A 72,089-nucleotide genomic window follows, 5' to 3' on the forward strand; every position below is an offset into this window, starting at 1 on the left:
AAATTTGCATCTTATGCATGGATTGACTCACATTATGATTGTTTTGTTGCATGTTGTATTCCCATGTCATCCATGATATATGAGCTTGTGCATTTCCTTAGCAAATTTTTTGTGATCTTCCTTGATGGCATATTCTTACATCATGATCATATTGCCCACCATCAATTGCATGATCACATAGCCACATTGAGCACCAATTATCATGTTCATGCTTTTGATAAACCGTCCCATTATGACATCATTTTGCACAATGGTAGAATTTTTCGCTTTGTGCACCATGCTAATTACCCCATGAATGTTTGCATATCATTCTAGATCATCTCGATAAGCTTCATGCATTTTGTCATGAACAATCTTGCCGCACGGACTAATTCTTCTATGATGGACACTTTGTGTGCGCTAACCATTGCATTTCCAAGTGTACTTTGTGTTTGCTCATTTTGCATGTACCACATACCAGAGACACCTTGGAATACTTGGATTGCGCAATGCCTTCAACTTCGTCCAACTACAAGTCCGTCCACGACAACCATTTCCATGGTGATGAGGATCATGATCCGAGGTTAGATCTTTTCCAAGGGGGGGGGAGATGATGCGGAGCATCCCACGTTCATCCCCATGTACAATCTGACTACTCTCCAAACCCCAAGAGAACATATGACGAGACCTCGAACATACGGCATTGGACACAAGGTGAACTCGCTCCTCTCCGAACCTTCACTTTCGACACATGAGACATGGCTACTACCTAAACGGAAACACTATGTGTGCTCAGGTACTTGGAGGAAAGCCACGGAACATCTACATCCAATGGACAAGACGGCAAGGACACCAAGTGCGGAGGACAAGAAGAAAGGCTGCCTCGGAAGCTACAGCCACCAGACATCCTGCACCTGAAGGTCACGCCAGCCCAAGGAACGCAGGCCACCGAAAGCTACAGGCTCCGGACGACCGGCCCAGCCCGGACGACCGACAACTACCAGGCTCCGGACGAACGAGCCCCTCCGGACGACCGACACTTCCCCGACAGAACCGAATTTACGGAAGTCCGAGGAACCCCGGACGACCGGATGCCCACGAACCTCCGGATGTCCGGAACCTTACGGACGTCCGACCCCTGGCTGTGTCCAGTTGCGGGCTGAGGCCCATGTACCCCTTCACTCCGCCCCTCTTTGGCACCTAGACTATAAATAGACCTCTCCCTCCTCCTAGCTAGGGTCAGCAAAGGATTAGCTCATGTTTGTGTGAGAGCTTTGCTCATCCACTTGGTTACCTTCTCCTCGGAGATCGCGCCTCCTCGGAGAAGATCCTTCCAAGCGGATTCAAGACCCCCTCTTGGGTGGCCCCATCAAGACCTCCTCACGGAGAAGAACCGGTTACCTATGTATCGTCCCTTGTTGGCTTTGGATCGTCTATCTCCCTTTGTGTGCATGGATCTAGCACATGTGTGATCTATTCTTGTTGGTTGAATGATTTCTCTCGTGATTCCCTCGTGATTCCCTTGTGTTTTTCCCCTCGTGTTCTTCGTGTTCATGCGGGATCTGCTCCTTTCATGAAAGATCGGCCGTATAGGGTTCCACCCTACATCATCAAGCTTCCATGCGATGGATGGCTTTTGCAAACCCGACATGCGGCGATGTGGTTCATACCAACAACAAATATGCACAACTTGATTCATACTAATATGTAGACTGAGCCATGCATTCTGCTGCTGTAGCACGACCCTCTTTTGTTGGATATTATGTACTGTTGTTAGTTTGAAGCACTCCTCTGGTTTGATGGATAGATACCTTTCTGGGATCAAGTGCATCCTAACTCACCTGCGCAGGATGTACTGATAATGATGATGGAAATGCTGTGCAGTATATATATATATATATCACTTAGGTTTCAAGTGCGTACTTGTTAGTTAAACCTATGGTTAAAATGTGACACTAAATACGACTAGTAAGTGGTACAGTAGCAGTACTAGTATACATCGGTCAAATTATTCATCATGTCCACACATTGAATTGACGTGACAACACGCTGCGCGTGAGGTGACACAAGAATCCCGGCGATGTGTTCGGGTATTCTGGACTTCAGATTCGGAGTACCACTTATCTGTCGAAATCTTTCATCATTCACTTAAAACAGTCGATTGATCATACATTGAGTACCATATAACTAGAATTAACCCATGCAAGTCGAAGAAGGATTGGTCGGTGCTGCCGGCTGGCGTCAAGTTCCATCCCACGGATCAGGAGCTGATCGAGCACCTTGAGGCCAAAGTGAGTGCTGACAGCACGAGATCTCACCCTCTCATCGATTTGTTCATACCAACCATCGACAACGAGCACGGCATATGCTACACCCATCCTGAGAAACTTCCAGGTAAGACACCGATCGGCCGTCTACTTGCACAAACATATTCCTTTGTTTATAGCTCTATTTTTCTTTTTAGACGCAGACCTGGTGAAGCAATTACAATTTGACAGTTAATAAAAATTGAAACAAGTGACTGCAACATGCCAAAGATGTTATGAAAATGTCAACTACGTACACTAAAACATGTATTCGACAATACTGCAGGTATCACACTGAGTGGCCTAAGCAAGCATTTCTTTCAGCGCAATTCCAGGGCGTTCAAAAGAGGCACGTGGACACGTCGCAAGATACAGTCGGAGTGCGGCATGCACGCGATGTGGCACAACACCGGCAATACCTTGCTGGTGATGGTCAACGGCCGGCAGACGGGCAGCAAAAAGGTTCTGGTGCTGCACACCAACAAGAACTTCGACCAGCAGAGGACCAACTGGGTGATGCACCAGTACCACCTCGGGGACCTGGGAGCTGGTCCTCTGCAAGATTTTCTACCAGATGAACACTAGGGCCAGGAGTAAAAAGATTATAAGTTAGTTTGGTATTGGTACTTGTACTACCTTGTCATCCACAAGTTGGTATTGTTGTTAACGATCTTTTGGTATGAACTTGGCATTTGCTTCCAACCATCATGCCGAGGGTCGACGTGGATATAAAGTTGAATCATTTGTTTCAAAACGAATTTTCAGGCACCTGATTTTTATTTGATGGGTAGCATAAGCACCTGCCGTTCGAATTCCCAGTTCTCCAAATTTTTCGAAACAAGTGCATGCTCTTATTATCACGATGAAAAAACAATATCCCTGCTGCATCCCAGTTATCAGTCTGTACTTGCAGAATTCTCTCGTTTATTGAGCACGTATATTGTTTTTTCAGGTCGAGCAAGTTTCAACTGGGCTATAAACTGCCCAGGCTTGGTTTTGTTTTTAACAGGCCCAGCCCATGACGACAACGGGGCACAAAGATCCAGCAGGTATCTACTGGCCTTCGGCCCTCCAGCGTTAGTTATATTTTGTCTTACAACATCCGCAGGCAGTTTTTTTACTAAATCAAACACACAACCCAGTTCTATTTTCCTCTTGAAACGCATGTCCTACATCAGTTTTCTAATCTCTACCTATAGTTTTACTAGTTCATATACACGTATCATTATATTGAAAATACATAAAATTCCCTTTTCATATTTACATCCTTATTTTTGTTGTTGTTTTCCCTCCCAGCGCTGATTTTTTTTACCACTGGTTTTCCCTTAAACCAACTCAATTGTCCCACGTCTTATTTGCTTACAAAAACAAAACGATTTTTTTGGCAAATCAATAAGTTCTTAAAAAAATGTTTATCATTTCGGGATTACAAAAGTTCAGACTCCACCAAAATATGCAAAATAAGGTTGAACTTTTTGACCGTGGTCCTGGGCAGAAAATGGCTTGTAATAAATTACTTAAGAATTAGCAAATGGGCTGCAAATTATTAAAAATAGCAAATGGGCTCTATGTTGTCTGCCACAGATTTGGAGGCTGACTTGTGGGCCTACTAAGTTCATGCGTACACAAGGTTTATCAAAAAAGAAACTTAGTCAACAATCGACTCTACCAGCATCAGCTGTTACATGTCAATCTAACGGCAATCGTGCTTCTTCAGTCTCTGATCTTCCTGCCCCAGCCGCCCAAACCAGCGCCGTCGGAACCGCCTGCTCCCGCCTCCTGTGGCCGGCTGTGCTGCCGGGCAAGCCTCACGGCCCCATCATATACTCGCATCCCTGGCCTGTCTATCCCTCTACTCACCCACACCTTCTGTTATTTTCCGGCGACGGCAGCCGAACCAGTCAACCCTCGTACTCTCCACCGCGTGGGCAGCCACTGCCGTGTCTTCCCCGGCTCCGTGTCGTTCCCTTCGTAGGCCTCGCCGTCGTCCACCGCCCTGGTGCTCTCGGCATGGCATGGTCAACGTGGTCAATGAACGACATCCATCGGAAGTGGACTGTACGTGGAGAGGCTGACAGTTGGGTCCACGGCCGCACACAAGGAAATGCCTCCTTATTACGCACAACATAATGATTCCTCCACTTGACATCTGGACCCGTCGGAAGGGCCTCTGTATTTCACGAAAAAAATGTTCCCTCCACTGACTGGTCGGACCCACCAACTATATTTTCGCACGCAAGGAAGTGCCTCTTTATTGCGCACAAAAAAATGAATACCCCCCTGCCAGCTGGGACCCACCACAGTGGGAGGCTGACTTGTGGGCCTACTAAGTTGACAGGGACGGAGGGCTTTGTCAACTTAGTCAATATGAACGATTCTAGCTCCAGTGACCGTACGATGTCCATCCAACGGCCTTAGTGCTTCTTCAACCTCTGGTCTTCTTGCTCCAGCCGCCCAAAGCAGCGCCGGTCGTGCCGCCTGCTCCTGCCTCCTGTGGCCGGCTGTGCTGCCGCGGAGGCCTCACCGCCCCCATACTACTCCCATCGCTGGCAGGCCATCCCTCCACTCACCCACACCCCCTGTTATTCTGCGGTGATGGCAGCCTCACACCGCAGCCGAACCAGTGAACCCTCGTACTCCTATCCGCGTGGGCATCCACTGCCGCGTCTTCCCCGGCTCTGCGTCGTCCCCTTGCTAGGCCTCGCTGTCGTCCACCGCCTTGGTGCTCTCGGCGCGGCGTGGTCAATGTGGTCAACGACCGACTTCCATCGAAAGAGTACTGTACGTGGAGAGGCTGACAGCTGGGTCCATGGCCGCAGCTGGGTCCACGGCCACAACCCAGTTCTTTTTGTGATTTGCCAAGTAAGTCGCTTTGTCAGGCCTGTTGGGCTGCAAATCTTTCAAGACGAGAAGAGCTTCATTCGGCTGGCCGGGAAAATGGCCTATTAGTAATGAGAAATGGGCTATACATTTTTTAAACACATCAAACCAGCAATTAGTTTCAAAATTCCTTTTTTCATTTCGAGATTTTAAATTGCATTGATTTTTATGCGTGGACAATTTGTTGGATTTTATATTGATATACGTTTATTTTTAAAATCAGTTTGAATGTGACTCGAAATTTCGGGATTAAAAACAGTTCGGACCGCACCGAAATATGCAAAATTTCGTATAATTTTTTAACCGTGGCCACAATATGGGCTGTAATGCTAACAAAAAGAATATGGGCTCCAAAAACAAACCTTAAAAATTAGCAAACGGGCTGTAAATTATTAGAAATAATGGCAGATGGGTTGTATGATGTTTTCCACAGATTTGAGGCTTTCCTAAAAAAAGGTTGACGCACAAGCAGTGACTGTTAGATGTCCATCCAACGGCCATCGTGCTTCTTCAATCTCTGCTCTTCCTGCTCCAGCCACTCAAACAAGCGCCGGCGGGATTGCCTGCTCTCTCCTCCCCGCGGCCGGCTGTGCTGCCGCGCAGGCCTCACCGCCCCACCGTACTCCCATCGCTGGCCTAGCCATCCCTCTACTCACCCACACCTGCTGTTATTCTCCGGCGACGGCAGACGAACCAGTAAACCCTCGTACAGTCGTACTCCCCTCCGCGTGGGAAACAACTGCCGAGTCTTCCCTGCCTCCATGTCGTTCCCTTCCTAGGCCTCGCCGTCGTCCACCGCCCTGGTGCTCTCGGCGCGGCCTGGTCAACGTGGTCAACGACCGACATGCATCTGAAGTGGACTGTACGTGGAGAGGCTGACAGCTGGGTCCACGGCCGCACGCAAGGAAATGCCTCCTTATTATGCCAAAAATAATAATTCCTCCACCTGATATCTGGGACCCACCGAAAGGGCCTCTGTATTTTGCGAAAAAAAGTTACCGCCGCTGACAGTTTGGACCCACCAGCTATATCTTCACACGCAAGGAAGTGCCTCCTTATTACGCACAAAAAAATGAATACTCCCCCTGCTAGCTGGGACCCAGTATAGTGGCAGGCTGACTTGTGGGCCTACTAAGTTGACGGGGATGGAGGGCTTTGTCAACTTAGTCAATATGCACGATTCTAGCTCCAGTCACCGTACGATGTCCATCCAACGGCCGTAGTGCTTCTTCAACCTCTGGTCTTCTTGCTCCAGCCGCCCAAACCAGCGCCGGTCGTGCCTCGTGCTCCTGCCTCCCGTGGCCGACTGCGATGCGGCGGAGGCCTCACCGCCCCCTACTACTCCCACCGCTGGCCAGGCCATCCCTCTACTCACCCACACCCCCTGTTATTCTGCGGCGACGGCAGCCTCGCACCGCAGCGAACCAGTGAACCCTCATACTCCTCTATGCGTGGGCATCCACTGCCGCGTCTTCCCCGGCTCCGCGTCGTCCCCTTCCTAGGCCTCGCCGTCGTCCACCGCCCTGGTGCTCTCGACGCGGCGTGGTCAACGTGGTCGACGCGGCTATTAAGTGGGCGGGGGTGGGAAACAAAATTCTCCGTCATCAGCCTCCAGTTCGAACCGGATATTATGCGGCTATGAGTTCCCCGCTAAGGAGAGTGTTTTTAATGAGTTTAGCACGTTGCCTAAAGGCGAGTACCGGAAGATGTCCGCGGAGCTGAATTCGACGATCGTCGCCCGATCAGGCTCGTCATGCGCGGACGCACATGCTTCAGAACCTGCAGCCGGAAACGTGTCCGAGGTTCCGGTAACGCAGATCTCACTTGAGGTTGGGTCTATGTGCGGCTCCAACGCCGCTGAGTCTGTGGCCTCCGTGGCAGGGTTAAGCCTCCTGTCCTCGGATGGCATGATCTGCTCCGGATCTAGAGCCGGAGCAGTTGCAGGCGCTATCTCCTGGGTATGGTTCGATGACAGATTTAAGTCATGTCCATCATGGTGAAAGGGAGCGACTACTGCCGCGGTCTCGAATCCGTCGAATATCAAGTCTCCGTGGATGTCCGCGACATAGTTCAAGCTTCCGAATCTGACCTGATGGCCAGGGGCGTAGCTATCGATCTGCTCTAGATGACCAAGCGAGTTGGCCCGCAGTGCGAAGCCGCCGAATACGAAGATCTGTCCGGGGAGGAAGGATTTTCCCTGAACAGCGTTGTTGTAGATGATTGACAGGGCCATCAAACCTCTTGACGACGACACAATGGAACTCTCAATGAAAGCACCAATGTCGGTGTCAAAACCGGCAGATCTCGGGTAGGGGGTCCCGAACTGTGCGTCTAAGGTCGATGGTAACAGGAGACAGGGGACACGATGTTTACCCAGGTTCGGGCCCTCTCTATGGAGGTAATACCCTACTTCCTGCTTGATTGATCTTGATAAATATGAGTATTACAAGAGTTGATCTACCTCGAGATCGTAATGGCTAAAACCCTAAGAGTCTAGCCTGTATGACTATGAGTCTTATTCTCTGTCCCTACGGACTAAGCCCTCCGGTTTATATAGACACCGGAGGGAACTAGGGTTGTACAAAGTCGGTTACAGAGAAAGGAATCTTCATATCAGGACGCCAGGCTTCCCTTCCACGCCAAGTAGAGTCCTATCCGGACACGGGAGATAGTCTTCGGTCTTGTATCTTCACAGCCCATCAGTCCGGCCCACGTACCATAGTCCGGACGCCCGAGGACCCCCTAATCCAGGACTCCCTCACCCCGTGCCACGCGTGCCCATGCACTATTTGGGCCTGGCCCAACGACGCTTCTCACTCGTGTATGCCCAGTCCCGGGGGCTCCCGTCGGTGTACTAAAGTTTGGGCCCTTTGGTACCCCTTCCTTGTGCACGGGCAGTTGCAGCCGCACCCGCGGCAAGGCTTGACGGGGGCAGCTGGGGGCAAAATACAAGACGACCAAGACGGCGTCCAAGCCAGTAATCAGAGAGCAGAAGAGAAGCTGGACCCTCGGCAAGATCCTTGTTGGGACGGCTCGCGAAGCCCCGACAAGATCCTTGCCGGGACGGCTTGCGAAGCACTGACAAGACCACCACCCTTGAGGTTGAGAGCTCTGACACCATCGAGAATGTCAAGACCAAGATCCAGGGGCGCTTGCGTGGTGGCATGCAAATCTTTGTGAAGACCAGAAGGCAAAGTTCCCAGCAAGGTTCTTGCCGGGGACGTTTGCAAGGCCACGGCGAGGCTCGTGCATGACAAGACTCCGCCGCCCTGCCAACCAGGCAAGCACCTGCGTGGCGGCATGCAGTTCTTCGTGAAGATCCTACCACCGCTCCAGCGCAGCGGCTAGCCAGTCAGCTTGGCGTTGCATGCCTCGTCATCCTGGATGCGTGTCAAGACGGGGTGAGGTAGCGACAGATGGGGCGGGCTCTGTTTCCGTCCCCATTAAAGTTAGAGGGCACGTAAGCAGCGCATTTAATGCGTTTGTCCTAAGACGTCAGTGATAAGCACGTGCACTGTAGCACTTTACACCTCCTGTGTGCCTGCACGCCACTGTGGTAGCCCCTTGGTATAAAAGGAGGCCCAGGGCAATGCAGGAAGGGACTTTTTGGACTTTCCGGCCCAATTTGCATGCGTAGCAACGAGCCAAAGCTCAAGAACATGGAAATACACTACAAACAAGACTAGAGTTTTACGCTTCTCAGCGGCCCGAACCTGCATAAAAATCCCTCGCGTTGATTGTTAGATCTGCTCTTTGTGCACTCCTTTTCCCGGCCAACCGTAGAAGGGATCCAGGAGATCCCATAGGTGTCGTTTCCTCGACAGGCGCAACGGGTAATTTTGTTCACCGTACTTGCTTCTGATGTTTAAGTTGTCATACATGCTTGCCCATTGACAAGTCTATTGATGCATGCATTTTTTTTCAAAGCACACATGGTGTTAGTGGGTCTCCGTGCCATCTGCGAACATCATGTTAAATGGATCTCTGCAAACATAGTACCATGTATTTCATACTATTAAATTAAAATATGTGTGTGTGTATATATATATATATTTGTAGACAACAGTCCACCATGTTTCCTATTCAAGGGGATCAAACCATGGATATTTCTTTCATCGCACACATGGATTTAGCGTGCCTTTGCGTCATTGGATGCAACATGTCTCTGCAAACATGGTAGCATGTATTTTCTACTATCAACTTTATATATATATATATATATATATATATATATATATATATATATATATATATATATATATATATGGAAAATGCGTCCTACTACCGGGTGTAGCTACACCCATTTCTCATATACTACCATGTGGTAGTATATACTCTACTTTATTATTTTTAGTATATTCATATACTATATTTAAGATATTTTAAAGTGAGTTATATGAAAAAATTGCAAGTGAACTCATGGTTTTATTGTATTTGTGAAATACGTACATATTTGTCGCGCACATGGATTTAGCGTGCCTCTGCGTCATTTGACGCAACGGGTCCACTAGTATATACAAAAGCATGCAAAGGAAAAAAACATACATACTACGTAGTTCACCTAGCTACTCCCCGTCGAAGATGTCGACTATCTCTGTGTCCGGCTCCAGGTACGTGGGCGGCAGTTGCAGCTCTAGCTCCTCCGGCGCATCCGGCTGCTTCGCTCTAGCCCCCTCCTCTATCCCGACATCGAGTTCGGAGAAGATCGCGTCAGTCGCCGCCTGCTGCTGCTCCGTCATCTCCATGGATTGGGTGACGGTGAACTCCGCCTCCGCCTCCTCCATGGTGAACCCGGAGCAGGCTGCTCCGCCTCGTCCTCCTCCAAATTCGCCACCTCCATCGGCTCCGGCAGTTGCTCTTCCTCCTCCTCCTCCTTCGGCTCCAGCAACTCCGGAGGCAGCCCGGCAGCGATGCAGGCGGTGCGCCTAGCCTGGATCTCCTCCGAGATCTGCCCGCGGCGCTCCGGTGTCGGCATAGTGTATGTGCTGATCTTCTGCTGGACCATGGCAATGCTGGAGAGCGTGGGAGAGCGGGGAAGAGGAGGCGCACGGGCTCGGGTGGCGACACAGAGAGAGAAGAGGTGGATGGGCTAGGGATGGGGAACACCGGCCGACTTAAATAGCTGGATTTGGCCTTGGACGGCGAGCCAGAGCGGCGCCACACGACGTTCACCTCGCGGCAACGAGGGAGGCATCCGTCGTACTGCCGGGTTTCCGGACGATTTCACATGGGACCCGTTGTCATTCTACATGACAGACACGTCCAGGGACCTCATATCCATTCTATATTTGGGCTGCATATTAGAGGTGCTGGTCAGCCCGGACGTTTGAGGTGTTCGACTGGCTCGAATATTTTGTGACTGGTTAGCCCGCCCGGGTGTTTGAGGGCAATTTGTAGGTCCGGTCGTAAATGCTCTAAGCATTAAGCATATGGGACTATGGGTTCCAATAACTGCATGGCCGCTGCTGCGTACCAGTACCGATTAGTACTACACTGTACATGCAAAAGCGCATACACTAATCTACAGCTACAATACTAGAGTAGATATTATCTTTTTTTTCTTGCATGGAGAGCAGATATTATCTACTATACAGGCTGGAATAACTCCATTATGCATGCACATACACTATACGTGGAAAGCATTGTACTATATCAGTTACCATGTATATATGCTTTGCTTTGACATGTATGTTTGCTTTCACGCATACATAGTAATTATAGAAAGATTAGTATATGGATCTAGTCTATATTTAGCAATGTTCATGCTAAATATTTTAATCAGAATCATAAAAAATTAGGATTTGGTAAAAAAATCTAAAATAAATTAAAATTTAACAAAATATAAAATTAAAGTTTTCTAAGGAAGAATGAATGAAAGGCATTGGTACTTCCTAATAAAAAAGGAAAATGAAAAATAAAAGAGAAAACCTGCACCCGATTTTGCACATGAATGGCACTTTTTCATTGCAAGAAACATAATAGTGCAATTTTTTTGACTCCAGTATAATTTGCACACCTATTACATAGCACTTGCATGTGTACGTCAGAGATTAATTATCTTACTCATGCCATTGGTATTACCTAAATGAATAAAAACCACAAGATGGTAACTAAAAATAAAAGTTAAAGAAAACCAAAAACAAAATTAAAAACAAAAGTTCTGTATGGAAGAATGAATTAAAGTTATTGGTATTACCCTAATGAAAAATAAAAAGGGACAAAACTTACACAGAAAATTGCACCTTTTAACAATATACAAGGATAGTCATATAATAGTGCATTTTTTGGACTCCGGTATAATTTGCACACATATTATAGTACTTGTGCGTGTACGTTGAAGATAAATTTTCTTACTCATGCCGATGGTATTACCCTAAATGAACTACAAAATAAAAACGTAGAATCTGATAATAAAAAATAAATATAAAGTAAAAATGAAACCAAAATTAATTTTTGAAAGTTTCTTAGGAAGAATGAACAAATGCATTTCTATTACCCCAAATGAAGAAAGAAACAAAAAATAAAAAATGATGACAACAACTTAAAGAGAAAATTGCATCTTTTTCACACTATGCAAGGATAATCATATAATAGTGTAATTTTTTGGACTCCGGTATATTTTTGATGAGGCACAAACTAGCGAGACGCTAATTCGTGCGTGTAGACGTCCCAACCTTTCATGGCGATGCAAGATCAGCAGTTCTTTCCCGTGTTTCACCTCGCAACCTCCAATAACAATCTCTACCCGTACACAATCAGTACACAAACAAAGATAATGATCCCATTGGATCAGCACGTAGGCGTCGATGTAATAATCAACCCTTCGTTGCTAATAGATTTCCTCGAAGGATAATCACAGAAAATACTCAAGATTGGATCGCCCCAAACATGGGCGTTTTCTGACTTTTTCTATAACTCACAAAAACTCAAAACTCATCTGTACAATGGCTCGTAGCCTGGCCGTTAAATAGCCAACCCACGTTCCTTCAAGGAAGGAATCAATGCGATGCCACTAACCAAATATCTTGCCTATTAAACAAACCGTGCCAGACTTGGACTATGAAAGGGAACCAAATGAAAAGTAACTAACCAATCAAGCCGTAACTAGTAGTAGTATCTAGGAAATCTCTTAATAAAATATTCTAATTAAAAATCCTGTACGCATGCATGCATCTTCAGATTACGGCAACTGAAATTGCACCGATTCTGATACATCCTGGTGGAGTTCTGAACGTGGGTTGCACCTCTTCAGGTTCTGGTTCCTTACTCTTCATTGGTTGAATAATCTTGTAGTGAATTCCAAGCACTTGCACATCTTTATTTTTATCTTTTATTCTTGGACCGCATAATACTCGTAACTTTCCATCTGTTCCTCGATGCATTTTTTGTGGTATCACACCGAGTCTGCTCTGACAAGCTGCACTATGATTCTTAGCACCATAGTCTGAATCAAATTGTGGGGCGATAGTACTTGAGGGTATTTTGGGTACCACTTTGGTCATATCATCCTCTCGCCCTTGAAACAAAACCGTCCCTTATTTCATGTCAATTTTCTGCATTGCCTTCTTTGGAATTTGTATCTCTATATTGATTGACTTGTCCACCATTGGTTTTAGCATGCGCAACCTTCCATCATGCATGAATGTTTATGTATTGGATTTTCCCGCATGCACGGCATCATGATCATATTGCCATGGTCTTCCTAATAGTAACTGACATCCATTCATCGGGATGACATCACAATCCATCTTGTCAACATAATCTTCAACAACAAATGTCACACGTACCTTATGTGAATTTTTAATTTCCCAAAGTTATATAGCCACTCCACGTGGTGCGGTTGCGGGTGCCGCCACATGAATAAACCCAATTCTTGCACGAGATCTTCGCTAATGGCGTTAGTAAAACTGCCGCCATCAATTATCATCTTAGATGCACGGTCCTTGATCATGCACTGTGTTTAAAAACACTCCACCAATGTCCCTTTGCAACACAATCATCTTTCACCTTCTCCACCAAAAGATTCAACCCCTCTATCGGTCCATCATTTTTTCCCTTTATTTCTTCTTGCTCATCTCTTCCTTTCAACAAACGACTTTTCCAATCTGAAACAAATACATCTGTTGGCATTGGAGTAAAACAAACTCATTGGCCCTTCCATGATAGCGAGTAAGTATTTTTCTTGGCATTCCGAACAGCTCCGACGCGCTTGCACCATGGATTTCCATGTAGCATATGGCATGACACCATGGGCACAGGACAAACATAATCCGCACAACAATATTTTCCAAATCAAAAATTAGCAAAATCCGATGCGTAATTTTTATTTCACCTTTGAACCACTTCAGCGTGTACGGTCTTTCCAGAGGTGCCATATTTAGTCCCAATTTGTCCACCACCTTGATGCTCACCATGTTGACCGCAGAACCTTCATCGATCGTCAAATTGACACACCGTTTCTTCACGACGCAACGTGTGCGAAAAAGAACAACCTCACCGATGCCCTCCTCCTCCATCAATATGTTCCTGCTCAACACCTCCATACTCGCCTCCGTAGACAATATTGCAAACTGAATCGCCGTGACTCACCTTAGCTCTGAATTCCACTTGATGAGGCACAAGCTAGCGACACGCTAATTCGTACGTGTACACAGCCCGACCTTTCACGACGATGCAAGATCAACAGTTCTTTCCCCGTGTTCCACCTCGCAACCTCCAATAGCAATCTCTACGCGTGCACGATCAGTACACGAACAAAGATAATGATCCCCTTGGATCAGCACGTTGGCGTCGATGCGATGATCAACCCTTCGATGCTAATAGATTCTCTCGAAGGATAATCACAGAAAATACTCAAGATTGGATCGCCCCAAACATGGGCATTTTCTGACTTTTTTTATAACTCACGAAAACTCAAAACTCATCTGTACAATGGTCGTAGCCTGGCCGTTAAATAGCCAGCCCATGTTCCTTCAAGGAAAGAATCAATGCGACGGCACTAACCAAAATATCTTGCCTAATTAAACAAACCGTGCCAGACTTGGACTATGAAAGTAAACCAAATAAAAAGTAAGAGATAAATACACTAGGGGTGCCTCAACTTGTTCTCCACGGTCAGTTTGGTGCCTAAAGTTGCAAAATACACGAAATTGATGCTTGAACTTGTCCGTCTGTGCAAATATGGTGCCTCCCTCCGTATCTAGGCGTATGCTCTGCCCACGTGGCGTGACAACCCCACATGTCAGTGGCAGAGAGCGGGGAAGGTGCTAGGTGGCCTACGCTTGAGATTGTTTTTGCAGGAAGCCCCTCATATTTAATTTAATCACGTAAGAAAAACCTATGTCGGTATAAGCGTATGACAGACAAAAACTAAAGAAAATGTGTGAGTCCACCACGCCAAACTCTGCTGAATAGACAATCATGAAGTCGAACTGTACATATTGCGTTGTTACGTAAAAGGTAATTCTTCTATAAAAATATACAGGGGGCGCTTGCCTCTGTGGTCTCGCCTTTTTTGTAACTTTGCAGCACGGGCATATTGTGCCCTTTTTTGAACTTCAAAGAAACGGATTTTTACAGTGCAAAAAATCCCGAATTTTTTATATGTGCACATATACAAGTGTAATATATCGTGTGAAATTTCATCAAAATCTGTACTTGTATGTGAGAGATACGAAAAAGACAAATACATGCAAAAAAACAGCTCTTTTTTTCGCCGGATTTTTTTCTTTATTGCAGGGTATAATATAACATCATTTTAGACGAAATTTGACAGTCACTTATAGCACATGCATATGTTTTTTGTCGAAAAATAAATAAATGGTAACTTTTAAGTGACGGTTTTTACCCTTTCAAAAAATGTGCTCAGCGGCCACCGTGCTCCAAAAATCCGTTGTGATCGCTATGTACCTCTTCAAGCGATTTTGTTTCTATATGCTGCTCGTATGGGTCCACAAAAGTTTTATTTTTACTTTTCAAGTTCGTGTTTATAATTTTTTTACTATTTGAAAAAAATAAATGTTTGAAAAATATTACAAACTGCCATAAACTTAGAAGAAAGTTTTAGTCCATTTGAAAAATGTTCAACATATTTTGGGAAAATGTTTCACAGGTATTAACAAACTATAAGTGTTTTTGAAAAATCTTTGTCATGTATTAAAAATGACAATGTGTATTTTACAAAAGGCACAACATGTTTTTAGAAAATGTTCAACGCTTATTAAAATTGTTTTGAATATCCTTATATTTCTACAAACATGGTTGACATGTTTGGATACATTTGTAGAATTTAATATTATTAGAAAATAATTTTTAATACATGTTGAATAGTTTCAAAATACAAAGTTGTCAAATTTTTAATAATTGGGTATTCTAGAAATAGAGTGAAGATACACAATAATTGTGTGTGCTTCTGGTGCAGAATGAAGATATATGAATTTACACAATAGTATTTAATATGGGTTGAACTATTTAAATCAGCATAAAATTTTGAAAAAGTTCAGTTTACCTCTTCAAAGTACACGATAACAAAAGAAGAAGAAAGATTTGAAAATACAAAGTAATTTAATATTGGTAATTATTGTATTTTTATATGGGAAAAATTGTGTGTCATAAAACTAAACATGAACTTGGAAAAAATAAAAAATAAACATTGGTAATAAATAATAAATAAATGATGGATAAACGCGTCAATCAGTCTACAATAGCTTTCTTGCTAATATTCTGATGGAAAGCAAAGTTGAGCTGCATGGCTAGATCTTGCCGGTAGTTAACCAGGAGGTGCCTCGTTCGAAACTCCTCTGTGTTTTTTTCCACTTTATTTTTATCTTGCATATCGTATACTTCAAAACTTTCCTACATGATTAAATAAAATTCGAGGTTGCTTTCTGTAAAATAATTCCTCACGAGCGGGCACATACGCCACGCGGACAACACGTACGTTGGAATACGGATGAAGGCACCGTATTTGCACGACCGGACAAGTTTGAGCACCAGTTTCATGTATTTTATAACTTTAGGCACCAAACTGACCGCATAGGACAAGTTTAGGCACCTCCGATGTATTTAACTCAAAAAGTAACTAAACAATCAAGCCGTAACTAGTAGTAGTATCTAGGAAACCTGTTAATAAAATATTCTAGTTAAAAATCTTGTACGCATGCATGCATCTTCAGATTACATGCAACATGGACTCCTTGTTTGGCAACTGAAACTGTACCGATCCTGATACATCCTGGTGGAGTTCTGAACCTGGGTTGCACCCCTTCTGGTTCTGGTTCCTTGCTCTTCATTGGTTAAATAATGTTGTAGTGAACTCTAAGCGTTTGCACATCTTTATTTTTTTCTTTTATCCTTGGACCGCATAATACTCGCAACTTTCCATCTGTTCCCAGATGCATTTTTTGTGGTATCATACTGAGTCTGCTCTCACAAGCTGCACTATCATTCTTAGCACCATAGTCTGAATCAAATTGTGTGGTGATAGTACTTAAGGGTATCTTGGGTGCCACTTTGGTCATATCAATTTTGCACACATATTACATAGTACTTGGGTGTGTACCTTGGAGATAAATTGTCTTACTCATGCCGATGGTATCACCCTAAATGATCACCGATGAGGACATCAATACCATTGTTACACCCACATCCCCTACTGCTACATATACTGGACTAATTATTAGAGCTCGCGCACGCCAATTAAATTATCAGGTACTTTCGTTTCTTGGTAATGATTCTAATGTTCATGAGAATATGATGCTGCCTAAATTGGATACATTTGTTTTGCTTACAAATGAAGGGCCTGGCATGGATAAGAGGGATGAACACTCGAGCAAGACCAAGCCTGGAGATGATGGCATGCGCAAGTGGAACAAGAACGGAGTTACAAGTGATGATTTCCGGACTTTGAAGCCACCATAAGGAGTGCATGAAGCCTTGGACGATATATACAAGATGCCACTTCATAAATTTCGTCCAGAGGCTATTCTAGGTGTTGCGTCACCTTATTATTGGGTCAGGCCCATGTAATTTCGAAATACTTAAGTATAGGCTGTTTTTAGAGTCCGTATGTGTGGGGAAACAAGAGTTAGGGTTGGTTTCGGACCCCTCCCTCAAGGGCCACGAAATTCCCCCCTCTTCCACCATATATACAGCCCTTAGAGCGTCGTTTAGACTTTGGGTTTTGTTTAGATTAAAGTTCGTCATAGCTGCAACTCTGCGTACTTCGTTTGTGTTCAACGACCAAACAAAGGCGTCACAGAACCCCACCTTGATCAATAAAGCTTTCCTCTTATATTCACAATATCCAGATTGCAATCTTAGTTTCTTGCCTGTTCTTCGTTTGCCTACAGGAAACAGACCTTCGTGGTTAGGTTGATCGTGCTCTGGCGTGGTCAATAACCTCTCGGAGTTGATTTAGCTATTGCTAACGCGCGACGTCCTCGCACGTTCGTAGTCGGATCGTCAAAGTCGACTTCCTCCAAACGATAGCCACCATCTCATCGAAAGACGGGACACCTTTGCTTCTATCAAGTGGTATCAGATTTTCAGGTTGCTCAATGAGATTTTACAGTTTTTCATAGTTTAGATCGAGTCTGTTCTTCTTACCTACAGTCCACGAAAAAGCCACACACAAAAAATAGGGCTAGTTCATCCTATCCAAACCAATCTGAGCCTTTGCATAATATTTTCTGTATTTGCTTTGTTGAATTTGCGGTTGCATCGCCGTGTCAAGTTGCTGGTCTTAGCGTCTGGTTCTTTAGAGTTTCAAGTTCTGTTCACAAGTTGTCACGCCGCCACCGCATCAACATATTCCTTACCGCTGCCATATACATCCGCCTGTCCACCACCAATCCGAGTCCACATATACATCTACTTGTCCACCACCAATCCGAGTCTTTTCATATTAGGTTTGTTTTCGAGATCCATCCGTTTCGTGTTTCCTTGCCTGAGTAGGTTTCGAAAAAAAAAAGAAAAAAAAGTCTGGAGATCCCCGGGCAGTTTTTAGGCCAAAATTTTGGCGACCAAAAATATTTTCCCTATCCTATTTTTAGGTCCCACAGAGCGTTTTGAGACACTCGCCATCATAGTGATTTTTTGTCGCACTTTTTCGTCGTCGCTGCCCTGATTTCCAAACAAAAAATTTGTCAAAAAAATTCCGTGCCTATCCTATTAGTTTGACTTGGGTTGCCTATCCTGCCCTGACTACAACGGTTGCCGATCACCACCTGCTGCTTGGTAAGAACTGGTAAGAATTTGAGATTTGCTTGACGGATTTGTGACGCCCCACCACCACCATTTTCTAGTAGTCTGTAGGATCATATTCTTGTGTGTTTCTATTGCTGCTAACCATGGCAGGATCACAAGTCAATGAGACTGACTGGGAGAACATGACGAATAAGGAATTGCATGATAAATTTCAGCAAATGATGACTGAACGGGTGCAAGATGTGCTGAACAATTTTGAAGAGGCCATGGATAAGATAACTGGCTTTGAGAAGACGTATGAAACAAAGCTCGATAACAAATTTAATGAAGTTCTTGCGCGTCTTCCACAACCCCCACCGGCCGCACCTGCCGCACCTCTGCCACAAGAACAACAACAACGACTACCTCCACGTCGCGAAACAGCCCTCCGCCGAGCGAGCCGTGTCCCTCTTGAGCCTGGCCAAACTGTTGGTGCTGTTGTTGATACTTCTGTGGATCCAGCTGCCGATGAGGAGGAGGATGATTATGCGAGAGATTACGAGGATGAGGTTGATCAAATTTAGAACTACATGCAACCACCAGCACCCGGTCGTCCACATGCAAATAATCGCAATGGTAGGGCTGCATTACCAGCTCAGGTACGAGATCATGATCATCTTCTTAAACTAAAATTGAATATCCCACCATTTGAGGGTAGATATGTTCCTGATATATATCTTACTTGGGAGTTAAAAACCGAACAACGTTTTACATGTTTAGAATATCCCGAGGAGAGACGTGTTGCTGCTGCACTTTGTGCTTTCACTAGTTTTGCTTGTGTGTGGTGGTCTGAACATCATAGATTATATCCGAATAATATGTCAACTACTTGGGCTGCTTTGAAAACTGCTATGCGTACTCGTTGGGTTCCACCATATTATCAACGTGAATTACTTAAAAAATTGCAGCATTTAAGACAAGAAAAAAAATCTGTAGAGGAATATTATCAGGAATTACAGACTGGCATGATTAGATGTGGTATTATTGAGGATAATGAAGCTATGCTTGCACGTTTTATGGGTGGATTAAATAGAGAGATTCAGACCATTCTAGAGTATAATAATATCACTCATTTATTCCATCTTGCTTGTAAAGCTGAACGTGAAGTGCAGGCTCGACAGGCATTGGCGCGAACTAACTTTTCTGCAGGTCGACCTTCATCATGGACACCACGTGCATCCTCTACTTCCACTGCACCATCACCTCCATCAGGTGCCACCTCCAACCGTGATACAAGAAAGCAGGCAGAACCACCACTATCTGCCAAGAGCACACCTGCCGGGCCTGCACAGAGTTCTTCTTCTTCCATGGCATCAACAGGGCACACAAGTGATATTATTTGTCATCGTTGTAAGGGAAGAGGTCATTATGCGAGGGAATGCAAATCTCAGCGTGTGATGATTGCTACTGAGGATGATGGGTATGAGTCCGCTACTGACTATGATGAGGAGACTTTGGCTCTTATTACACGTGAAGAACATGATGGAGATGATTCTGATCATGAGACGCAATACATGGCTCCAGAAGATGCTGACAGGTATGAATGTTTAGTTGCTCAACGTGTTTTGAGTGTGCAGGTTACACAAGCTGAGCAAAATCAGAGGCATAATTTGTTCCATACAAAGGGAGTTATGAAGGAACGTTCTATTTGCGTCATCATAGATGGAGGGAGCTGCAACAACTTGGCTAGCATGGAGATGGTGGAGAAGCTATCTCTCACCACAAGACCACATCCACATCCTTACTACATCCAATGGTTCAACAACAGCGGCAAGGTTAAGGTAACACGTATTGTTCGTGTGCATTTTAGTATCTCTACATATGCTGATTATGTTTATTGTGATGTGGTACCATGCAAGCATGTTCCTTATTACTTGGTAGACCATGGCAATTTGAAAAAAATTATGTACACCATGGTAGAAACAATCAGTATACTCTTGTTCATAAGGATAGAAATATTACTTTGCTTCTTATGACTCCTGATTCCATTTTGAAAGATGATATTAATAGAGCTAATAAAGCAAAACAGGAGAAAAATAAGAGTGAAAATCAGATTGTGGCAAAAGAATTTGAGCAACAAATGAAGCCTAATAATAAACCATCTAGTGTTGCTTCTGAAATTAAATTGAAAAGTGCATGTTTACTTGCCACCAAATCTGATATTGATGAGCTAAATTTTAGCAAATCTGTTTGCTATGCTTTTGTGTGCAAAGAGGCATTATTTTCATTCGAGGACGTGCCTTCCTCTTTGCCCCCCTGCTGTCACTAACATTTTGCAGGAGTTCGCTGACTTCTTCCCACAAGACGTGCCACCGGGATTACCACCTATTCGAGGGATTGAGCATCAAATTGACTTAATTCCCGGTGCATCGCTACCCAACCGTGCACCATACCGTACCAATCCAGAGGAGACGAAGAAGATTATGCGTCAAGTACAGGAGCTGCTCGACAAAGGTTATATACGTGAATCTCTTAGTACTTGTGATGTTCCTATTATACTAGTGCCTAAAAAGGATGGTACGTCGCGTATGTGTATTGATTGTAGAGGCATTAATAATATTATTATTCCTTATCGTCATCCTATTCCTAAGCTAGATGATATGCTTGATGAATTGAGTGGCTCTATAATATTCTCCAAAGTTGATTTCCGTAGTGGATACCATCAAATTCGTATGAAATTGGGAGATGAATGGAAAACAACATTTAAAACTAAGTTTGGTTTATATGAGTGGTTAGTCATGCCTTTTGGGTTAACTAATGCGCCTAGTACTTTCATGAGACTAATGAACGAAGTTTTACGTGCTTTCATTGGACGATTTGTGGTAGTTTATTTGATGATATACTGATTTATAGCAAATCTTTGGAAGAACATTTGGAACATTTACGTGTTGTTTTTATTGCTCTACGTGATGCACGTTTGTTTGGTAACCTTGGGAAGTGCACCTTTTGCACCGACCGAGTATCTTTTCTTGGCTATGTTGTTACTCCACAGGGAATTGAAGTTGATAAAGCCAAGATTGAAGCTATTGAGAGTTGGCCGCAGCCCAAAACGGTCACACAAGTGAAGAGTTTTCTTGGACTCGCTGGTTTCTATAGGCGTTTTATGAGAGATTTTAGCATCATTGCTGCACCTCTCAATGAGCTTATAAAGAAGGATGTGCCTTTTGTTTGGGGTACCGCACAGGAAGAAGCCTTCACGGTATTGAAAGATAAGTTGACACATGCTCCTTTACTCCAACTTCCTGATTTTAATAAGACTTTTGAGCTTGAATGTGATGCTAGTGGAATTGGATTAGGAGGTGTGTTATTACAAGATGGTAAACCTGTTGCATACTTTTCTGAAAAATTGAGTGGGCCTAGTCTTAATTATTCTACTTATGATAAATAATTATATGCTCTTGTTCGGACTTTAGAGACATGGCAACATTATTTATGGCCCAAAGAATTTGTTATACATTTTGATCATGAATCTTTGAAACATATTAAAAGTCAAGCTAAACTGAATCATAGACATGCTAAATGGGTTGAATTCATTGAGACTTTCCCTTATGTCATTAAACACAAGAAGGGTAAAGGAAATGTTATTGCTGATGCATTGTCTCGTCGCTATACTATGCTTTCACAACTTGACTTTAAAATATTTGGTTTGGAGACCATCAAAGATCAATATGTGCATGATGCTGATTTTAAAGATGTAATGCAGAATTGTAAAGAAGGAAGAACGTGGAACAAGTTTGTTATTACTGATGGCTTTGTGTTCCGTGCTAACAAGCTATGCATTCCAGCTAGCTCTGTTCGTCTTTTTTTGTTGCAGGAGGCGCATGGAGGAGGATTAATGGGACACTTTGGGGTGAAGAAGATGGAGGACGTACTTGCTACACTTTTCTTTTGACCAAAGATGAGACGGGATGTTGAGCGTTTTGTTGCTTGCTGCACTACATGTCCAAAAGCTAAGTCATGACTCAATCCTCATGGTTTATATATGCCTTTGCCTGTACCTAGTGTTCCTTGGGAGGATATATCTATGGACTTTGTTTTAGGTTTACCTCGAACAAAGAAGGGGAGGGCTAGCATACTTGTTGTCGTGGATAGATTCTCGAAAATGGCACACTTTATACCATGTCATAAAAGCGATGATGCTGTTAATGTTGCTCATTTGTTCCTTCGTGAAATTATTCGCTTGCATGGTGTGCCAAATACTATTGTTTCATATCGTGATACTAAATTTCTTAGCCACTTTTGAAGATGTTTATTGGCTAAGTTTGGGACTAAACTGCTTTTTAGTACTACTTGTCACCCCCAAACTGATGGACAAACTGAAATAGTCAATAGAACATTGTCTACTATGCTTAGGGTTGTTTTGAAGAATAATAAGAAAATGTGGGAACAATGCTTGCCTCATATTGAATTTGCTTATAATCGTTCGTTGCATTCTACTACTAAGATGTGCCCTTTTGAAATTGTGTATGGTTTCCTACCTCGTGCACCCATTGATTTGTTGCCTCTTCCATCTTCGGAGAAGGTTAATTTTGATGCTAAACAACGTGCTGAATTGATTTTAAAAATGCATGAGTTAACTAAGGAAAACATTTGAGCGTATGAATGCTAAATATAAACTTGCTGGAGATAAGGGTAGAAAACATGTTGTGTTCGCACCTGGAGATCTTATTTGGTTATATTTGCGTAAGGATAGATTTCGTGATTTGCGCAAATCAAAGCTAATGCCACGTGCTGATGGTCCTTTTAAACTGTTAGAGAAAATAAATGATAATGCATATAAACTTGAGTTGCCTGCAGATTTTGGGGTTAGTCCCACTTTTAACATTGCAGATTTGAAGCCTTATTTGGGTGAGAAAGATGAGCTTCCGTCGAGGACGACTTCATTTCAAGAAGGGGAGGCTGATGAGGACATCAATACCATTGTTACACCCACAGCCCCTACTGCTACATATACTAGACCAATTACTAGAGGTCGTGCACACCAATTAAATTATCAGGTACTTCCGTTTCTTGGTAATGATTCTAATGTTCATTAGAATATGATGCTGCCTAAATTGGATACATTTGTTTTGCTTACAAATGAAGGGTCTGGCATGGATAAGAGGGATGGACACTGGAGCAAGACCAAGCCTGGAGATGATGGCATGCGCAAGCGGAACAAGAACAGAGTTACAAGTGATGATTTCAGGACTTTGAAGCCACCATAAGGAGTGCATGAAGCCTTGGATGAAATATACAAGATGCCACTTCATAAATTTCGTCCAGAGGCTACTCTAGGTGCTGCGTCACCTTATTATTGGGCCAGACCCATGTAATTTCGAAATACATAAGTATAGGCTGTTTTTAGAGTCCATATGTGTGGGGAAACAAGAGTTAGGGTTGGTTTCGGACCCCTCCCTCAAGGGCCACGAAATTCCCCCCTCTTCCTCCATATATACAGCCCTTAGGGCGTCGTTTAGACTTTGGGTTTTGTTTAGATTAAAGTTCGCCATAGCTGCAACTTCGCGTACTTCGTTTGTGTTCAACGACCAGACAAAGGCGTCACAGAACCCCACCTTGATCAATAAAGCTTTCCTCTTATATTCGCAATATCCAGATTGCAATCTTTGTTTCTTGCCTGTTCTTCGTTTGCCTGCAGGAAACAGACCTTCGTGGTCAGGTTGATCGTGCTTCGGCGTGGTCAATAACCTCTCGGAGTTGGTTTAGCGATTGCTAAGGCACGACGTCCTTGCACGTTCGTAGTCGGATCGTCAAAGTCGACTTCCTCCAAAATGATAGCCACCATCTCATCGAAAGACGGGACACCTTTGCCTCTATCAATCACAAAATAAAAACGTAGGGTCTAGTAATAAAAATGAAACAAAAGAAAACTTTAATTTTTTTTCTTAGGAAGAATTAATAAAGGCATTTCTATTAACCTAAATAAAGAAATAAAAAAAATGATGACAACACTTGAAGAGAAAATTGCACCTTTTGACAATATGCAAGAAGAAATAAATAACGGTGTGATGTTTTGGAATCCAATATAATTTGCACACATATTACATAGTATTTGTGTGTGTACATCGGAGATTCATTCTCTTACTCATGCTGATGGTACTACCTTAAATGAATCACAAAATTAAAACGCAGGATCTGGTAATAAAAATTGTATATAAAACAAAAACTAAAACATAATTAAACTCTAAAGTTTTACTGGGAAGAATGAATCAAGACATTTCTTTACCCTAAATAAAGAAAGAAAATAAAAAATAAAATGATGTCAACAAATTAAAAGAGAAAAATTGCACCCTTTCACAATATGCAAGAAGAAGCATATAACAATGCAGTTTCTAAGACTCCAAAATAATTTGCACACTACTTGCGTGTGTACGTGGGAGATTCATTGTCTTAGTCATGTCGATAGTATTGCCTCCGAACGTGCATATACAAACACCTCACAGTTGAATTGCATCTCATATTCCCCGCAAAAAAAAAGAATTGCATCTCATATTGATATTGCCTGTGCACTGTGTGCACGTACAAACGAATAGTGGCACGAAGAGAGAAAAAAGACTGGCACATACAACTATACACAAGAATCACTTGGACGATTTTTTTGCGGACGCAGAAAAAAATAGCGACATACACAAAGAGGGAAAACGGCTGGTATATACTAAAGAAAAATAATTCTCGGAGCACTTGGATCATGAAAACAAATCAAAACGAACACGAAACTCTAAAATGGCCATCACAATTGCTATAAAAGTGAAGAGGAATTTATCAAGAAAACAAGAGAAATAGTGACCCAAGCTACAACAAGCATCAACTAAAACACAAATGGACTACTACCTGGCTAATGCATAACTCACTAACCTAAAACTAAGGGGCTGAGGCCCATTCCGTTGAACAAAATCCACTGAAAATGAAAGTTGTGTCAGTCAACTACAGCCCAAACACACCCCACGTACGAATCACGAACTATGGGAATGGACGGCTGCAGATTCAACTGAGCGCATGAAAAATTTCAGGTGCCTGTTATCAGTGTCCTCCGCCCATGCTTACGGACCGGAAGCTGCTCTTTGACATCTTGGGCAACATGATTGTCCCGGCGACGGCTGAGGCGAAGGCGAACACAGAGGCGAGGGCGAACGCCGGGATGTTTCCCTTCCCAAACAGCTCGTCCCACGGCCCAGCGCCGATGGCGACGATCATCTGGGGCGTCACGATGGAGATGTTCAGGATCCCCGTGCACAGTCCTGCCGCACAAATATAATTATTGGAGTTGGACACTGTTCAAAGTTCACGATCAGTTCACAGCAGCTAGCTCACCTTGTCCACCACCTTTGCTCGCGGCAAGCTGTGCCGTCATGGCGAACGGGACACTGCATAGAACCTGCAGGCATTGGGCGCGAAACTAGCCATCAGAGACAATTAATTGATCGGAGCTGCTTTAAGTTTTAACGATGTCATTATCAATGTATGCTGCTTACTGCAAAGGGAAGGCCGAGGAAGACGAAAAGGACGAGGGCTGATGTCTTCAGGCCCTTTTCCGTTGCCGCGGCGTCTTGCACGTTGCCGCCGAAGTCGCCCAGCGACCATGCGCCGAGGATGGCGACCAGCGCCATTGCGATGCACACGAGGACCTGACTAGCGATCCACACGGTTCTTGCTCCGAGCTTCCGACACATGGGCTCGATCATGAAGGAGCTTATCCCGAGAAGTACAGAGTTGAGCAGCAGGCCGAAGGCACCCTGCCGGACGCCCTCCTGGAAGGCGGCGATCTCCCCGGGGCTCCCGTCCGGCCTGCCATGGTATATCTCGCGGCCCATCCAGTCGGTGTCGAAGAGGATGAACGGGAACCATGACAGCCACGTGAGGCCGGTCACGATGAGCACCTGTGGCATGCCGGCCGGCAGGTTCTTTAGGCCCTTGAATACAGCCAGCGGGCCCGTCGCCTCCCCCTCGCCCTGCTTCGCCACCTCAGGGTTCAACGGCGTCTCTTTTGCAAAGATCATTGTTACCGCCGTCGAAAAACCAAGGAATATCTGTAAATCAAGACGCGCGACATGCAAATGAGATCCGAATTATTAGGAACACCTAATGAAATAGACGTGCAGTTCCTTGAGGTTGCGCGCTTGATTAGCCGCTCCGTGCTCACCACTGCGACCAAGAAGGCGGCCTTGAGGTTCGCGCAAGCTTCGCAGCAAGCTCTTGTTTGGAGGGCGGGAAACCACCTGTGCAGGTACGCATCAAAATAACCTTCAATTCGCCGCACCGCTACTGGATCAAGGTATATGCACATGATGATCGGCACTTACTCGTGCCATTTGTCGGTGGAGCCAGAGGAGTATCCCAGGACGTTTCCGATAGCCATCCAAGAGACGAAGATCGCGTTGGCTGCACTCGGGCCATGTTTACCTGCATACTCGAGTACTCAGTTTCAGAATTAAAGGAAGATGAATGATGTATTCCTTACGGAGCAACTATAAGTCAGGAAAGCAGTCGATTTTTCCATAACCATTGGATCCAAATCCAACGGCTCCAGTTTCTTCTTCTTCCTTCCACATCTACTGTTTCTTCTTCCTCCTGGCTTCTGTCGAGCCGTCAACTTGAGCCGGCCTAACTGCATGCCGCCGCCATCTGTGTGCCTGTGTGCTGATTCTCCGCCCAGCCGGGCCAATCCTCCCCCCCCCCCCCCCCCCCCCCCTGCCCTGACCATCCTTCTATAGCCCATCAGCGTCTTACATCGACGAACCCCCACATCCTGCAACCAAACCGTCAACATCTTGCCACTCTTTTGCAAGCGACGCCAAATATCTGCATCTTTCCCCCACCGGTGAGGTCCTAGCAAGCCCTCACCCGGATGCCGCACCCTGCTACATCTCCTGGATCGACGGATACATGAATTTTTCCTTTACTTTTTCGCGAATACGTGGGTTGCGTATCTTTCTATTGATAGAAGGTTTAAAAGTACAAAGTTGCAGTCGCTAGGCTGTGTACATAGGAAGACATGACCAGGGATGCGGGGATCAGAAGAAGGAGGGGTTGCTCAGGCCCTACGGAGGTTCAGGATACAGGTAAGATCATGTCTTAGTCCTTTGGCGCCCGCCATGGCCTAAGCGCGTGCGTCATCTTTGATCTACTCGGTGATGAGAGAGTGATATGAGTGGGCGCCCTTGAAGACGCAAGTGTTGCGGTGTTTCCAAATTATCCATGCTGAAGTGAAATGAGGGAGCTTGTGCGCTTCTGTAGGCTAGCCGTCGACGTGTGGCTGGCAGCTGACCACCAGTCCAAGAAACCCGTGGTGCCATCAAGTGGTACTATGGTGAGGCGGCACAAGGAGAAGATCATGTGCCAGACAATGTGAGAGGTGATGCATACTGAGAGAGGTGGTTCATGCTCTCATCTCCTTGGTCGCAAAGGGTGCAATCTGATATGTGGGGCAGGCCGCGTCGTGTAAGCCTCTCTACCATCCAACATTGGTCCAAGCTCACAAGCCAGAGGAAGAACTTGATGCTCAGTGGAGAACATGATTTCCAGGTTAGTCGCTAGTGGGGTGTCGTAGTGGAATCTTGAAATAAGGTGAGGTAGCATGACTTGGCAGTGTATGTAGCATTCTCTTTCCACTTCCAACAGATGCAATCAGGCATGTGGGAGAGGGTGTAGGCACGTCGCCAGATGTCAATGTACTAGATCATTGCGGCAGGGCCCATGCCGCCGTTGATGTCTTGTATCCAGGAGAGTCGAGCGGGGGTCACATATAAGGCAACGCTTGCATAGTTTCTTTTTTTGCGAAAATGATCCATATCTATTATCAAAGTTAAGTAGAAGTACAAAGCATCTCGGACATAATAAAAAATACATTGAGATTCCAAGACCCCCAAATTCGCTAGATCGGGCATAAGCTCGGCGATGGAGTGGCCATCTAACCAACGAGCGCTACAAAAGCGACATGTGTTGTCCCCAAGGGTCCAGGTAGTGGATGCGCGAAAAATTTGTCGCACCTCAGGCTCGCAGGGGGGTGCAGGTGGTGCCAAGGTTGTGAGGATATGTAGCATGAAGCCAAAGCCATCACACTCGGGAGATGCCAGTACGGTGGAGGCCACGGATGCCTAATCCACGGAGCTCGATGGGGCTGCACACTCATGGCTAGCTGACAAGGCAGCTGCCAGAACGGGCCTCCTTTTGCCCATGCCAAAGGAAATATCAGATAGCCTTAGTGACCAGCTTGAGGATCAGTGGACTAAGCGCCATGTATAGGAGGAGGTCAAGCGGCATGACATTGAGGACCCTGTGAACAAGAGCAATCTGCTCGCTATGGGAGAGGAGGGAAGCTCGCCAGGTACTGAGCTTTTTGTAGATCTTGTTCACCAGCGGCTTGAGGGCAATGTGGTGCACTTTGAGGACAGAAAGTGGGAGTCCTAGATAGGTAATAGGGAATGGGGCTACCGGGCAGGAAAGGACGATGCCCATTGTTGTCACGGTCTTGTTGGTGCACTGGATCAGGCTAATGGAGCACTTTAGCAAACTTAGTGCGCAAGCCCGTGGCATACCCGAAGACCAATAGTAGATCTTGGATGGTCTTGAGCTTGGCTTGGTCAAAATGGCTGAAGACAACCTCATCGTCCATGAAAAGGGAGATGCTCGAGGAGGTCTACCGAGTGGTAAGGCACCGGAGAATTATTTTGCTCAACGCGTGTTGGAGAAGGGAGTTGAGAGTATCAATAACGAGGGCGAATAGCCTGGGGGACAAGGGAACACCCTCGCGCAGTCTGCATCCATGGGGCTCCAGAGGTCCTGGTGCCATTGATCAAGATCCTCGTGGAAAGCCGAGGAGATGAGGATGACATCCATGCACACCATCGTGAAATAAAACCCAAGTGCTAGAGGGTTTGCAGGAGGAATGACCATGAGGCAGAATCAAACACACAGGCAATGTCGAGCTTGAGCAGGGCATGTGGGGATTTTTGCTGGTGGGCTGGTGGGCTGTCTTTTGGACCAACAGAAAATTGTCGTGCTCGGAATGCCCAACCACGAAGGCGCTCTGGTTGGTGGATAGATCTGCCCGAGTCTTGGAACAAGGCGTAGGGAGAGGACCTTGGCAAATATCTTGGCGAAGAGGTCGATCAAGCTGATGGGGTGATACTCGAAGCGCGTGGATGCATCCGGTTTATTGGGCAAGAGCATGAGCAAGGCCTAGTTGATATTTTGGAAACCCTGCCCATTGCGGTTGTATGCGCAGCTTTCCAATGGCCTCACAAAAACCAATCTTGATGATATCCCAGCAAGATCACATGAATTCAATGGTGAAACCTTCCACGCGTGGTGATTTTACGCCGGGGAGCTTCTTGATGGTGTCCCAAATATCATACTTGGAGAAGGGCCGGCCGAGGTCGTGTAAGTCAAAGTTGTAGTCGTCGATGAGGCCGAGGTTGATTATGAAATATCGAGTTTCCAATGAGGCAAATATGGAGGACAAGTGCTCAAAGGTGGCATTTGGCAGGGTCACGTTCGTCGGTGACAATGTGGTTGTACACGTAGAGCTCATGGATGCGGTTTTTGTGTTGTTGATGTGCTGCATGGATTTTGAAGAAAGTAGTATTAGATTCGCCTTCTTGGAGCCAAGTGCAGCGGTGTGTCGTCGTGCAATGGAGCACTCCAGGGATAATTGTGGTGCAATGGAGCTTCCGACGTAGCCATGACTCAATGGGCATGAGTGGGCACGTGTCCTGGGAGGCATCAAGGTGTGGAATAATCTCACGAGAAAGTTGGAGATGCAGCACGATATTGCCTAAGTTGCACATGCTCCAACCTTGAAGGTGTCACACAGGCACGATCAACCTGGTAGAGACGTAGGTAGGGGTCGGCAGGGACCGAGTTGCAGGCCTCGGAGACAACCTGGGGTAATGCGTCAAGGTTTGGCTAGATTCTTTTGAAGCGAAAACGTCACGAGTTTTTGGAGCACCGGGAGTAGTCGATAATGAGAGGACAGTCATCGGATCCTGCAGAGGCGAGACCGCTGAGCATGTAGTTGAGGTAGAGTTTCCCAACTGATAGAACAGAGCACCCGGTCATTGCGCATGAGAGTTGGGTTATTTTCTCGTTGGACCAATGTAGCGGGGGCCATGAAGATACAAATCTCGGAGCTCTATGTCAGCGACAAATCACTGAAAATGGTGCATCATACGCCGTTTAAGGTGGCTGTTATTTTTGTCCTGGACATTAAGAATCATGTCGAGGTCACCTCCTATCATCCAGGGGACGGACATGGTCATGTGTAGATATTGAAGCTCGGAAAGGAACTTGAGCTTGCAAGAGTCATCCTGGGGCCCGTAAACACTAGTCAGCCAACAATGCCCATCTCTAGATCATGGTGAGACCAAAGAGGTGACGCGATGATCAACAATGGATGGATTGGATAAGAATATAATCGTGCTCTGCCAGTCTATCAAGATCCCACCCCATGTGTCGTCGGCAGGAGGAAATGAAAATTATGGAAGGCAGTGTCAAGGGACTCATAGACAGTGGCAGGAGATATCGAAGCAAATTTTGTTTCCTGGACAGACAATACAAGGGGAGGAAGTGGCAATCACACTTCGGATGGTGATATGTTTGGCCGAGCAGTTGAGGATTACGTTTCTAGGGGAGGAGGCTAGAGGCACATAATCACACTGCGACCAGCTGGGCAGAGTCCTTTATGCGACGGCCTAGTCGACTAGGATTTTTTTATGTTCCTAGGTATTTCATACCCCATAAAAATCAGCGAACGCCTGCACCACATCGCTCGCCAAAGGCCGCTCTATTTTTTTGCATATTTCTCCATGATTTTCTAGGAGATCGTCTATCGATGGAGCACGCATTTGACCTTGGTTTCCGACCCAAAACCCTAGTCAGCCTTGGCAACTCTACTGCTATGGCGTGACATGAAATCAAGTGGGACAACATGTTGGCATTGTGGGGCTGGAGTAAAAAGAATCAGCTCAACCACAGTTTGCACAGAAACCTGGTAGGTCTGTATGGCAGGCTGGATGCAAGGGTCTTGGCTCACGAGCGTGGACATAGGGCGGGGACGACGTTGCACGGGATCGTCTGTGGACCCAACACATGCCATTTGGGGGTTCGTGGGATCCGTGGATGGGACACACCGATGCAGTGGTGCATCCAAGCATGGCTAGTCGGCTGGGTCAGGATTGGGCGCCTCAGGATCCATCGAGTGGGAGGGGTCGCCTCAGTGGTGCGGCCTATGCCCAGCACACCGAGGTCAACAGTTGGAGCATTGGTGGAGTGCAAGGGTTGGAGAATCTTCCTCAGCGGGTGATCGCGAATCACTGGAACCCTGGTCCACTAGCGAATGCTCTGGAGCGTTAGTGGTGGCCGACAAGGAGGCAATGGCAAGATCAGCCGCGTCAGTGGGGCCTTATCTGGTAGCTGTAAGCACATGAGTGACAGTGCCAATTTGTCTGGTAGCAGAAGAGGTGGTGTAGGCCACACCAGTAGGCTCGCCACCTCCAAGGCTTCAAATAGTCTCTGTCACGCTCAAGAGGAAGAGGAGGGTGATGTTGTGGGGCCGCAACTTTAGAGAGAGAGAGAGAGAGAGCTATGCTGGGAGGCACATCAGGCGGAGTTTGAATTGCAGGCCGGACCTAATCAGCTTCCACGCTTGGCAGATCTTCGTCATATGAGCCTCAGTCGACTTTTCCAAAGGTGAAAAGAGATTTGATGGAGGTGGGGCCTACAAAGCGGAGGGGCAGTGGGGTATGGTCTCAAGACCCAATGCCATTTGCGGCAAGGCGGGTGGCGGCGTCCACCACCTCTCCAGCAGCTCTGGGGAGGGGAATCACTAGAGGGTGGCGGTGAGGCCACACGTCTAGGCATGGTGGGGATCCTGGGCTTGGAGCCTCATCCAGGGGCAGTGGGACATGGATAGACACTGGGGAACACGTCGTGGGCATGGTGAAATTGTCGACACCATCTAGGGCGACATATAGGGGCACACCGTCGGGCACCTGAAGAAGTAGTTCCAACAAGCGAGGGATGCCATCATGGTTTGCCATCCATGCCGATAGACAGAAGGCCATCGCTGGTCTTGGGCACGAGGTCCTCGATCAGGTAGAATGGGGTAAGCAGCATATCAGCCAAGGACCAAAACTATGCATGGTCTCGCACGCTGGTGATCTTGATGAGCATACAGGCTCAGCACCAACGGATGGACTCCAAGGGTGGAAAGAAGCTAGCAACATGGTGTGTGGAGGTTGACGACAACAACGTTGGCGCGAGTCTCTCGAAGCCAAAGCGAAAGTCGAAGTCCTCGAGACAGTGACTATGAAGGGAGAACTCATCTGCGATTAGGCCATATCGCATCTGGAGGTCCTCCTCAACATCGATGTGGACGGCGCAACTACAGTACCCAGTCATAGTGGCTAGGAGCACACGCTGCAGACCAACCTTGGCCACCTCCATCTCAACCAAGCAGGGAGATAGCACATCGAGCTCGTGGGGTGGAGAGAGTGGTGCCCAAACAGGGCCACCACCTACCGAGAGTATGAAGCCACCGACGCTGTGGGGGAGGGTGGGAGGACATGGTAGGCATGATGGGGAACGAGTGGGATGCAGTCGGCACTAGGGGTGGCACACTGGAAGCCTAGGACCCTCGGGAGCTAGGATGCGGGCACTTCGCCGGCAGTGTGGTGCTGGTGCGAAGGCGTGGGAGGGAGGGAGCACACACATGTGAAATGTGGCCATAGAAGCCACAATACTTGCAGCCCCAGTCTCGAAGGCACTCCGAGCAGGGGGTGGCCAGAGTAGAGGCACTTAGAGCAGGTTCTCGCATCAGGAGACATGCTCGGAGGAGGGGTGCCAGTCGAGGCCTGGCGGCGATGGCGCCACCTTCGTGGTTGGCGGTTGCACAAGGTCTCCCAGTTCTCGCGTCATCCATAGGCTCCTCCATTGGCGAGACACGGTGGATCTCGGAACAAGGGCCGTAGCGGGGGCGTTCACTGGAGCGACTCAGGGGATTGTGACCTTGTCGTTGTAGAGTGCCTACACGGGGCTGGCGGAGGAAGCGGGCCTCGCGTCTAACCGGCATAGCGCTCAGGAGTGGCCAGCGTCGGGGGAGGAGGGATAATCCATGGAGGCAAGGAGGGGCACCGGGGCGCGAGAAGGGACTGTTGGACATGGGAACAGGAGTGGCCACCAGAGGAAGGCTGCGTGCGAAGCGGGTATGCACTTGTCAAATCCAAACATGTTTTCGGCAAAAAAACTAAACATGTTGGTGATCGATCGCATAAATTTTTCTTAGATGCGTGGGAAGAACATAAGCTGGATGACTGAACCAAGCAGGGCGATGCTCGTTATATACCTGATAAATCGGCCATCAACGCGCGTGCTGGACCCTAGACAAAAGAAGACACAGATAAAAAGACGTCAAGGAGCATATTTATCATGGAACTGAGACCAAGTTTCAGTGGTTCGGGCTTTCGTTCAAACTTTACAAATTAGACAATATACCCCGCAAATTATTGCCGCAATTGGTTGTTTAATATTTGAGCAAGATGTAAAATATTTATGAAATATGAACATCTTAATATTTTTCACACGCATTGTTGCATGTATGGTCAATCTTTTCCAGGTTAGCTATGATAGAAACAATAAATCTATATAAGGTGAAAAATTGACCACACATGCAACAATGCCTGTGAAAAATAACGCATAAATCATTGTACAATCCCAAACTCGAAATAACTAGTGGAACATCACACCAATGTTATAAGGTGACCCAACGGTGTGATTGTGAAAATATGCGTTTACGTGCTACCAACAAAAAAACAATCATTTCAGCTCACTGCTGCATAAATATATACTTAATTATTTATTTATTTAGTCCAAAGCACACATAGTTGTATTTTTTTCAATCACTCCGTTAGATCATCTTATATTATGGGTGTATTATTCCAGTATTTTCCCAGATTTTTGAAAACTTTTACACAGTAGAAACCTCACAAAATCTTAACTAGTACTATGTGATAAGCTACGATAGAAAAACTTCCTCCTATATGGTAAAATTGAGTCTATATAAAATATAGATATGATTCAGTTGTGTTAGTCAATCCCTCGACCTCACGAATAAAAGAAGTTAAATATCTGCTTGCAGCTCGGTGGCTGATCTCAACCTTCTTTATATAAGTGGGAATAGAAATTCTAAATCACATTACTATTTGCACCATGTATTTCTTCAAGGATGCAATCTTTTGGAGTCCCCCATTTGTTCTTGTTATTTCGAGATCAGGATTGTACAATGATTTGTTTTAGAATTGCCATGTATGGTAAATGTTGAGGTGGAAGAGAGAAATCATTAAAAAAAAGTTTTTCTTTTCTTAATTAAAGGATGATGTCTTAACATAATTTCTCTCGCATTTACTTACCTGAGATAAGACTAATGGATCATTCACTGTACATAACTGTTTATTGTCTTGTCGAGATTATGTAGCACGCTTAAGATAAAATTGTCTAATAAACCACTCTGCATGATCTAATACAACTCTAGCCAAAGGAGGATTCTTTTCGGAAGTGGGAAATTCCCTGACTTGCATATCTCAGCAATTAAAGGGGAGTTGTATGTTGTATATTCGCCTCGACCCCTGCCCCTTCCTCATTTGATTCTTCATCATGTATGCCGTCCCTCCCATGTCATGTATTAACTCAATCAAACAAAATAAAATCTTGTCAAAACCTCAACTAAATCAAAATTCACTTTTTGTTCCACCGCATGTACCTAAATTAAATTAAATCTTACCAAAACCTCAACTAAATAAAAATATTCCATGTGTTCCCCTACCCATACTGAAATCAAATCAAACATTACCAAAACCTAAACTAAATCAAAACTTTCCTGCCTTCGCCCACTCATACTCAAATACAATAGAATCTTACAAAATATTTCTTTCAACTTCTCATACTCATATCAAACCAAATCTTACATTTGTGGGTGTAAGGTATATTTCAGACACGATTGGTATCGAACCGCTGGAATATGTGTGGCTTCATTGCAACACACCGGCAATTAGCTACTTAGTATGTGATTGAAATGTCCAGTTTTGTATAGACAATCAAATCAAGTTGTGCTTGATTCTATGAGCTACAATTAATGAAGCTAATACAAAATATTTTTGAACTGGAAGGTATTATAGACTTACAGCTGCACCATTGTTGTGCACAACCACTACCATTCATATTACAGGCATCTCTACGGGGGTGACAGACCACATACTTCTGAGGTTTCAGTTTGGCGATGAGGCCCAAAGGTCCGGCAAACACATGATGATGCAAAATAAAACCTTTATAAAGTGATGCAAAATCCCTACCTATGTCATCGCCAAAACTAGGATTAATAAGCGAACTAAGCATATCTTAGATGGTTATGTTACTTGTGATGGAACTAGTCTGCTTCGGGTCTAGATTTTATCACGGGTGATTGCATGTTTTTTGAAGTTATTTTGGTCTTTCCAATGCTATTCTTTCAGTGCTATGAGACACTTGTTGATTACAAGGTGGTTGTGGTGAGTTTGTCAATCTCAATACGTGTCGTCTCAACTTCTCGTAGGTACTCACTAGCACATATGCCCGTGCGTTGCAACGGGAGATATTTTTTTTGCGAGAAGCATCGGGAGAGATAATTGATGTGTCCATCAAAATGTTCTCCACAATAGTGGCGCGACAGAGCGGAGAGCTGTGGTCTTCTCGTGGGTCATGTTTGCCCACGAGATGTTTATAGTAGTGGGGTTGGTTCGAGTGGCGGCCACTACCCATCTCGTGCCTTTTTTTTTCCTTCAGGTCCACCTCCTTGTCGAGGTTGTGGTGACCTCCAGATTTTTTTTAAACAAACGAGCATTTTTTTGAAAAAGCACTAAGTTCTGGAAAAAGGAAAAAAAACTTGAAATTGGAAGATTTTTTAAAATTCACAATTTTTTTTTGAAAACATGACCATTTTAAGGCAAAGACACGGACATTTTTCGAATTTGTGAACAATTTTTTAAAATGGAAACATGTTTTAAACATTCAAAACCATTTTCAAAAATGTTTTTTTGTCACGAACATTATTTTGAAATTGTGAATATTTCAATAAAAATAATATTTTTAGAACTTCTATTATTTTTAAAATGGTATTTATTTTGCAAATCTCGAATTTTTTTGGATTTCTTTTTAAATGGGACAAATTTAGAAATTCGAAGATTTAACGAAAATTATTATAAAAAAGAAATTTGTGAAAATTAAAAAAATGAATTTATGGGAAAAGGGAAATATAACTTCAAAGAGAAAATAAAAAATAGAAAAGGAAGAAAGAAAAAAGGAAATGGGCTGGCCCAACATTGGGCCACAGATTGGAATCTCCAACTATATGTCGTTCAGTGCAACAAATAAGATTCCCCAGCAGCGTGCGCAGGATATAAATGTGTAGCTTTTCTGGGCTTTAGCGCGTGCGGCCCACGTACGAAATTCTAGACAAAACTCTTCTGTTTTGTTTTCTAGCAGATGGACACAAAAATTTAGTACCACCTCGGATGCAAAAAAAGTATTTTCGATGGTGAACGGATAAAAAAATTGGAGAAACGCACCTTACTTTATTAGTAGATATAGATAGTAGGGTGTAAGTGCGTGCGTTCATAGGGATATAGATAGTAGGGTGTAAGCATGTTATTAGCGTATGCATTCCTACTATATTTCTCATAAATAGGAGAAAATGGAAATTAGGAACTTTTCATGTTGTAGTTGGATATCACGACATGATAAAAACTAGCCACGTATTAGCTCGTGCTCATACCTGACGTCAAACCCGACTAACAAAAAGTCAAGATTTTCCAAGACGACGAACGGTACGAGCGTTCACGCTCGTACCTCCAGTCGTACCAAAGGGCGTCACTAAGGACTGAACTTCTAGAGCAAACTACAACCGACCGTACAGCCAAGCGTGCTCGTACGAGGCAATAAATACCTCCAATTGAATTGTTTTCCACATCTTAGGTCGCTAATGTGTTTTCTAACGGATCATTTGCTTTCTAATTTGCATCAATTAACTCCGTAGGTCCTTCAAAATTAATCAGTCCGTATCAAAATATAAGACATTTTGGTAGGCTAAAATGACCAACCAAAACTTCTTATATTTTGATACGGAGGTAGTAATTCCCTGTAGCAAATTTTCCCGTTTATTTATTTTTCTTGATTGGATATATGAACTACATTCGTATATTGAGTCAGTGATTTTCTTTGTGTGTTATTTTCGCACGGGCTTGGACCTTATGTGCTGTCATGTACATTTTGGTGCCAACTGTATAAAAGATCCGCACATGCTGCTCTGGTGCTTTAATTTGACGAACTTCAACCACAAGCGCCCGATAATGTTTTTAATACGAACCTCATTCATAAAAGTTGCTTAGTATCGAGTTTCTCACTTTAAGTGAGGATCTATGTTTTTATTAGGCACTTAGGAGCTGCACACTCATGTTTGTTATCTTGTCACACACATACTTCATCCAAATCTAGGGGTACATATTACTCCTAGACTTAGTTTATCGATTTATGCATGGTGCTTAGGATAACGAACTTAGTTGTGACAGTAATCCTTTGTGCTATAAAAAAATGAAAAACCCCAAAAGCATAAAAATACCTTGTTTTTAGTCTTTCCAATAGGTTCTATCGGGAGCAACCACTGGACCACAACTTGGAGATCCATTGAAGCAAGGTCCACGTCTATTAAAGGAGAGGTCATATGCGGCCCAACAGTAAAAGTCTCTAACTCTTGCTTAATCATAAGCTTGGGGAGGTAACCACGTCACGCTCTCTTTTGATAATTGTATTTTCTTTTTTAATTTCATAAATTTTCCCTAGTTTGTCATTGCAAAGTTTTAAGCGTGGGGAAGTTACTTTTCGTGCAATGCTCTTTATCATGAAGTTCTTGTGCAATTGTGTGTCCCCTTGTTTTGACATGCTTCTCTGCATTCATTTTATTCAGCGCGAGGAAATATGAATATTTACTGAAAGACATTGCCATGTTCTTTTTATCAAAAATAATAAAGGAGTCGTTTAAATTCTTGCCTTTCTCTCACCTAATTACATAAGTTGGGGACTCTAGTTGTGGCTTGATTAGCGACTGAATGTTGTAGAGGGTTTTGCTGATAAACGCAACGACTTTGGTTGATCTGGGATGTGCAATGGTATCCCCCGCCAATCTACCCCCTTGGAGTACTTAGATTTTGATTGTTATGCAACATGATACGGTGATGCTCTTGTGTAGTGTCTGCCTTCTTTATGACTAAAGCGAGTTTGAAGCCTTTGCATTTATGTTCATATTTTATTGCTAGCTTCCTTGGTACCGAGCATTGCCCACTCTCATATTGAGACCTGGCTCATACTTCTCTGGTACATCCAAACCTATGGGAGGACTTTCTCTTGTTCTCCTACACATAAACCCTACATCGCCTCAAAACAGCCACCATACCTAGCTATCATGGCATTTTTATAGGCATTCAGAGTATATCGCCTTGCACTACCATCATATTACATTACATGACTAGAGACATATTATTTATTTTGATTTTCCTTGCATGACCGTAGTATGGCTAGCATGATATTTTTATGGCTTGTCCATTTTTTTATGTCTATGCTACGTCGAATCATTGCATATCCTGGTACACAACCTGAGTCATTTGTACAGAGTTTCTCTCATGTTTTGATATTGAGGTATGATTACATTTAGTTTAAGTGTGTCAGTAGAAAAGTGTGTTCATCATCATTGTAAGGTGTTGCTTCTACCAAAAAGAGAGAGACCAAATAAGAGATGCACCATAGAGGTGCTACAAAAAAGGGTGATGATGAGAAAAGGAGCAACACCATTTCACTTTTTAGTATACACTTATGCTTCAAAGTAGCACCACTTCATGCATTTTATATTAGAAAGTTTCATAAGCTACATGTTTTATTCTGATGACAAGTTTCCTCCAATGCTAAAGGTGTTCACGAGGAAGCAAGTTGGATGCACCCCCACTTAGTCCGTAGGGGAGATTTCACGTATTCATAGCTCTGTTTGCATCCTAGTTGCATGGCCTACTCCTCGCATAGTCGCATCAACAACGATCGTAATGCCTTCCTAATGGCTAGTTGTGTTGACGAAAGACTTCCTATGTTTTTGAATTCTTAAAACCCCAACAATTTTGTATTTCCCATTAAGTGCGAGGCATAGGCTTGCGCAAATCTCTGCATATGCAGTTGAATAGTTGACTAATGCAGATGGACGATCTTCCAATTATACCTGGTATGCCTAGGGTTGGTGCTTTTGAAGTGATTGATAATCCATAGTTTCTTTTGTCCATGATGGGCATTGCATTGTTCATAACATAATTTAACCTTCTCTCTAAACCTTGGGCTATGGGAATTTGGACTCCATAGAAATATTTCATCTTTCTCGACCTCCATGGCAATGGAACTAAGGAGATATCATGTATCACTCCCTCGCTAGTTAATTTTTGCATGCTCGCACAATGAGCATGGATTCACTCTTTGGTTTTGGTTTCAGCGTAAGCTTTAGAGTTGGCAAAGCTTAGGTAGTCAACCTTCTTACTCGAGGACGAAAAAGGTATAAGTGTGGGGAGTTTGCTGGCTCTATATTTTATGATTTTTAGAGCTCATTTGTTGCATGTTCTCTGCATATATCATGTTCCATTGAACCAAATATATGTCCATTATTCATGATTACAAGTTTTCATTGTTCTCATTGTGAGCATTGCATAGTTTGTGTTTTCCTTTAGTTTTTGTCAGTTTCCTTTGTTTTGTTGTGTCTAAAGGTGTCTTACAGCAACCTAGGACCAAGCATGATGAAAAGGCCAAAGATGGGTTTAATACAGAGGATTGCGAGCACCAGACTTAGGCATTTCAGAAGGTCAAAATTGAGATTATTTCCAAAGTGCTCCAAATTAAGATCTAATACCACAGGTGCATCGACGTTGTTCTTGCAATGAGCCAAATAACATTGAAAATAGAGTTTGGATGTAAAAGTTTCTGGATTCGACGGCCTTTGGTATGATCAAACCTGGCCGTACCACTGCTTGTACCAGGCCGAGATAGCTCCAAAAGATGCCTCTCTAGACATGATTCTTCATCGATTTTGTTCCCGTTGGTTATTACGTGATCCCTGGCTAATAAGGAAGGGTTTGGGAGAGTATTAGGCTCATATAGAGCCCTTAGATCAAAGAAGAAAGGCTACATCTATGGAGGAGGCTTTGGGAGAGCCCTTAAAAATACTTCTCCAACCATAGCCACCGCCATCATCCATTATTCATCCAAGATCAATCTCCATCACCTCCATTGTTGCACCAACAACACCTTCATGGAAGAATGGACAAGATCAAGAAAAGGAGGAGGAGGCTCTGCCACTGCATGCAGAAGCCTTTGGCCCGGTGCCATCTCCACCACGCCGCCTCCACCGACACTTCCTTCATCACCAATCCTGCCGGCACCATCACCATCAGCACTATCTTCACCAACACCGCCATGCCTTCTCATTTCACTGGCTCAATGCCGGCTTGTAACTTGACCCTCTCTTTTCCCTTTACATGTTTAAGTAGTCGTACTTATTTTTGGGGATATGGATGAACAGTTTATGACTAGAATTAGATTCCTTCAAGTGATCCAATATCTTAGGTTTATCTTTGAGTTAGTAGCCTTCACGAATGTTGAGAGGAGGCCTCTCTTGCATTATGCTGTGATTGCCCATGAAGCAAATTACTTTTGTTCTTTTAGATTCGGATGTTGAGGTAATGTGAGGAAACAGTAAAAGCTTCTTTCTTGTCCTTCTACAGTTGGTAGGGGAGTAACAGGGAAACTCGCATCGGGCTGCGTCCACGGGGAAACCCTTAAGAACCGTAGTGATAACTGGCATGGGGCAACTTTGGTGGTGGCCTATGTGATATGAAGTCTACTTCGAGTAGAACATATCTGTACCGGGAACCGCCCACTTCGATATATAAAGAGTGGCCTAGTGATATGATAGAGAGCTATGCTTCACACTTGTTGCATGGATCATATTTGTAGCGATGACTCTGGAACCCTCGAGAACACCCTACTTTTTTTACATTTCCATTCGTAGTTTATCGAAACTCCTTTTTATTCCTTTTTCCTAGTAACTTATAGAGTAGTCTATTTCCAAAGTCTGGTTTGGGTGTGTATGGAACTACATTGGCAGTAACATAATTATGAGGTTAGTAGTGCCTTCCATTCTACTCTCTATGGATTCGACACTCAACTTATCGCGAAAGTGCTACAACTGCCTTTTCTCTTGTAGGACATCACAAATGATGTCCATCAAAAGGAGTAACAGAACAGTGTCCACAAAAGAAGGCAACAAGATGTCATGTCCTACAAGCCTCCACGTTTATGATACTACTCGTATCGCATGCCACCATCTCCATAATGTGATGCATGACAACATCAATAAAGGGTCTCTAGGCTCATTTGCATCAGAGGCACTCCGAAACCCTATTCAGCCCATCTGCACTATAAAGGATAGGAAACCTTCACCAAATGAGAGCCACCAATAAGACGACTGACCATTCGTCAGAGCTACCAACTCGTGCCGATCTACATTACCCACCACCACTCTATAGCCATCGCCATCGCCATCACCATAGCCTTTATCTCCACTAGTCATCATACTTGTAATCGAGTGTATAACGTGATCAACATTGTATGACTTACTCATTCATCCCTAAGTAGAAATCTTCATAATGTCTATTGTATGTGATTAATTTGTGTTGTGTGAGTAGTCCCCAAGGGCTAAGGGGTGTCATAGCCTCGTATCCCCATGTACAAGCGTTAAGGTATCATTGGATTACTTTGAGTTAACATTATCTCTATGTGCTACACAATGGTTTTGTCCCCTCCTGATCCTAGGGCTGACAGATACACAAGATACCGAAGATTTAACAAGGAGATGCTTAGGGTGAAGAAGAATGGAAGGCTATGACGAACGTCGGTGGCAATAATATTAGTATTCTAGCTGAAAGATAGTGTCTAGGGGTAGATAAGGTGCAATCATTAAGTGCCCAATGTATTGCTCTACTTTTCCCTTAATAACTGAGCTAACCCCATGTGTTGAAGGGCCTTTGTTGGACCATAGAACCATGATTCAGAGGTACTTGGTTGCGGGGTATTTGGATGCATCTCCCATAACAATACTTTGATAAGATATATGTAACAATGTTTACCAGTGCCATGTTGATTATCTGATAGGATCTCGAGTGCAAGTTCATAGCTGCAGGTGAAAACCTTTAGACCTAGCCTATTTTTTATTGTTTTCTTTTAGTCACCTATGCATTTTGATCTGGGGCCATTTACCAATCTAACAACTTAAACTCTACTCCTATTTGTGTCTTCTTACTTGGTGCAATGTCTCGTACTTGATGGCTCCCCAATCCTCGACAAGTCCTTCTCTCCAATGGGCAAGACAATGGCCATAGTGGAACAATACCACACCCCCCCCCACACACACACACACATTTTACCATCAAAATGCTGAACTTGGACACAATATGTTCGTTTCCACTACAACACTTACTCCATATGAGCAGGAACACAAAGGTACAATGGGTCTTGATGATATGTTTATCCTCCTACTGGACTTGGACAACTTGCATGATAATAATGCTCATATTTTTATGGCACACCATATTTTTGCTTCTGCGTGCTTCAATTTGCCACCTATTTATGATGAGTAAGGTGACAATATATGATGTCGGGTAGTTGTGATAGCGTTCTGCATGTGATATCTTATGTCAATCCCATATGTCATATCATGCTTGATAGTCCCATGAATTTGTCTTGTGCTATGCTTAAGGTATCCGAAATCACATATTCAAGATATATCCTTAGCACCTATGGCCCCCATAGCTTTCACAAATCAACCCTATGGAAATGGCAACTATGTCTTTGCACAAATCAAATTTAACTTAATTCCTATGTTGAATAATTGCTCTTTCCATAGTGTTGATGGCAACCATTTCCATGCTTTTCACATGCTTTGTTTTGAAAGTTGTCTAATAATTTCCATTGTTGCCACCATCATGTTGAATACTTGCTATATTCTATGTGTTGGGTGTGACATTGCTTTTATTCTTGAACTAAGGCCCCCATAGCTTTCACATATATAAGTACATATTTGTACATGTTACATGTGAAGCATGCTTGTTTTCCTTATTTACACCATGCATGTCATTTCTATGACATATGCATAAATACACCATATATTCATCAACCATATTTCTTGCTAATGGTATGCACAAGAGAAGAGATGGGTATTGATGGATGACACATTTTTTAACCATGAAGGCACATTATTTTCATTGTTTTGTGCATGTGTAGGCCTTTAGTACATGGTGTGACATGTTCCATTTTTGTGGCAACTCTGATCTATCCCTTCTCTATGGTGATGATGTTTTAAGTAGAGGAAGACTCCTCTTGAAGGGTGTGACGAATGAGATGACAAATCACATCCTACAATTATCACCATGGCTTTGTCTCCATCGCTAAGGGACACATGCATCACATCTACTAAGGTGAATTCTGCCTTTTATTCGTGTCTAATTGATTCTCGCATGGATGGTATAATACTTGATCCTCCTTCATTTGCACATATACGTTGCCTAGTGACAATTGTGCAATGGAGGAGGACATGCACAAGAGAGAGCTCACACCATTTGCAACGGAAGAATGGGGAGAGGAGGAAGAAACACCAAGACACTCACGTGGTGAAAGATGGGGAAGGATGGCCACATCCAAGTGGCCGATATAACAAGCACAGCCGGCCCGGTTACACTAGCAGGAACCGGAGAAAACCTGATGTTTGTCCCAATTATGCCAGACCCTTACCCCGGTGTAAACCCTTGGAGCATGCCACCTACCTCCACTGCCTGGCCAACACTCGCCCCACTGACCGGTTATACCAGCCAGGAGGACCCCATATAACTACTTCATGCGCAACTTTTGGGTGACTTGCCTATGTATCTTTTCGTCTTCATTTACCCCTTCATGGGTGGACCTACATATACCCATCCCCATCCTAGATTATGTTTAGCTAAGAAATGACAATACATTATAGCTTAGCTCATGTACCTCCCCTTGTGGGAAGTCTCCTTGTGACGATGACTCCTCATACAGTACAAGGCCACCCTTTGCAGTGAAGACTCGTTTGGAGTTCAAGACCTCCACTTGTGGAGAAGGTTTGTTCCATGGACTTCAAGCCATCCATGTCTTATGACTTGGGGAAGAATCTTCCACCCTGTTGTTTGCTTCTCCAATGAATTTGTAAGAAACAATATGAACCCTGTGGTGTGGATATAAGATTACAAGAGGGTGTCACCTTGGAATCACTAGTTACCCATGTGTTTTCCTTGATTATTTTGTCATTCCTCATGATTTTCTCCATTTCCTTGTGTTGTTCCGCAAATACACCTAAAATTCATGAAGATCGGGCCACCCTTGTGGCTTGCCCCATGTCATCCATGCTCTTCCCCGCCCTTTGATTCCAGCACCGATCCAAGGCTCAACCAGTGTATGGTGGAGGCCAACTAGGATTTTGTCATCGGCGTGCGGCATGGTACTATAGTTCTCCAGCATATGGCAGGCATTTTTCCACGCGCATGCACGGGCTTTGGTGTGCCACATTGCTCCATAGGGGGAACAATAACTATCTTTGAGTTTTCAGGGGTCATTTGTGAAAAGTTAGGGACTTGTTCATAAATTGCTAAGAAACTGGAAGTAGTTTATTATAGTAAGTTCTTTGGTTCTCTCTTTAAAATAATTGTGGAAAAACACTTATGCAGTTTGCTGCTCTCATGCCATGGAACCCAGAACATAGGGAAAAAGGATGTAGAAAAACTTGCAGATCGCTTCGATGTTTCAGGGTTCGCTTCTATCCGGGAAGTTAACATCCTGGCGTGGGAAATATTTCCGGTAGTTCACTTGTTGGCACTGAAAATTTCGCTTTGAGTTCATTGAACTGCACTCAGCCGACTTCTATTAGCCAGCTCAGTTCATTTGCCCATTTGATGCAGTTCACTTGTCAATTTGGACTGCGCCAAAAAACGACATCTAGTTTTTTTAACAGCTCTTAAACCGTAAGAAACTAGGAGAACGACGTCTAGTTTTTTCCTCTTAGACATCTTTCCAACAATATATCATCTACATCATTCTCGCTAACGATAAAAAGTCTAAAAAATACTATCGATGTCACTTGACGGGAAAAACTCTGTTTTCCAAATTGCTATTAGACCGCAACGAAGCTTACAAAGTGTGTTACATAAAAAAGTGTCACCTAATCCATAACTTTCCACTGATATATTTTACGCATGATTTTGGCAAACAATTTGACAATTTTCTCAACAACTATACCAAAAGCCACATCAAGTTTATAAGTTTTCACTATTGGAATTTTGTGGTTTCTCTGTTGCAGTTCAAAGTGCTTGCTGAATAAGTGCTTGTCAATGAAATATGTGCTATGTTAGTGTACCCATGGAGATGCAATCCAACTTTTCACCCCACCTCATGATCCGGGTAGCTAAACTAGTAGAAAACCCAGAGAGAGAGAGAGAGAGGGAGAGAGAGGGAGAGAGAGAGAGAGAATAGGCACCTCACAGACAGGTGCGGGTCCATAATGCCCGCCTCTCCCCAGAGCATCCTTAAATCAACCTACACTTTCGGTCACACCCTCCACACAATTCCACTCTCCTCCCAAAATATTGCTACTCTCCTCTCCAGCCAACCTCACCTCCCCTCTCGCCCCTACCAACCAGATCCAACCACCACTCCCCCAAGCAGCTGACGACACCACCTCTCCCCTCGCCTCCACCACACCTCTTCCTGGAAGGAGATGTGCTCTATCAAACTAGATCATGGGTGGAGGTAGAAGGGGTGCATGAACCCATGGAAAGGAGGAGGTCGACGTGCTCCTTCTGTGGTCACAATAGGATCCTCACCATGGGTAACGAGGAAGACGCAAGGAGTCCAGATCTAGACAAGAACCATCAGAATTTGTCAAGCTCACTATGGCACATCATCGTCATGCCTATCCCCATCCCAGGACGGCGAGGACAACCAAAACATATCCCCTACCCTCCTCACTATAGTAAATAATCGACACCAACGACCTCCCTCTAAGGTGGGATCTAGCGATGAGGCTCTGGCCTAGCCAAATGACACGTTGGCCATGAGGTCTTCCCCACCTCTCCTCGAATGTCGAGCAGGAGCCTCCTACTCCTGGACAGGATCTGGCTGGCAAAACATTGATTTATTTATGCGCTCTATGATGCCATGTGTCGCCATCACTTGGGTTCTTTCCATGTCTGTCTTGGTTTCTCTTCACTAGATCTGATCGGTGAGCTCAAGTTGGTTGACGCCGGGGACACCGGCCGTCCACCTCCACCACCACGAGGGGCTCTGAATCAAGAAATTGGTGGGCTCCCCTCCTCCACATCCCCGTAGTAGAACATTGACTGCACATTACGATGTATTTTCTCATGTTGTAACTTAGTGGTTGACCCATTACAACTTAATGATTGATCAAGTAGAACTTAACAACATAATGTATGTGTAGCGATCTTCGTGTGAATTGACAAGTAGTTTGTAATATTTGGCACTTCGTGTAAATTTTTAGGCACTTTGTAATCATTTGGCACTTTGTATATGTGTGGCACTTCGTCATAATTTGGCACTTTGTATATGTGTGGCACTTCGTAATAATTTGGCAGTTTATTGTAAGTGGCACCGTGTACATGCTGGCAGTAAATAACGGTTTCTTTCTCCCCATCCATGTTTTCTTTTACTTTTTTATATGCGCCCGACGCATGGATACAACCATTCCTAATTATCCTCGAAACGTTAGGTCATTTGGAAAGAAAGCACGGTGTAGCTGGCATCAGCATCTCTTGTTCGTTCGCATGCACAAGGGTAGTGGGTAGATCTCTTTATGTGTACCGCGAGGCTTTGATCTTTCCATACACAATCCCAACGCCATACCACCACTATTCCATACTCGCTATTTGTATTATATTGTATCATTACTCAGTCAACACCTACTTTTCTATTTATGTTCTTCATTACCTTACAAAGCTACCTATTTATACCCATTTTGCAGTTTTATTTCTTGTTTCTAGATAAAGCAAAAGGTAAGTGTATGTTGGATTGTATTAGTGGCAGATAGGGCCTGAGGACATATTGATCTTACCATTAGCTCCTTGTGGGTTTGACACTCCATACTTACCACATTTCCATCTTTGGAAAGTGCTACGACAATTCCTTGCACTTGGGGATTATCAAGCTCTTTCTGGCGCCGTTGCCAGGGGCAATAGCGTAGGATGGAAATTATTGTGTATGTTTGTTTGCTTTTATCACTTAGTTTTTTATTCGTGTTCTTGTTTTCTTTCTTTATTTGTGGGTAAAATTTAAAAATGCAAAATAAATAAATTACTTGTAGCTTTATGCGTTGCTTAACGGCTTTAATGAAAGCGCTGCCTCGGAGACAACCCTGAAGTTTCATAGAGTCTTGTTCTTATTTTGTGTGCCATTTTTTTCAAAAACAAAACAAAAATTAAGAGGGGAAATGAAAACTTTTTTCAAAAAGATAAGTGGTTGAAAAGTTGTGCATTGAAGATGTGAGGGTTGACCTTGAACACTTTGTTCATGCTCGTGGAAATAATGTAAAGCTCTTCATGGAAGTTTCTCATAAAAATAACTATCCCCATGTATTAAACACTGTACCATAAGAGTGAAGTGCCAAGGTTTGCCTATAGGATATTTAAATTGCATGTTTGGTGAGTGCTCTACAGAAACAGAAAGTTTTGTTGTCGTAATTAAATTAATATATTTTCCTAGAGCGTGCTATGAAATTTTTGTACAGTATTGTAATAAAAAATCTATTACTTCCTAATCTTTCACAATTTTTGGAGCTTCAGAAGTATATGTTTAGAATTAGTTACTACAGACTATTTGGTTTAGACAGATTGTTGTTATAGTTTTTTTATCCGCTTATTCTAAATTTTCATGGTGTATATTGGGGGATATAAATTATGGAAATGATAGTATATAGTAGCTAATGTTTAAAAATAATTATTCAACTTGTCTTGACAGTAGATGATTTTGTGATTTATTTTTATGTATACTAATCCATCTCACGAGTTCTGTTGAATTTTCTATCGATGAAAATTTTAATACTCACGGGAGATAGCGATACAAGAGAAAGTTGGAGAGATGCAAGATCTGAAGATTGGGGATGCCCGAGGGATCCCCGAGAAATATTTTTAAGAGATCTCAAACTCCAAGCTCGGGGATGCTTTGACATCCCCTTCATCCTTTTGAACAACTAAAGGTATGTCTCGGTTGAGCCTATATTTTTATTTGTTCACATGATATGTGCAGAGTATTAGAGTATCATTTTTCTTTTTATTTTGAATAAATTTACACTATGTTGGTTGGGGTATGATTTGTTTTGGTTTTTGGTTTATTTATAGAATAATCCATGCAGTTCACTTATTATATCTCTTGAGTATGGCTTTATTTGTGCGTCACTTAAATCTTTTGAGTTTGGCTTTATAGAATGCTTTGTGTGCTTCACTTATATCTTTTGAGCTTGGATATTGGTCTCTCTATATTTATGTTATTTGTAGAATTCTCCACGAACTTCACTTATATCTTTTAAAGTATGGATAAAATTATCATTGAAAGTGGCTTTGAACAGGTCAACTTTAGATAGTATTGATGTCACTATTTAGGAGGTTGACACAATTCATGTGGATTACATTATTATTGGAAGTGGGGTGGAAGAGGTCAAACTTTAGTCATTAGTATTGATCCCACTACCTTGGAGAATCCCTCATTGAATAAGTATGATCATTTACTCTTGTGCTTCACTTATAGCTTTATAGTAAAATTTAAGAATGAATTGAATGTCATGTGTCTCATTTATGATATGCATATTGAGAAGTAAACATGCATCCTCTGTTTAATTCATTAAAATAGAAGTGAGATTATGATAGTGCATATCTTTAATCAAGCAAGAGAGTTATATTATAATGACAAAGAGCATTAGTTGCAATAAGTTGAACATATTATGTTGTGGTGATAAGTATCTCCCAATGAAGGACAGATGATTGGCTTGGCACATGTTTACTATTAGAGAATGAATGATTAAGGTTTTTGTTCTTGGTAAAGTGGTTCAGCCTTGGAGGTATTCAAGGTTTGAAGGTTATCATCATGATTATATTTCCTCAATAATGTTATTGTTAGAGAATGAATGATTAAGGTTTTTGTGCTTGGTAAAGTGGTTGCCCACTGTCTTTTGCTAGCCTTTTCCTGTACTAAGAGGAATCACCGCTTGTGCATCCAATCCTTGAAACAAGTTTATGACACAAAGTGTCCACCGTACCTACATATAGATGGTATTTCAATGCCATTTCAAGTAAATTTGCAAGGCCACCTCTAAACTTTCAAATAAACTTCTATTTTGTGTGCTCGTAAAACTCATGGAGCGGTGGGGGTAGTCACTATCTTCCGTACTAAGTGTGTTTTACTTAGGTCGGGAGTTTATTCTGCTTGTTATGTTTATGAGATAGCTTGTATAGGGATGCCTAATCCCAATAATATATTTTTGAAAAAGGCACTCCTCCAGAAAAGTTGAAAGTTGGCAGGCACCCATGGATTCAACTAGCCATGGTCTGTGTTGGTTATGGTGGAGGAGGAGTGTTGATGCATGGTAACTACTCTTAATGTGTTTAGTATGGAAGATAATGGAAACTTTTGTTGCTAAACCTTGACTGGAAAAGTACACATCTCAAAAAAATTATCCCTGTTTTAAACAAATGAGTTCTGGCGCATGTTGATCTCTGCTCCTCTCTCTGTGAAGGGCCTATCTTTTTTACTTTTATTGTTGGGCCAATTCCATCTTCTTTTTCTTGCGGCACTAGGTATTGAGTATGGTCATCACTCTTAGCTTTGAATGCATTCTCATAATAGTAATTCATTGTGCAATGTATAAGTATGATGGTTATGTTCAAATTGCGGTACCTAGTCATCATATATACTTCATTGGTTGCTCTATGTTTGCAGTATGATCCTAAAATATTAACGAGATACTTCATTACCACTTTATTATATGTTGAACTTAATGGAATGATGTTACTTGTTTTCAGAATTATCATTGCCTATGTGATCAAAGGTTTTATCTATCCTTGCATTCACACTCTAAAAATTATTCTTGTTATCATCTACCTACTCAAGGACGAGCACAGATTAAGCTTGGGGATGCTGATACGTTTCCAACGTATCTAATTTATTTGAAGTATTCATGCTATATTAACATCAATTATATATGACTTTCAGGTTTTGCTGCACTTCTATATTATTTTTCTGGACTAACCTATCATCTAGTGCCTAGTGCAAGTTGTTGTTTTTTGCATATTTTTTCTTTCATAGAAAATCAATATTTAGGTTCAAAATACCCCGGTGATTTACTATGAATTTTTCTGGAATATATGTTATTTTTGGGCGAAGGAATCAACGCAAGACGGTGCCCGAGGGCCCCACACGACCAGGTGGTGTGCCTACCCCCTAGTCATGCCATGGGCCCGTGTGGGGGTTGTGGATGTCAGTTAGAGCCCTTTTTTATCCACAAGAAAGCTAATTTTAAGGAGAAAAAAATCCCTCGAATTCCCGTCCGGTCGGAGTTACCGACCTCCGACTATAAAAGAAATTGTGTTTGGCTAGAAAATAGTAGCGAAAAACAAAGAGATATAGAGATGAGATCCAATATCGGAGGGGCTCTCACCCCTCTAGGAGCCATGGTGGACAAGGAACAGAGGTGAGAACCTCTCCCATCTAGGGGCATGCCATGGAGGAAGAATTTGAAGGGGGGCTCTCAACCTCTCTCTCCTGGTGGCGCTGGAGTGTCGTTAGGGGAACCATCATCGTGGCGATCATGTTGAATAACATCGCCATCTTCAACAACATCTCCATCACCTTCCTCACCTCTTTTTAGCTGTCCACTCTATGAGAACCTGCCGGAATCCCCCACTTGACATGGTGTTTTAGTGCTATGAATTATTACCCAATTATTTGTGTCATCACTATTATGTTTGAGTAGATTCTTGTTGTCCTTTGGGTGAATTGGTCAATTTCCATGTTTGGTTTGAGTTGCTTGTTGTTATGTTACTGTCCTTTGGTGCGCATCATATGAGCTCACATGCAGATCATGCCATAGGGTTAGTTGTATGTTCATTGGACTATGCATATGGGGGCAGGAGCGACAGAAACCTCACCGGACCATATAAATTTATACATACATGATTGAAGGGGGACCAATATATCTTACTGCTATGGTTGGGTTTTACCTTAATGAACTTGTTAGTAGTTGTGGATGCTTGCTAATAGTTCCAGTCAGAAGTGCATAAATTCCGAGTAAGGGATGGCATGCTAGTAGAGACCTCTCCCACATATAAACTTGTGAAGATGACCAGTTTAGTAACTTAGCTCATTGCCGGGACAATTCCGCACACCTACCACCATTATTCCACGCTCGCTATTTTTATTGTATTGCATCATTACTTAGGCAGCACCTACTTTTACGTTTATGGTCTTCGTTGCCTTACAAAGCTACCTCTTTGTACCCACGTTGATTGCCTACTTTTACGTTTATTTCTTGTTTCTAGATAAAACACATGCTCGGTTTACATAGGGTTGTATCAGTGACAGATAGGAGATGGGGGAATATTGATCTTACCTTCAGCTCCTTGTGTATCCGACACTCCATACTAACCACTTTTATCTTTGGAAAGTGCTACAACAATTCCTCACACTTGGGGATTATAACGTACCTGTCGCAGTTCGTATTGACTTGGCACATTAGGTTTGTTGATGTTTTCCCATATTTATGTTATCACAATTATTAACCATAGCTTAATTGAAAATATTTCATTATTATCAGCATGTCAAACAAATGTTAGTTAAATACAAACAATTTTCACACGGAGACAGAGAGGTATTCAAATTTGAATTATTCATGTGGGCAGAGGCATGATGTTGGGTGGATGCATGACATGACGTGTGTAAGGAGGAGAGTGGATATGATTTGACTCAATGTTTTATGAAAATGCAACAAATGGAATGTGTTGAAATTTCTACACATATCTCAAGAGTTAATGGATGGCTTACATAGAATCTCCTTGGGTATTGCTTGACAGGATTATTATTTTCTGTAAGTATGAAGAATTGCCATTTTCTCTAATGATTCTTCGTAACAATTTTTGTGTTTTTTGAGTGAAAGCAATATTTTTTCTAGTCTAGACTACCAAAATTAACTATGAAATATGTCGATACACTCTTGACCAAGCATGCACACACTCACTTGCACTGTGTTATTGGAGAAGTCGAGCAGCCAGAAGCCCAAAATGAAGGCAGCAGCCGCACGGTACCGAGGCCCAGTGTAATCTCTGTACAAATCTCTCGTCAACTTGGCGTTAGATTTACTAAGATTCTTTACTTTGCTACTATATGCCTGAAATTAAAGTTTTAGCTTACTTGCAATCCTCCTTCGTGTCCCCGAGTGCGTACCCGATGTCCGAGGAGAACCCAACAATTATAACCTACGGGGTCACACAGATGAGTGTTGCAACACATTAGTGATTGTTCATAACAGGTTGATGGTGTATGTCATCAAAAGAGGTGTGATTGCATGGTACTCACCGATATGGAGATGACGATGCATCCCGAGAGGATAAACGGTCTCCGCCTCCCTAGTGGCGAACTGCACTTGTCACTAGAGAGACCCACACATGGTTGCACCTTCATGAACATATGATGCATGCATTAATTTGAAATATATGCTTCACAATAAACTCATAGGAAATACGCCAACCCCTGAATGAATTGGAAAAATCAAGTGGTTTGCTCAAATGATGAATGAAAGTGATGTGCACTTTACGTCACTTCTTATTCTTTTAATAAATATTCATGAAGTTGCACCATGAATTTATTGCTTTATAGACCACGGTTCAAAGTATAACAAAAAAAGAAGCACCAGGTGTGCAGGTTTTCGTCTCTTAAGTTGTTAGAGAGTTATCTTATGGAAATCAAAACATAACTCCTTGTTCTACAAGATCCATTGTCATAGTTACTTACAATTAATCCAGCAATAGGACCACAGAGCCACATAACCGAAGTAAGAGCGTGAGGTATTCCCAATGTCTGTCGAAGCAACGGTAAACATATTAAACCATATTAGTGAATCCAAGCATGCACACGCTACAATGATTTTAATCTATAAATCTAACATAGTTTCTTAGTATAACTTCAAAACAAACAATGTTTGGGCTGTATTCAATCAAAATTACACAACATATCACATACATGCGAGAGTTATAGAATGTTCGATATCTTTCCACCTCCATAAAAGATCCAAATTTGACTAATTCCTCTTAGATATGGCTCCATGTTCAAAATCTTAGAATGAGGAACACGTTATCTCACTTCTCTAGCTACCTAAATCCACTTGAGTGGCGCTTGCATGTTCCAAAGATTATTAGTATCTGGTATCTTTGTTAGTCCAACGAAAAATGTGAGATAAGCCAATTTTGCCATGCAATAGACTCCATCCAAATCCGCATGAAATATAATTTCTAGTGTAAATCGATTGGCATTCCTCCCTTACCACCATCCAAAGCATAAGTACGAACGACGGCCTAAAAAAGAACAATATTTTAATTAGCCTGTCACAGTCCCATGATAACTCGCTCTCATCATCCTCCATTGACCATTGTTGCCCCCCGAGCACTATTCACTTGAATTAACATGTGTCTATCACACCTTGTAAAATTGTGTCCATGGGAGGCCCCAACACTAAGCACATCCCCATGAGCAGGTATTACTCATTGACAGTGTAGACCCATTGACATAGCTCACCTAAGTGCTCATCTCCTGGGTGAGAGAGGCATAATAGTGCATGAGTGGCCTTTGGTGCCAAGCACCTTGTCCTACGTGGCCGCATCGAGGGAAACCATCTCAAGATCCACAAGAACTATATGAGCAAGGTCGGGGGGAGGAATCAAAGAATTGTGACTCGAAGGAGGTACTTCTCTTGAACGTATCGAAGTTGCGAAGAAGAAGCACTTGTTACAACTCACCAATGAGCTATTTCACATCGCAATAAGAGCAAGTACGGAAGTGGTTTGAGGTGAGGAGAGTGACAGGTGCGGCTGGAGGGGAGGAGGGCATCGTCATGGTCAAAGGGAGTTGAGAATAGCTAGAGTGTGAGCAACTGGTGAGAACTGTGACCAGGACGGACAACTCATGTCGATCATGCTAAAAATAAGGCGTAGATGCAATCATTTGATGATTGTAATCCTATGTGTTTGTAATATATTATCCAGTCGTCCACGAATATTGTCTTGACTTCGAGCAATAAATATGTGATCCGTTGTGGGAGCTTTGAGTTGTATGAAAATATCCTAATGTCCCTAGTCATGGAGGATGTGGGGAAGGGGAGTACCACCATAGACTACTATGTCTATCAATTGATGGCTACACTCAAATAGAGTTGCAATACGTTCAAACCCAATTCACATGTCGCGCCTCATGGATGGCTATCAAGTTCTTGAAGGGATTGCTCTGTGGCGTTCTCATGGATGTAGCTTGAGTTGGGAACTCATAGCTAGAATTTACATTTTCAAGATGCGTCGAGTTGTTTATCATTTATTAGTTTCGAGCTAAATGCATATGACATGTCCTCAAAGTAAACGTTGTCTCATGATCCTTCGGAAGACGATCGACTTGATTAGGGGTTGCCAAACACTACTCCTTTACTAGGTAGTTATAAAGGTATCTTCCGGGTATGTTGTGAAGCATATTGCAAGGCATGGTCGATTAAGGCATGACCTTTCCCTTCTAAATTGGTGAGATTTATTTGGGTCCTCTTGACATATCTGATCAAGGATTGCATTGCCATACGGTTAAGGTTAAGAGTTACCCTCACCATGGATTAGTTCATAGGTCGACAAGAGAGGATGCAGCCACCCAACAAAGATGACATGCTACTGCATTGTGTTCAACAAAATATGTTGTGACTCAAGAATATTTCGTATATGACATATTGAGAGGTTTGTCAGAATGACTTCATGGAAATTAGGAACTAGCACGTCTTGCTAGAGGTCGCAGCCAGTTATTAGATTAGTTCTAGTTGGCCAAGTTCTAGTTTATGAACTTGGCGCCAGAGAAGCAACTGATTCATGTGAGTAAGGAGTTACTCAACTACCAGCTTGAGTAAGAGTTACTAGGGTCACTTCCAATGACATGTCCTCATGAACTCGTGGGGTCACACACATATGGATTCATAATCCCTTTGGATAAGGTCAAATACATTACAAGAATTGTAGCCTGCATGATCGTAATTGTTGATCCCTTTGGGGGAAGTCATATAAGGAGGAGTGCATTAATTTTGGTCACAAGTGGAATAACCAGTTTAGGGATGCACTCAAGGTTAGGAGGAACCCTCCAACCAGCACAACGGTCTCCTTCCGAGGCTTGCGACATGAAAACTATTAGTTCATATTTGAGCCATTCATTTATAGGTGGATACACCTCGGAGGCATTGCACCCATGATGTCAAACAAGAATTGATCAACGACTGAAGGGGAGGAGACATATGGCTACAACTACATCAACGACCATTGCAACTTTACTTCCATTATGGGTTAACATATCAAATGGTAATCGTGTGAGACCGTACCTACATCATGATCACAGGTGGTGCGGGGTGGAATATTTTTTGCACCAGCATAGCCTACCTTGTACCGCAATAGTGGTATCGCAGCAATGCTGGTTGATTCTAGACTCAGATTACGTGTAAATGTTATATGTGGCCGCGTTGAGATGGGGGCATGTCGCTAAACCGATGGCATATCTGTGAAATTGATATGTTTCGATAGCTAATTCATGAGATGAGTTGACTCGGTGCAATTTTGATGATATCAATTGCATGGTCTGTAGACCCGTCACATCATTAAACACATGCAAGTCTTCCAATCATCTCTTCTGTCTATTTTTTCAGCAACAAATCAATCCATTAAATTGTCCTACTAGGCCCCCTAAGATTCATATATGGTAAGAATATACAGAACTATTATCTAGCATAACTAAATATGTGATCCCACTAACATATTTGTCTCAACATGCAACCATCCCATCTCAACACGCAACAATGCACGGGAAAAGTCCCACCCCGATAAACCAAAATGAAGATCAAAAGCATTGGAGAGGAGTCGGTCCACTAGTAGCAACCAAGCCTTCCCCGCTCTCTCCCCCGCTAGGGTTCCCCTCCCGCCGCCGCCGGCCTCCTCGCCTGCCTCCGCCGCCGTCGGCCGCCAGGCGAGCACCTCCAGGCTCTCCCCGCTCCCCCACCCCCTCCCCCTCTCCTCCCCCCACCCCCCGCGGTGCGCCCTCGCGCGCCGGGGGGGAACCGCTCCTGCTGCGCCTCGGTCCCTCCTTCCTCCCCTCCCCCCCGCCGTCGCCGGTGAGCTCCGTCAGGCAAAGCCCGGTGGGCGCGGCGGCGGCGGGGCCCCTCTCCCCCTGCTCGTGGGACGCCGGCGCGGGGTGGCCTCCTCGAGCTGCGGTGCTGGACTTCGCGGGGTTTAGCGGCTCGGCGGCGGGCTCGCGGGGCAGCCGGCTGGTGGCGGCGCGCCGATGCCCTGGTCTCGTGCGTGGCGGGGCGGCTGCGGCGCTCCCATCTCGGGAGGTGGCGCGCGGTCGGCCCCTGCTGGATCCAGCCGGATCTGGCGGTGGGGGTCGGCGGCGGCGCGTGGTGGCGGTGGTGCGTGCCCAGCGACTCCGGCGCTATGAGCTCGCCGGGCGACGCGGGTAGGGCAGCGACCGGGCGTGGTCGTTGCTCCGGCCGTGGGCGGCGACGTGTGGAGGTCCGGCGGTGATGGACTCCCGGTGTCGTGGCGGTTCCATGGTGGCTTGGCGGATCTGCTTGCGGCGGCGGCTAGCTTCTCCGGCGTCGGCTTGTCTGCGATCGGACCGTTTCGGCCTTCACTCCATCTCCTCGGCGCTCGGTCGCTTCTCCCTTCAAAGGGCTGGCCCTTTCCCAGCTACCGTTCATCGCTCGTCTCGCGCACAGTGCCGCCGGACCGAGCTCGTCTCGCGCACGGTGCAGCAGGACTGACGTCGTCCCCGCCCCACGGTGCTGCAGGACCGATCTCGTCTCGCGCTCCGGGCTGCAGGATGGGTCGATGGATGCCAGTGTTGGCCGACCTGTTGGGTCTCGATGCTGGGGGTGGGCCAGGGGTGCAAAGTCGGATCCTTTTTTGCTCGTCTCTTTGGTTGGGGTAGCGGCGGGTCTCCGGTGCGGTGGTGTCAAGGTCTTGGATGCCTGGGCGGCGGCCCTGGTGGCGGTGCATGGTGCTCTTGGGCAAAGCCCGTGTCTTGGCGCTGCCCGGTGACCATGGCCGTGTGGGCGGCGTGGTTGCCGGGGTGTAGCGTTCGGCGGCGGTGAGTGTTGGCCGGGGTGAAAACCTGCTCTTTCTTCGGACTGACCGGCGACGGCGAAACTCGTTCCCTTCTTGAAGGCGTCGTCGCGGCTCTCACCGCCCGTCGTGCGGCTCCGGGGGAAACTCTGATCCTCGGATCGGGCGGTGGCGGCGCTCCGGTGTCGTATCCTTCCTGAAGGCACCGCCTTGGAGTCCACGGTTCGTTATATGCGGCTTCATCTCTTCGTGGTAGTGTGCTAGGGATGGTGTTGCTGCGCTCAGTGCTTTTGTATCCTACCTTGGATGTGTGTGGTGTTGGCGTGCGTTTGTATTGGATGATGTGGATCTTTGCTTTATATATAAAGCGGGGCGAAAGCCTTTTCCGGTAAGTCCCACCCTAGCATGCAACTATGCATGAAATGTTGGTTAATTTTCTACCTTTTAATTTTGTTAGTTATATTCGATAAAAATTATGGACTAGGCATATTAAAGTATATTATCAATTTCAGCTAACATATTATTGATCAAAAAAATTTGTTTCATGCAACCAAATATTATTAAATATATTGCAACTGATCCCCGCAGCCACGCACTGGGTATCACCTAGTTTCCTCTCTGTTTTCTCCCCTAAAAAATGAATAAGAAAACTCAACAGCCCGAAAAAAACAAACTCAACACTCTCAAATAGGATAACACAATAACCATCATAGAAACCCCGGTACAAAATATTTACATTTAAAAGATTGCTTATTTTCACAACAACAATACACACTCTTGGAGAAAAACACGCCCGAGTACACACACGTTTAAATACCTGGACGTAAGGGGTGAGGAGGGAGAGTTGCAGCGCCCAGCCGTACTGCACACCGCCGGCGACCATGCACGCGAGGAACAGTCCCACAAGGCTGATCTGGGGCGTAGGCGGGGGCCTGCCACCGCCGCCGCTCTCCACAGAGAGCTCCATGTGGTCTACCATCCTGATCGATATCTAACTAGCTAGCCAAAAGAGAGAGGGTCCTGTAGAAATTCTAGATTTGAAGGAGACGCGGAGGTAGGAAGGGATGTTCGAGCTTTGTGGATGCATGTAAACGGGAAATATCATAGGAGTCTATGGACACACTTAAACTGCGGGCCATGTAGCGGGAGGTGTCGTCGTTGACGGCTAGGGTAAATGGGGTTAAGATGGTGCGAGGTTTCAGGGGAAGCCATATATTTTTGTCACTACGACCTATTTATAGGAATAGGAGGCCTCACTAGCTGATTTTCCTGGCCTGTGGTTTGGCCACGTCACCCCCAAATCGCCCTAAATGACAGTCATTCGTCTCCATGAAACGGCGGCATTCCATCCCCGCCTTCTACTACCGTGCAAATGCGGAAGAAGATGCTAGATGTAAGGGTATCTCCAAGGGCAACCCGTAAAAAACTTCTCGTGCCCGTTCGCGGATAGGGGGACCAGTCCGCGGACACGTATGCGGGAGGCAACCACCAATGCTGGCCGCATACATTTTCACAACAGCTCAAACCAACCAAAATAAATTCATGCAAACACGACCAGGTTTCACATAAACATGACATATTTCATATAAAAAAGCCGAATTTTCATATAAACAAGACGCATTTCAGTACATTTACATCAACGGTGCTAGTTCGACTCTGAAGATATAATTAATACCTAATCTAAATTGTCGTCCGCGGATCCCTTTGTCTTCCTCATGTCCGGCGGCCCGATCACCAGACTACCGGGAGCCCCAGAGGTATATTCTTCAGCGCAAAGGACGACTCACTTTCCCATAGCTCATCAGAGTGGAACCCCCGGCTGATGCTTCAGCGGGAGGGGAAGGCTGCGCCTCCGCTTCCGTGAAGCCCATGTGGGATCGACAGAAGTCCTCAAAAGAGAAGAAACGGGAAAGACATCAGTTGTGTGCGCCGGTGCCGCCTAAGCGGTGGCCTTCATGGGACCCAAGCGGTGGCGGACTCCCATGTTCTACTTCTCCTCGATGATGGTGGACAAAACAGAGGTGCCGGCCACCGACTCGTTGCTCCCCGCGCACCCGGTTTCTGCCTCTGCCTGCATGGCGCAGTCGCAGGCATGGGAGGCGCGGTCACATGCATGAGAGGCGCCATCATACGCACGGGAGGTGCGGTCGTTGACAACAGCGATGATGCTCGTGCCACCGTGCTCCTCACCGTGCCGGCGTGGAGCAACTCGCCACTCCCCGTCGAGTGGGCCTGGAGCGAAGAGTTTCTGAACCACACAACGGCTTGGGCCGGCAACTTGCTCCATCGGGTGAGGCGGGGGGTAAGTGCAGTGAGCTGCCTCGCTCGTATCTGGCGGGCTCGGCGGGCCACCCAGCCGGCTTCTATGTCGGAGAACTACTCTTCGTAAGCCATCTGAAGAGTGGTGAAGGAGGAGATTGGGGGAGTGGCGGAGGGGTGTGGTTCTTGCCCGGCGTCTTCCCTCGTTTTAAATATAGGGCGGACGGGACGAGCTTAGTCGGTGTTGCGTTTAATGTCGGCCCGCTACTGAACGGAAATGTGGCCGGAGTAGGCTTCTTGGCTTCCATGTGGGGTTAATGGAGGCGTGTGAATGCGGCGAGGAGGCATGTTCAGCAGGGCATACAGTGGGCGGCGCCCTCGGCCGACGCACTACTTCAATGGCGGAGGCTATGAGAGATTGCGCCCGCCATAAACCGTCTTCAATGTGGAGCGATGCTCTGTAGCGGCATTAATGCGGGTAGCTGGCGCCGGGCGGGAACACGCGTGGGAAGGGAAGGTTTTTTTTGGTGGGCCAGGGCAGCCAAAAGCAGGCTTGGGAACTGTCTGGACTCCCGCAGACCTCCCCCACTTTAGTCTCCGGTTTGCAGGAGAAATAGCAGTCGGACCACCCCGCGGACGGACACAGGTCGGCGTTGGATGGCTTCCATGGAACAGTGAGGTCCGGACGATTGCGGGACGTTTACGGGCCCGCCTTGAAGATGTCCTAACTGAGCAGCATGGAGGTGTAGTCCGTAGATGGACAAAAGAAGAAAGAGAAAAAGATAGACTGCATCGCAGGCGTCCGTCACGCGGACATGCCGGCCAAACTGGAGCATCCAGTTGTACACCCCAATAGTGGCTGCATGGCCATGCATGATGTGACACTCTCCATCAGGTGCCCCGTAGGAAAGGTCCGGCGGCCTATCGGCAGTCCGGCATAGCAGCAGGGACGCAGCTAGGCGGATCCTCCCGTGTTGAGTATCGGGTATGCAGCGGTTCAATGATTGGATTGCATACCTTGGCCTTCGGGAGCTAGACAAAGTGGGTGCGAGATTTACCTAGACCAATAGACAGGTTGCCCCCACCATAAGTGTCCAAGATTGGGTGTTCATGTCCCCAGAGTGGGAACTGCGCTTTCCACTGGCCACCCTACAGGCCATCACGCGGATTGGCTCCAATCATGTTTCCTCCTACTCTCATCGCAGGATGAGCGGCCTAGGAAACTGCCTCGCTTCCGGTTTGAAACCTTCTGGCTTCGCCAACCGGGTTTTATGTCTACAGTGAAGGAGCATTGGGTGGCGGCCCGAGCCGAACCACATCGTTGTATGTCGGTCATGGATGAATGGCACCACCTTGACAAACGCTCCTGGCAATTCATGAAGGGTTGGGGCACCAATGTGGGCCATGACCTCAAGGTCCAGAAGGGCATCCTCCTTGCGAAAATCCAGGCTCTAGACTTGCCTACCGATGGCATTGGTCTATCCCCGGATGAATGGACGCTTAGGTTATAGCCTCGAGGACACTCTGATGGACATTTATACCAAGGAAGAGGCCTACTAGCGACAACGGGGATCCATGAACTGGATACTCTTTGGCGATGCTAACACGGCCTACTTTCAGGCGATTGCTAATGGCCGCCGTAGGGATGCACCATCCCCCTCTTGTGCGATGGTGATAGGATGCTCAAAGACCTGGATGAACTCCAGCGTCATGTGGACAGTTTCTACAGGGCGTTATTCGCCGAACATCCTACAGGGGCATTGCCCTAGCAGATAATATTTGGGCCGGCCACGAACGGGTGTCCCCTGACGAGAATAATGCCCTTCTAGGTCCGTTCGAGGAAGCGGAGGTCAAGACCTTCATAAAATCAATGAACCTTGCTTCGGCTCCAGGCCCAGATGGTTTGTTGGTCCGCTTTTTTCAACTGTTTTGGCCTACCATGAAGGGGATGTCATGGCGCTGTTCCTCGAATTTGCGAGAGGCACATTGGACATATCACGCCTGAACTACGAGATTATCTCCCTAATCCAAAAGTACAGGGGACTGCCGACATCCTGCAATTCTGACCGATCACGGTTATCAATGCGATCTTTCGGATTCTTGCCGAAGGGTATGCTACTAGGGCAGCCCTGCTTGCTCCTCGGATATTCCACCCTAACCAGACAACGTTTATTAAGGGTCGGTTTATCTTGGACTGGATACTTGTACTCCACGAGGTCATCCATGAGTCAAGAGGAAATGCCTTTGTGCGGTTTTCTTTTAGATTGACTTCCATAAAGCATATGACATAGTACATTGGTCATTCCTCCGAGAAGTGTTGGAGAAGCGGGGCTTCAGCCGCCACTGGATCACGCATGTCATGCAATTAGTCTCTAGCTGATGCACGACGATTAACATCAATGGAGAGGTGGGCCCATATTTCCACACATCGCAAGGGGTGCGAAAGGGGGACCCCTTGTCCCCATTTTTATTTAACCTTGTGGTCGACGCGCTTGCGGCCATTCTATACTTAGCTAAAACGGCCGAACACATCCGGGGTGTCTGTCCCCATCTCATTTCGGGTGGGGGACTCACCCACCTTCAGTATGCAGACGACGCGATCCTGATGGTGGAAGGCTCGAATGAGGACATTCAGCATCTAAAGTTCCTCCTCCTCTGTTTCCAGGAAATGTCGAGATTGACAATAAACTTCTCCAAGAGGGAAGTGATGGTGCTCGGGTACTCCATGGGGAGTCACACTACATAGCTAACCTAATTAATTCTCGCCTCGGGTCATTTCCTGATGAGGACATGGAGCATTTAGGCTGTTTTTAGAGTCCATATTATAGGGGAAACGAATCAGGAGGTATTTTAGTCCCACATTGATAAGGGTGGATGAAATTCCCTCTCTTTTCCCCTATAAATATAGCCCTTAAGGCATCATTTAGACTAGGGTTTTATTTAGTTAAAAGTTAGCCATCGTTGCAACTTCATGTACTTCTTTTGTGTCCAACGACCAGACCAAGACCGCTTATGAAACCCCACTTTTATCAATACTTCATCCATATTCGCAATATTCAGATTGCTTAATCATATTCTTGCTTATTCTTTGAATGCTTGCACGAATAGATCTTCGTGGTCGGGTTGATCATGCTCCGACGTGTTCAATAACCTCTCGGAGTTGGTTTAGCGATTGCTAAGGCGCAACATCGTGCACGTTTGTAGTCGGATCGTCAAAGTCGTCTCCACCAAATCGATAGTTATCATCTCGTCGAAAGATCGGTACCCTCGCCTCTATCAAGTGGTAGCAGTTTTAAGGCTGCTCAGTGAGACTTTTCATAGTCTAGATTGCATGTGTTCTCCATACCTAGAGTCCTAGAAAAAGTGAAAGATCGTGGATGTCGCCTAGAGGGGGGGTGAATAGGCGCTTTAAAATAATTACGGTTTAGGCTTGAACAAATGCGGAATAAACCTAGCGGTTAATTTGACAAGCACAAAACCTACAACAACTAGGCTCATCTATGTGCACCAACAACTTATGCTAAGCAAGATAAACAACTAAGTGATAGCAAGATATATGACAAGAAACAATATGGCTATCACAAAGTAAAGTGCATAAGTAAAGGGTTCGGGTAAGAGATGACCGAGACACGCGGAGACGACGATGTATCCCGAAGTTCACACCCTTGCGGATGCTAATCTCCGTTTGGAGCGGTGTGGAGGCACAATGCTCCCCAAGAAGCCACTAGGGCCACCGTAATCTCCTCACGCCCTCGCACAATGCAAGATGTCGTGATTCCACTAAGGGACCCTTGAGGGCGGTCACCAAACCCGTACAAATGGCAACCCTTGGGGGCGGTCACCGAACCCATACACTTTGGCAACCCTTGGGGGCGGTCACCGAACCCATACACTTTGGCAACCCTTGGGGGCGGTCACCGGAACCCGTCAAATTGCTCAGGGCGATCTCCACAACCTAATTGGAGACCCCGACGCTTGCCCGGAGCTTTACACCACAATGATTGAGCTCCGAACACCACCAACCATCTAGGGCGCCCAAGCACCCAAGAGGAACAAGCTCAAGGGCACCAAGCACCCAAGAGTAATAAGCTTCTCAACTTGTAACTTCCACGTATCACCGTGGAGAACTCAAACCGATGCACCAAATGCAATGGCAAGGGCACACGGAGTGCCCAAGTCCTTCTCTCTCAAATCCCACCGAAGCAACTAATGCTAGGGAGGAAAATGAGAGGAAGAACAAGAAGGAGAACACCAAGAACTCCAAGATCTAGATCCAATGGGTTCCCCTCACATAGAGGAGAAAGTGATTGGTGGAAATGTGGATCTAGATCTCCTCGCTCTTTTCCCTCAAAAACTAGCAAGAATCCATGGAGGGAGTGAGAGTTAGCAAGCTCGAAGAAAAGGTCAACAATGGGGGAAGAACACGAGCTCAAAGGATAACGTTCATTGGGGAAGAAGACCTCCTTATATAGTGGGGGGAACAATCCAACCGTTACCCTCACTTCAGCCCCGCAGAGAGCGGTACTACCGCTTGGCCAGCGGTACTACCGCTTGCCCCTATAAGCGGTACTACCGCTCCCCCTCGCGGTACTGCCGCTGGGCCCAGAGCGGTACTACCGCGGTGGCAGGGTGGTACTACCGCAAACGAGCGGTACTACGGCCCCCACTGCCGCGGCTAGTACCGTAAAACCCGACACGAAAAAGACCCCTCGAATCGAGGCGGTACTAGTATGAGACCGCAGCGGTACTACGGCTGGGGGCTACCAGCGGTACTACCGCTCTGGAGCGGTACTACCGCTTGTAGCACCCAAGCGGTACTACCGCTCCGGCCCGCGGTACTACCGCTGGGACCAAAACTGCCATAACTTCTGCATGTGAGCTCCGAATTGAGCAAACTCAAGCTTGTTGGATAGAGGAAGACGAGTAGCATCAAAACAGCAACCTCAAAACCTCTAACCGAGAAGAACCGGCATAACCTCCAACATCGAAAACATCATAGAAGATGTGAGTGAACTCCGTTTTCGATGAACTCGAGCTTGTCATCAAGATGACCATAAGCTCCAAAACTCACAAAGAGAAGAACCGAACAAGAACCAATAAAGATGATGCAAGGATGCAATGGTTTTAGCTCTCTATGAACGATACAATCAAGCTACTCATCGAGAGCCCCCCTTGATGGTACGGCAATCGATCCTATAACCCGGTCTCCCAACTACCATCATGAGACCGGTAAAATAGAAAACCTATCAAGAGCAAACCTTTGCCTTGCACATGGTCCACTTGAGCTAGATGATGACGATCTTGACTCCCTAAAGATGGACCACCTTTCTTGATTGCGTTGGCTCGATGAAGACTAGTTGATTGCTCCCCCATACTCCACTATGGGTGAACCACCCTTCCGCACATCTTCACAAGTCCATTGTCACCACAATGGACGGCAAGCTTCAAGCATTTGATCTCTTCATGATGCTTCACTTGAACTTGCACACTGCAACATCTTCACAAGTCCATTGTCACCACAATGGATGGCAAGCTTCAAGCATTTGATCTCTTCATGATGCTTCACTTGAACTTGCACACCGCAACCTAACCCCACAAAGAACTCTCACGAAGATCATGGGTTAATACACAAAGCGTAATTGACAATGCTTACCACACCATGGGATCGCTTGATCCCTCTCGGTACATCTTCTACGCTTTGTGAGTTGATCAAGTTGATTCACTCTTGACTTAGTCTTGATCAACCTTGAATCTTTTCAACTCTCTTCATTTGGATGATGTCTTGAAGATATACATGAATGATCACACAATCTTCTTCTCCAAGACATGCTTGCAATAAGCTCAACTCTCACATGACCAATCTTTGGATAATTCCTTAATAACACCTTGACCACCACATAAACTCCTTGAAACCAACACATGAACTTCAAGAAATGCCTATGGACAAATCCTTCAAATATAACTCAAGGCGACCATTAGTCCATAGAGATTGTCATCAATTACCAAAACCAAACATGGGGGCACCGCATGTTCTTTCACCTTGTAAAATAAGAGAGAATAGGCATAAGTATTGTGACATAACGTATAGTAACAGACCATAATGCAATAAATATCGATATAAAAGCATGATGCAAAATGGACGTATCAACTCCCCCAAGCTTAGACCTCGCTTGTCCTCAAGCGAAAACCGATAACGAAAAATATGTCCACATGTTTAGAGATAGAGTTGTCGAAAAAATAAAATACGGACATGAGGGCATCATGATCATTCTTATAACAACAACATATATAAATATTGTCATATGATTTTTATGCTCAAGTAATAATCTATTCACAATGTCAAGTATGAATCAAAAACTTCATTGGAAACCAACAAACTATAATCTCGGTCATTGAAGCAATTGCAATTTATCATAACATCGGAAAGAGTCATTATAAGAGCTTTTCAACAAGTCCACATACTCAACTATCATTTAGTCTTTCACAATTGCTAACACTCACGCAATACTTACGGGTATGGAGTTTTAATCAGACACAGAGAAAGATAGGGGCTTATAGTGTTGCCTCCCAACCTTTTACCGCAAGGGTAATGTCAACAATAATAGTTTATGATAACTTACATCCAATTGGATATATATATCAGGATCTTTCCAACATAATGTGCTTGCCAAAGGATAAAATATAAAAAGGAAAGGTGAAGATCACCATGACTCTTGCATAAGGTATAAGGCAAAAGTAAAAGATAGGCCCTTCGCAGAGGGAAGCAGAGGTTGTCATGTGCTTTTGTGGTTGGATGCACGAAATCTTAATGCGAGAGAACAACACTTTATATTGCCACTTGTGATATGGACCTTTATTATGCAGTCCGTCTCTTTTATTGCTTCCACATCACAAGATCGTATAAAGCTTATTTTCTCCACACTAATAAATCATACATATTTAGAGAGCAATTTTTTATTGCATACAACGATGACAACTTACTTGAAGGATCTTACTCAATCCATAGGTAGATATGGTGGACTCTCATGGCAAAACTGGTTTAAGGTTATTTAGAAGCACAAGTAGCATCTCTACTTGGTGCAAAGGATTTGGCTAGCATGAGAGGGAAAGGCAAGCTCAACATGTTGGATGATCCATGACAATATACTTTATTTCAGATATAAGAAAACATAACCCATTACGTTGTCTTCCTTGTCCAACATCAACTCTTTAGCATGTCATATTTTAACGAGTGCTCACAATCATAAAAGATGTCCAAGATAGTATATTTATATGTGAAAACCTCTCTTTCTTTATTACTTCCTATTAATTGCAACGATGACCAAAACTATGTTTGTCAACTCTCAACAACTTTTATTCATCATACTCTTTATATGTGAAGTCGTTACTCTCCATAAGATCAATATGATCTCTTTTATTTTTATTCTTTCTCTTTTGTTTTATTTTCACTCCCTCAAGATCATAGCAAGATAACCAAGCCCTCGACTCAAAACTAATCTTTATTATATATAGCTCACTGATGTGCCCGTCAGTGCCGTAGCAAAAACTGATCATATTACAAATTCTAATATTTTGATGATGGGTACAATGGCACTTAAAATACCGTCACCAGAACCAGAGCCTGAAGAAGTCAAGCCTAATTTTCGTACGCCAAGCTGGATAAATGTCGGTGCTATTTCGGTCCAGGTCACATAAGGTTTACGTGCAGAAGCGTTCTAAATCCAAGGTGCTATAGTATGGTTAAGGTATATTTTGGTTCCTAGTGATCAGCGTGGCCGGATAGTTAATTAGTAAATTCTTGGTTGTTAGGTAACGAAACTTTTCCTTAGGCGTGAGATTTAGAGGAGTCGTAGTAGTACTAGGAGTCCTATTCGGTTTATGGTTAGGAGAGAGAGTCCGTATCAGTTTTGCTTTGCTCGTGGGCCGGTTTGATCGGGTGTGTGATGCCTATATAAAAGGCTGGTTACGGCTGATGTAAAGGTCAGATTTTTGGTATTAGTCGTGAGTTCAATAAAATTACAGAAAACGTTCCATGTCGGGGGACACCAAATATCTTTGTTGCTGATCCGAAGGGATTTTGTTGCTGCTGCGTGTGGAGTCGATCCAATCTACTCGACACAAGTTTTTGATCTTACGGTCTTGCATCTTTGCTCCACCGGAATTTCTTGTTCCTGCTGCTGGTACCGTGAAAGATCGGGCCGTCAACGACTCGCCATCTAGTCGAGTCTCCATCAAGTGGTATTCAGAGCTAAGGTTGTTCACGGTACTGTGTTGATCGAGATGTCAACCTCGGTCAACAAGGGTGATGAGGTTGCTGCTGATTCTGAGGAAATAGTACGCCCAGTGTATGCGGATGATATTCCACAAAATATTTGGGATGGTTTTGACCACACATGCAACTACATCAAGCAATGTCATGATGCGCTCGGCAAAAGGATAGATGTCCTGATCACTCGGTTTGATGGTTTGGCAAACATCATCAATATGCCGGCAACGAGTTCTGCACCACCACAGACTGCTCTGGCTGCTCCACTACTTTATGCACCACCGGCTCATGATGGACATGCCGGCGTGCTTGATCGCTGTCTGGCGGCACAACCACATGCTGGAGATGATGGCCTCGATGACGGTGTTGACCATGAGGCAACGGGATACGCGCCACGACCACGACACTATGAGCCTCGTCCTGAAACTTCCGTTCATGGTGGAGTGCATGACCGAGTTTGTCAAGCTGTGCGTGTGCCTTTGGATGATGGAATTGGGCGCATAAAAATTTCAATCCCTTCGTTCTCCGGCAAGTGCGAACCAGAAGGATATTTGGAGTGGGAGATGCGTGTTGATCAAATTTTTGATGCCCATCATTATAGCGAGGAGAAGAAAGTTCAACTTGGTGGAATTGAGTTCACCAGTTACGCGCTAATTTGGTGGAATCAAATTTGTCGTTCAAGACATCGGTCGACGACTTGGCGAGGTATGAAAGAATTCATGAGGCGACGTTTTGTTCCTGAGTACTATAAAAGGATATGTCCAACAAGTTGCAGCGGCTCTCTCCAGGTAATATGAGTGTTGCTGAATATTACAAGGAGATGGAATTGCTTATGATACGTACAGGGACAACGGAGGATCCGGAGGCGACCATGGCACGTTTCTTTAACGAGCTAAATATCGAGGTGCGGGATCGTGTTGAGATGGTGGTCTACTACAACATACAAGATCTTGTGCACCAAGCTGTGCGTGCGGAACAACAGATTAAGCGGCGCCAAGTCAACACAGTTCCCAGTACCACTTTGAACACATGGCGACGCTCGCAGTATAAGAGTGAGGATGTCGGTCCTAGCTCCAGGGCGACATCATCAAATCGCTCTCATGGTTCCGTGCAAAAGGATGCTTCAAAATCAGGACTGTCGATGGTTGATTCTAGTGCACAGTCGACCAGACGCACTAGTGACATAGAGTGTTTCAAGTGTGGAGGAAGGGGACATATGAAGCGTGAATGTCCTAATGAGAAAAGAGTGTTGCTCAGGAGAGATGGCTATGCATCCGCTAGTGATGAAGAGGTAGTTTCTGACACTTCTAGTGAAAAATCTAAGGATGCTGAAAATGTGGTTGCGAGTTTTGAAGCTGCTGAGTCATATCCTTCACTAATGGTGCAACGAGTGCAAGAGGATCGCATTGAGAATAAGGGACAACGTTGGAATATTTTTCAGACTCAGTGCAAAGTCAATAACACCAATTGTAAGTTGATTATAGATGGAGGAAGCTACACCAACGCGGTCAGCAAGGGATTGGTGGAAGCTTTGGGGTTACCTACATGGAAGCACCCACAACCACACTGCATTGAGTGGTTATACCAGTCTAGTAAACTGAAAGTTACTCACAAGGTGCGTGTGAATTTTTTAGTAGGTGACTATAAAGATACAATAATTTGTGATGTCTTGCCAATGAATGCATGTCACTTGTTGTTGGGAAGACCATGGCAATATGACCGTCGTGCCACACACGAGGGTCGGTCCAACACTTACTCCTTTTGGGATGCCGGAAGACGTTGTGTGCTCCAGTCTATGTTTGTGGAAGAAATCAAGGTGGATACAAATATTTCCTTGAAGAAGAAGAAGGTTAGTAAAATTGTTGCAAAACCGAGGACGGTTTGATTCAAGGAGGAGGGGATGATGTGCCCGTCAGTGCCGTAGCAAAAACTGATCATATTACAAATTCTAATATTTTGATGATGGGTACAATGGCACTTAAAATACCGTCACCAGAACCAGAGCCTGAAGAAGTCAAGCCTAATTTTCGTACGCCAAGCTGGATAAATGTCGGTGCTATTTCGGTCCAGGTCACATAAGGTTTACGTGCAGAAGCGTTCTAAATCCAAGGTGCTATAGTACGGTTAAGGTATATTTTGGTTCCTAGTGATCAGCGTGGCTGGATAGTTAATTAGTAAATTCTTGGTTGTTAGGTAAAGGAACTTTTCCTTAGGCGTGAGATTTAGAGGAGTCGTAGTAGTACTAGGAGTCCTGTTCGGTTTATGGTTAGGAGAGAGAGAGTCCGTATCAGTTTTACTTTGCTCGTGGGCCGGTTTGATCGGGTGTGTGATGCCTATATAAAAGGTTGGCTACGGCCGATGTAAAGGTCAGATTTTGGTATTAGTCGTGAGTTCAATAAAATTATAGAAAACGTTCCATAGAGATTTTGGTATTAGTCGTGAGTTCAATAAAATTATAGAAAACGTTCCATAGAGATTTTGGTATTAGTCGTGAGTTCAATAAACTCCTTGAAACCAACACATGGACTTCAAGAAATGCCTATGGACAAATCCTTCAAATATAACTCAAGGCAACCATTAGTCCATAGAGATTGTCATCAATTACCAAAACCAAACATGGGGGCACCGCATGTTCTTTCAAAAAGCCACAAAAAAAGTTAGATTAGTTTATTCGTTTCCCAGACAGTCTGAGCCTTTTCGCCATTACCACTTAGTTATTGCATTATTGATTTTTCGGTTACATTGTGTGTTGATTTGCTAGTTTTAGTGTCTAGCCTTTTAGAGTTTTGAGTTCTAGTCACGTTTCGTTCACGCCGCATCCGCAAACACTATCATCCACTTCTTTGTCATATTCCGTTGCCACTTATTTTGTTCTCCGCCATCACCACTATTGATGAGGACATCAATACCATTGTTACACCCACATCCCCTGCTGCTATACATACTAGACCAATTACTAGAGCTCGTGCATGCCAATTGAATTACAAGGTACTTTCGTTTCTTGGTAAAGATTCTAATGTTCATGAGAATATGATGCTGCCTAAATTGGATACATTTGTTTTGCTTACAAATGAAGGGCCTAGCTTGGACAAGAAAGATGAGCCTTGGAGCAAGTTCAAGCATGGACATGATGGCATGCGCAAGGGGAACAAGAAGGAAGTTTCAAGTGATGATTTCAGGACTTTGAAGCCACCATAATTAGTGCATGAAGGTTTGGAAGAAATATACAAGATGCCACTTCCTAAATTTCTTTCAGAGGCTATTATATGTGTTGCGTCGCCTTATTATTGGGCCAGGCCCATGTAATTTGGAAATACTTGAGTATAGGCTCTTTTTAGAGTCCGTATGTGTGGGGAAACAAGAGATAGGGTTGGTTTTGATCCCTCCTCCAAGGGCCACGAAATCCCCCCTCTTCCTCCATATATACAGCCCTTAGGGCACCGTTTAGACTTTGGGTTTTGTTTAGATTAAAAGTTTGCCATAGCTGCAACTTCGCGTACATCGTTTGTGTTCAACGACCAAACCAAGACATCACAGAACCCCACCTTGACCAATAAAGCTTTCATCTTATATTTGCAATATCCAGATTGCAATCTCAGTTTCTTGTTGGTTCTTCATTTGCTTGAAGGA

At 44.6% G+C, this 72,089-nt stretch overlaps 1 protein-coding gene across 1 annotated transcript; it reads right to left on the reverse strand.

Moving 5' to 3' along the window:
* Positions 1–25,129: 25,129 nt before the first annotated feature.
* LOC123180883 (sucrose transport protein SUT3) lies at positions 25,130–59,078 on the reverse strand. The gene is made up of 11 exons (XM_044593065.1): positions 58,752–59,078; positions 53,598–53,663; positions 53,163–53,261; positions 52,998–53,062; positions 52,825–52,909; positions 33,751–33,784; positions 26,711–26,810; positions 26,551–26,626; positions 25,883–26,437; positions 25,722–25,785; positions 25,130–25,648 (listed from the first exon to the last, which is right to left on the reverse strand). Exons 1-11 carry the CDS (start codon positions 58,911–58,913, stop codon positions 25,431–25,433), a joined length of 1,524 nt encoding a protein of 507 aa, XP_044449000.1. The 5' UTR covers positions 58,914–59,078; the 3' UTR covers positions 25,130–25,430.
* Positions 59,079–72,089: the final 13,011 nt, after the last annotated feature.

Source organism: Triticum aestivum, chromosome 1D (assembly GCF_018294505.1).
Source record: "Triticum aestivum cultivar Chinese Spring chromosome 1D, IWGSC CS RefSeq v2.1, whole genome shotgun sequence".
NCBI classification, from domain to species: Eukaryota; Viridiplantae; Streptophyta; class Magnoliopsida; order Poales; family Poaceae; genus Triticum; species Triticum aestivum.

Excerpts from the sequence above, each read along its gene's own strand:
- LOC123180883 (XM_044593065.1), bottom strand. The coding sequence starts at position 58,913 with ATGGTAGACCACATGGAGCTCTCTGTGGAGAGCGGCGGCGGTGGCAGG. Across the intron at positions 53,664-58,751 it reads TCCTCACCCCTTACGTCCAG|ACATTGGGAATACCTCACGC; the intron begins GTATTTAAACGT and ends TTGCTTCGACAG. Across the intron at positions 52,910-52,997 it reads GACACGAAGGAGGATTGCAA|AGATTACACTGGGCCTCGGT; the intron begins GTAAGCTAAAAC and ends AGATTTGTACAG.